Here is a 72089-nt window from a genome sequence, read left to right on the forward strand (position 1 = left end):
ACAGTATTCAGCCAAACACTGCAATGTGCCGAGAATAGCGATGCTTGAACCGAACTGCTGTTCGGCTGAGCATGCTCGCTCAACACTAATAAAAACCAATGATAAAAATATTGGCCAGCATTTTATAAACCACTGATTAATAGTCTGCTGTTTGAAGAGTTGCTCCATGTAAAATTGCCTTAAGCCCCTAGAAAAGGTGAAAAGGTGACCTGATTGGGATAGCTTGTACTATGCCATATGTGACCTTAATTGTCTAAATGGCTGCACAGCTAAGGGTACTTTCAACCTTGCATTGCTGGATTCCGGCAGGTTCCATCGCCAGAACTGTCTGCCAGATCTGGCATCTGCATGCAAACGGAAACTATTTGTAGACAGATCCGGATGCAGTTCCGTCTCACAAATGCATTGCAATATCGGTCTCTCCAGTGTTTAAAGGTCTGCGCATGCGGCAATATTAATGCGGGATCCGGCACTAATACATTCCTATGGAAAAAAATGCCGGATTTTTGGCCGGAGAGAAAAATGCAGCATGCTGCGGTTTTTTCTCCGTCCAAATACCAAAAAAAGACTGAACTGAAGACATCCTGATGCATCCTGAATGGATTGCTTTCCATTCAGAGTGCATTAGGATAAAACTGATCAGTTTTTTTCCGGTATTTAGCCCCTAGGATGGAATTCAGTACCCTAAATGTCTTTTTTTCTTACTCAAAATGTATCCATTCGCTTTACTTTTGGGACAAGCAAAGGTGTAGGGTACTCTTGGAAATGACCTTTAGGCCTCCTGCACACCAACATATGCGCCCCTGCAAAACTCTGACTGTGGGGCAGCCGTAGCGGTTGTGGACCCATTTACTTTATTGAGTCCACGATCCGCCCGTTCCGCAAAAATATAGGACATGTTCTATCATTTTGCGTAACGGAAGTACGGGACGAAACCCCACGGGAGCACTCCGTAGGGTTCCGTTCCGCACTATTCCGCATCTCCGGATTTGCGGACCCATTGAAGTGAATGGGTCTGCATCTGTGATGCGGAATGCACACGGAATGGTGCCCGTGTATTGCGGATCCGCAAATGCAGTCCGCAATACGGCAACAGGACACCTACGGTCATGTGCCCTACGGTCATGTGCAGGAGGCCTTAGGGTCCTTTTGCATGTGCCAAGGATCAAGAAAATTATAGGGGATGAACGTCCAAACGAACGCTTGTTCCTGAAAATTGCACTGTGTAAATGTGGCGTTGATCACCCAACAAACAAGCAAATGCCAATTAGGTGATTGCATCGCTCATAAAGCACCTAAAGGATCATGAAAATTATGGGGGATGAATGTCCAGACAAACGCTTGTTCCTGAAAATTGCACTGTGTAAATGTGGCGTCGATCACCCAACAAACAAGCAAATGCCCATTAGGTGGTTGCATCATTCATGCAGCACCTAAAATTGTTGTTTGTGATTAGCATATCATGTTGTCTAAATAGGGATCTGCTGACAACAAACAATGAACTTGCATAGGGAGGAATGATCACAGTAACGACCGTTCATCCCCGTATAGACAATTCTGATTATTACATTTGTACTGTAGCACAAATGGAGATTTTCCAATATTATGGGAGAATTCTTTGTACAGTAATGACATGATCCTTTTCTGGAAGAGACAAATACAGAGTGTTGTATGATATATGCTATATACAGTACAGACCAAAAGTTTGGACACACCTTCTCATTCAAAGAGTTTTCTTTATTTTCATGACTATGAAGGCATCCAAACTATGAATTACCACATGTGGAATTATATACATAACAAACAAGTGTGAAACAACTGAAAATATGTCATATTCTAGGTTCTTCAAAGTAGCCACCTTTTGCTTTGATTACTGCTTTGCACACTCTTGGCATTCTCTTGATGAGCTTCAAGAGGTAGTCCCCTGAAATGGTCTTCCAACAGTCTTGAAGGAGTTCCCAGAGATGCTTAGCACTTGTTGGCCCTTTTGCCTTCACTCTGCAGTCCAGCTCACCCCAAACCATCTCGATTGGGTTCAGGTCCGGTGACAGTGGAGGCGAGGTGATCTGGCGCAGCACCCCATCACTCTCCTTCATGGTCAAATAGCCCTTACTTTCAAAGTTTTCCCAATTTTTCGGCTGACAGACTGACCTTCATTTCTTAAAGTAATGATGGCCACTCATTTTTCTTTACTTACAGTAGCTGCTTTTTTCTTGCCATAATACAAATTCTAACAGTCTATTCAGTAGGACTATCAGCTGTGTATCCACCTGACTTCTCCTGAACGCAACTGATGGTCCCAACCATTGGAGTCGGGAAGGAATTTTTTATTCCCCTAAAGTGAGGAAAATTGGCTTCTACCTCACAGGGTTTTTTTGCCTTCCTCTGGATCAACTTGTAGGATGACAGGCCGAACTGGATGGACAAATGTCTTTTTTCGGCCTTATGTACTATGTTACTATGTTATTTATAAGGCAAGAAATCCCACTTATTAAACCTGGCAGGGCACACCTGTGAAGTGAAAAACATTTCAGGGGACTACTTCTTGAAGCTCATCAAGAGAATGCCAAGAGTGTGCAAAGCAGTAATCAAAGCAAAAGGTGGCTACTTTGAAGAACCTAGAATATGACATATTTTCAGTTGTTTCACACTTGTTTGTTATGTATATAATTCCATATGTGTTAATTCATAGTTTTGATGCCTTCAGTGTGAATCTACAATTTTCATAGTCATGAAAATAAAGAAAACTCTTTGAACGAGAAGGTGTGTCCAAACTTTTGGTCTGTACTGTATATGCTATTGTATTGTTTCATTAATGTTGGGCCACAGTTTTTATAGAACCTGAAAACAAGTTTAGTTTAGATCTCAACGAACAAAATCTACATTTCTCCTTAGTCGGATGTAGATACCGTCTTTGATGGACACTTTTCCTTGAGCTGTTAAACAGCAGTTCAGTGTAAGCCAGGTCAGGTTGTATAAAGCAAAAAGCAAGAGAAAGGTGCATATGATAGTTAAAGTTATCCGCTTTAAAAAAAAAACTTGTTTTCATACCCTATTAAAGAGTTAATAGAGGGAGAACCCTGTTCAGGATTTTCATTGCTTGTCCAGAGGAGAATGTACAAAGAGCATCTCTTACTCTAGAGGACCAGTCCTGTCCTGCCTTACACAGAAAACTCAATGATAGAAACGGGCACTATGTCATGCTTAATTTCAACTGTGGTGGTACTGCAGGGAAACTGAGCACTAACTATCCAGGTCAGCAGACCGCTAAGTGATCTGCTTATTTTTAAGGTACCCTTTCAAACCAGTAACATTAACCGTTATCAACAGCTTCATCTATAAACAACGGTTCCTCGTCCTGGTTTTCCTGCTAATGTATACAAATTCCATAAGGCTTGTGTCTATAAAGAACTAAACATATGATACCGAAGGCAAAAGGCAATTATTGTAATAGATAGCAGTGAATATGGGATTTGATACTTTATTGTTCTAGTTGCTGAGCAGACTAAAGCTTCCCTTGATAAATGCTGAGCAGGCACATTCACACTCCATATCTAGCATCTGTATGGACTGATAGTGTATTGTGCAACAATAGCATAATAACAAGTTCCAACCCCATTGCACACCAACCTCTAATTAACTGGGTGGGCAAAAACTAGTAGGATTCAGGACATTCAACTAAGATCAAATTTCCCACGGCTGTCTATTCCACCACTATCAACTGTCAATGATGAGAGGTGAGGGGTGCTAATGGTTGCAGTTTTATAACAGAGCACCTATGTCCCTTACCTACTTTATGCAGTTATGTATTGCTTACTCAAATCCTATTTTTCATGAAGAGATTCAATATTTTTATTGCTTTCTATGACGGAGCAATATAAAGACATCTTTAGGGCACGTCCTCGTGGCACAGATACGTTGCAGATTTGCCATCATGGATTTACGTGTGATAAATCCACAGTGTATTGCAATGCCAGCAAAGTAGATGAGATTTTAGCAAATCTTATGCACACGCTGCTCCATTCGTAGCATGTCAACTTACCCGCTGGAAAGCCATACCAAAATCCCCAACAAATCCATGTGGATTTCCATTGCAGATATCCAAAGCATTTATGCATCAAAATCCACATGCAACTCAGAGTTTGCCAGAGATCCCTGGTGGATTTTTCCTCTTCACATTTAGTCCCATGTGGACATAACATAAATTTAGAAGTAATATTTTGTCTTTAAATGGGTTCTCCGGGCTTTAAATATAGATGACCTATCTTTTATAGGATCATATTGTATCCTTGAAAGTTTAAAATATTTTATCTGAAAATATAAAAGTGGCCATATGCAAGTCTATCAGAAGTTAGAGCATCCATCAAAGTTTGGTAATTATATTTCTTTAGCTGGCATTTTTCTGTTTTTGGTAGACAGTTTCACAACAGTGGCAACAGGAAGTGCAACCTATGAGGTGATAAGTACAAGATTAGTCAGGGCCAGACTGCTCCATACAACCCTATCGGAAATACTGAAATCACTCATAATGTCAGCATATTGCTACATATAGCCATGGAGGGATAGGGGGCATTTATTCTAAAGTACATGGGGATTGCATCAGTTGTCCTATAAGTAAAGGATATATTAGACTGCCACTCGTTAGCAATCATCTCACAGTCTAGTACTGCCTCTAAATGCCTGATGAACATTCGCTCAACAGGCAGTCCAGATATTTCAGCAGGCTCTGTCTAAGGGTCCATTCACACATCAGTATTTTTACCTTTCCAGATAAACGTTCCTTTTTTTGGCGGATCCGTTTTTCAGTACAACCTTCCGTTTTTTTACTAAAGTGCTTCCGAATCCTTTCCGTGTTTCCGTTATTCAGTTTTATTTTTTTTCATCCATTTTCCTGTCAACGGATCCGCAAAATCGGATGACATTCGGATGGTTTTGTGCATGTCATCCGCATTTATGCGGATCCATTGACTTGAATGGACAACGGACCCGAAAAACGGACAGAAAGTAGGACAAGCTTAATTTTTTTTCAGGATCCGCATACTCGAAAATAGGAAAACGGAACGGATTCCGTGATTCGGACAGCACTATGATTGGTGTCCGCATTTTTGCAGAGGCAATTGAAATTAATGGATCAGAAAAAACGTTCCAATTTAAATCGGAACGGAAACGGAGTGTTATAGCGGACGTGTGAATGGACCCTAATAGTGATCTGCCGCCCGCACACTGCTGTCCTGCATGAGGATAAGCGATGGCATAGCTATCGCTCCTCCCCATTTTGCAGAGGACATCGCTGCATGTAATAGCAGCAGTGTCCTCTGCTAGCTATCTGGCGACTGCCGGAAGGGAACGCTTCCCTCCCGACAACCGCTTGCAGCATTGGGGTGTCTAATACACCCTTAACATAGAGTAAGGTGATGTTCTTGGTGGGAAAACCTTATGGCCCAGATTAACTGTACTAATCCTATAGATGACGTAAGCGTAGGATGTCTAGACTTTCACCAAATTCATCATAGTGCCTCAGGCTGGGTAATAAATGTAGTGCTGGGATAGACACAGTTGAATAAAATCATCTGATAAATGTTCGTTTCGCATATACAGCCATACATATTTTTATCCATATTGCAACCGCTTGCATCATTGGGGTGTCTAATACACCCTTAACATAGAGTAAGGTGATGTTCTTGGTGGGAAAACCTTATGGCCCAGATTAACTGTACTAATCCTATAGATGACGTAAGCGTAGGATGTCTAGACCTTCACCAAATTCATCATAGTGGCTCAGGCTGGGTAATAAATGTAGTGCTGGGATAGACACAGTTGAATAAAATCTTCTGATAAATGTTCGTTTCGCATATACAGCCATACATATTTTTATCCATATTGCCTGTTACAGTTGTTCAAGCTGGCAATACATGTTCAATGAAACCATGCGACGGAGGAAAGATCGTTCTTGGACTGTTCTTTCAAAGACAGATCTTTCATTGAACTACAGATCTTTCGTCCAACTTTCAGACGAAAATATTAAACACGGCCGATTTCTTTTCAGATGATAATGGTCTGTCATCAGTTGGCTAAAACGATCGTTCATTGTTCATTTCAATCAAGGAATATTCATTTTGGTAATATTACTTATTATCTTTACTCTATACCAGCCATTAGTTGCCTTCATTTGAGACAGAATTTTATGCTAGAATTGTGGCACAATTTTGGTGCAAAACACTGCACCTTAGGCCATGCCCATTTCCCACCAAGCTCTACCCCTTTCTGATGAGCCCCACTCACTTTTTGAGCAAGTCTGAAAAAGTTTAGAAACCATAATTGCTCTAAATTGGCCCATTTAGCTCTCCTTTCTAGATAAATTTTAGGCGCAGACACATTAGTAAATCTAGGTCTTTGTCTAAACTCAGGACTCCTCCACTACTTAGATAAAGCTAATGGCTAACTCTATTGCAGCTCTTTTCGCTGGAAAAACATTTTGCTACACACAGAAAACAATACACAGCATGATCCATTGATTTCAATGGAAGCATTGCCATGCTTTGAGTTCACTTCATGTCATGGGCAGTGCAATTGTTAGGATTTATTCACAACTGTGGTAGAGGTTCCAGCAGAAGCCTCTGTTGCAGATTCTGGGGGGGGGGGGGGGGGGGTAATACAGTGGTATATGTCTAGCAAAATGCTGGTAGTCATTCTGGAAACCTAACAGAACGCATTGTAGTGAAGATCCATTAGCAATGGCAGTGTCTGGCATATTCTGGATCCGGTAATTCCGGTATTCTGTTTCTATACCAGAACAGAGTACTGAAATCTGGCTGCAGACGTGATCCTAGGATAAGAAAGACTACTCACCGCTACAAGTTAAAAAGAGTTTAACATTTTGTCTTTGTAGGCTTTTGGTGTAGTTTTCTATTTTACTGTAACATGTGGACCTTGCTTTAAACACAATTAGAAGTGTTGTCCAAAGATTTAAACACTGTCCATCCACCTGGTAGGGGATAAGTGTTGGAACACGTGAATGGGGGTTGTGTACCCTACCATATGCATGGAGTGATGGTTGAGCATGCACACTTCTGCTCCATTCATCTTTATGTGACTGCAGAAGATTATCGAGCACTGCATTCAGCTTCTCCTCGGCAGTCCCCTAAGATGAATGAAGCTGCAGTGTGCATGCTTGACCATTGCTCTGTTCAAACAGAGGGGTCCAAATTTTAACTATGTACAGATACTGTTGGATATACTACAACTCCTATTGTGTACACAGTAAAGAGAAACTATTGTTAAGTTCAATATGGCTTTGTCTATGACTCTCCTAACACCACATGCCGACCATTGCATTCACATCACATGCCCTGCCTAGCACCCACATGGACATTAACATCATGGACACCCTCATCAGGCAGGTAGCCCACAGCTACATGGTGTTCTGGCCCAAGGGAGCACAGGGTGCCCCTCTTTCACTGCATCACCCCAGGGAGCGATGGTTTGAGGAAGTACAGCATGACGCATCATCATCAGGCCACTTCCATCTTCTGCTCTTGCTCCTCAGAGGTTCGATACACAGCCTCCAGGAGCTCATAAAATGCCAGACTTTGATAGATCTACCCCTTATTTCCTATCCTGACATTTCAAATGTCAGTTATGAATAGCAAGAACCACAAATATGATTTTAAGATGTTTTATGGCCTATAATGAATGAACTGTCACGTTTTACAACGCCAGCTTGACTACATAATGCAAAAACTCAAAACAACAATGTAAGTATCTCAGAGAGCCGTTTAGAGAGCACATTTCCAGTTATATAGTTAGTATGGCTGAAAGAAAGAGGCTGCTGTGTATGCTCTCGGATTTGCCCTTAACAAGATGGCTTCCAATCGGCACACATCAGCCATCTTTGTTAAGGGCAAATCCGAGAGCAAAAACAGCAGCCTCCAGTGTTGAAGAGTAGAAGTGCAACACAATAGTTCAGAGTGAGTGAAACAGCAGCCACTAGTGGATAATTTGAAAAATATACCAGGATCAAAAGACAAAAGTCGTATAATGTATATATAAATAGACTGGCACTCAAAACATTTGGGTTCACGTGAGAGATCGAGCAAATAAAGTGCAATTTATTACAATTTAATACATAAAAACATACGTAGACATAAAAATGGGAAGAACAAATTCCTAATCAGAATAATTAATACGCTATCTGTTCAATAGAGTCCGCAGATAACGCAGGTAATTAGATGATATATGTAAATCCTATTCGATATAGCTCGTAGCAATCAACCTTATAATACAACTTGTTGAGTACTCACTGTTTAGTAGTGCGCTTGCTTGTGGCGTCCGACGTGTCAAGGCGCTTACCTCAGGTATAGATGGCAGGGTATAGTTGCTTGCTGATAACATAGATCGGAGCTCCGATAGATCGCTCCTGTTCTCGCGAGACGAGCTGTTGCCTTTTTTCGTATAATATGTAATACAGGCTCAAGAAATCGCAAGTTGAAAAATCGCAAGCTGGAAGTTGCAATAAATCTTCGACTTTTTTTTCACTGAAGTCGAAGTTTGCCTTCCTTTCGAATATTGCCGTTGTTAAATTCGATCACCTGTACATCTTCATTCGTACTTTCAAGAAGGTATTTTCATTAGTGTCTTTCAACAGTGCTTGGCCATGCTTGAAATTTCGGACTCTTTATAAATAAACCGTAGATTCCAGACGCGTTTCGAAATAGATCCCTATTTCTTCCTCATAGGGATTTGTGTTAGAGAGTCCAAGTTCTTATATACCTGTCTGTTGATTGCTAGGGCGGATCCCATCAAATTAGGGAAATGCATAAAGCATGGGTAGGGAGTGAGATGGTAACTCTTGCATAGCTTTTTTCTCTATAATGCGGTATTGCGGTAATGATGCATTTTTGCTGCGTTTTTTCTGGTACATATGCGTTTTTTGGTCAATAAGTGCTAAATATAGTGGCAATAACAGCCTATGGATTAGAATCATTTTCCCTCATTTAAATTAAAAGATACAAATATATATCCTGATAAAATACAGATCATACGTAATACACATAAAATGTAATAAAATGTATAAAATATATAAAATGTATAAAATAAATTGCTGAATGCACAATATTCGATAAGCTGTAAACTTTTTAAATATAAGGTGAAATTCCAGATGAATTCCCAACTGGAATGTCAGATGGAATATCAGATGGAATATCGAGTGGAATATCAGATGGGATATAGGGGGGTTTGCCCATCACCAAGGGGACATCCCAGTGCATAATTCGGATGAGCCGTCCTACCATTAAACTTCTTAAAGACAAAAATCCATTGAGTTAAACCAAGGGAAGGGTGGGGATGTGAATTTTAGAAAAGGGGAGTGAGACCCAAACTTCTATACATTTTCACAAGTGTTAATGTTATTTAATTTTAAGACAACTGCACCATTGAATAATGGCCATGATGGTGCCATTTTACATTATGGTAACAGAAAGATGCAGTACAAGTGTAAAAGAAAAAAAAATGAATACAGTAGCTCCTGAAAATAATCACCCTCTGGTGTTTTTCATGTAATGTTGCATTGCATCCTGGAATTAAAACAGATTTTAATTTAGAATTTTTATAATAGAGCAAAAAAAAAAAAAACTTTTTAAATAATAAATAAAATCTGAAAGCTTAGAGTGCATATGCATTCACACCCTTTGCTATTAAGCCCCTAATCAAGGCTTATGGTCCAACCAAATAACTTCCATAATTATTTTAATAAGGCCCCATGTTTTCAATCAGTGTCACATGATCTGTCACACGAGTCTGTAAAACTACTAAGCAAGCAAGATGAAGACCAAGAAGCTCTACAAACAGGTGAGAGACAAAGTTGTGGAGAAGTATAGATCAGGGATAGATAATTCCAAACAACCCCAAACTTTAAACATCCCACAAAGCACCATTACATCCATTATAACAAAATGGCACAAATATGGCACAACTAGAAACCTGGCAAAAGAAGTACACTCACCGAAACACAAAGAACGGGCAAGAACGGCATAAATAAGAGATTCAACAAAGATCCCAGTGATAACACTGAAGGAGCTCCAAAGATCCATGACGGATCTATCTGTGCATTGGACAACCATAAGCCGTACACTCCACAGTATGGGACTTTATAGAAGCTACGTGTGGCATAGACCCAACACTTCCCACTACCCTAACAACATCATTGCAACAGAGAGGCATGGTGGTGGCAGGTTCATTAAATCCATTATAACAAAATGGCACAAATATGGCACAACTAGAAACCTGGCAAAAGAAGTACACTCACCGAAACACAAAGAACGGGCAAGAACGGCATAAATAAGAGATTCAACAAAGATCCCAGTGATAACACTGAAGGAGCTCCAAAGATCCATGACGGATCTATCTGTGCATTGGACAACCATAAGCCGTACACTCCACAGTATGGGACTTTATAGAAGCTACGTGTGGCATAGACCCAACACTTCCCACCACCCTAACAACATCATTGCAACAGAGAGGCATGGTGGTGGCAGGTTCATACTGTGAAAATGCTTTTCAGGCAGGGAGTGAAAAACTAGTCAGGACTGAAGGAAAGATGGATGACAGTAAATACAGGACAGTTTTTGAGGAAAACCTGTTTCAGTCCAAATGGGGTTAATACTTTTGGCACTGTATAAACCTTCCATAGAGAGGGTGTAGACATTTGCCCATTGTTTTGATGTAGATCCCCTTAATGCCACAGTACATATGGAAAGGAACAATAGAAATATACTCTATTTTTAAAAGGAATTGTCTTTGGACCTTTCCATGTTGGATTCTCTGAAAACAAGCAGATTGCAGTAATTTCCACCAAAACAGGGAAAAGAAAATGTTCTAATTCCCCACTATACTATCACAAGCATCGTATTGAATCTATTGGAATTCTTGGGTATCTGTGTATTTTAAAGCTGTTGATATACCTTAGATAGCTGTCAGCTGAAAGATATTCTTAAAGGTGTTGGCCACATTCTGGCTACTTGTGAACAATGTGTATGCACGATGACTATATGGCATTTAGAAATATAGCCTTTGATGATATTCTGTGCCATTTGATTTGTTTCATCTTAGTGATAGGAAGAAAAATAATTGTGGGATGACAAAAAAAAAAATGGGGAAAGTCACGATATGGGATGGGACAAGGCTATCGCTGACAATTTGAATGGTCACTGTTGTTCAGTATTTTCTGAAGTTGGCTTTTAAAATTATAACTTATGGTCATGACATTACTGCTTGCTGTAAAGGCTCAGTCCCGGTGTTTTTGGAGGTTGATGTTATTGGTGAATTATTATTTATTAAATTATTAAAGCGCCATTCATTATTATATTATTAAATTATTATTAAAGCGCCATTCATTCCATGGTACTGTACATATGAAAAGGGGTTCACATACATAATACAGACAAGTGCAATAAGCCTGAACAAGACAAGTTACAAACTGGTAAAGAAGTAGAGAGCCCTACCCGTGAGGGCTTACAATCTACAAGTTGGCACATTTAAAGTCTAGCAAGGCAATAGGTCCAGGTGGCATCCACTCCAGAGTCCTTACAGAACTCTGGTCTGTTGTTGCCTCTCATCTAAAGCTAGTTTTACGCAAGCATTCAGAAATTCGGCAGGCTATTCTGGCCAGAAACAGCCTGCTGGATCCAGCATTGCCGGATGCTGGCTGAATGCCCGGAGGAGATCCAGCCACAACCCGGCAAATATGCCAAAAAATCAGCTAGACAAGTATCGCTGCACAGGTTTTTTTCCAGTCGAAACCTGGCATCCTATCCCGAAACAGCCTGCGGGAAGGCTGCACCACGAGTGCTTCTGTGAGGTTCCAATCCGTGCTTCCGTTCCGAAAAAAAATAGAACTTGTTCTATCTTTTTGCGGAACGGACAGATCACGGACCCATTCAAGTTGAATGTGTCTGGATCTATCCCAGCCGCCGCACGGACGTTGCCCGTGTGTTCCAGTCCCCGATGCACGGAACAAAACCAATACATTTGTGTGAAAGAGGCCTTAATCTGTATAGCCTTCAGGAAAGGCATAAATAAGGTTCAGGAAGTGTTTTTTATTTTAAAAAAAAACAACAACATAAGAGCACAATCTAAAATGAGATTGGGGGAAGATCAGAACCAATGCCAGGAAATATTTATACACCCAAAGAATTGTTCAAGCTTGGAATAAACTATCAGCAGATGTGGTTGGGAAATCTACAGTAAGTAAATGTAAATATGCCTGGGATATACACATGTCTATCCTAAAATAAGTGATAATATAAGGACAGACTAGATAATCCATGTGGTCTTTTGCTGCCGTCAATCTTCTATGTTTCTGCTGTCCACATAAAGGTCCTGTCCATAAGATGGCTGCTGATGAAAGGTCATGTGACCAGACATATCACTCAGTCTTCTCCATTCAAACACACTACACCTGCACTAGACTCACAGCTGTGCAAGTGTATATGGCCGGAAGAGTTTATTTGAATGGAGGAGACATCAAATAGAGGTGATTTGCCTGGTCACATGACTGTCCATCAGCAGTCATTTTATGGACAAGACCTCTGTGGGGACTGCACATAAGACTTTGTAAACTAGGGGGCATACCTTAAAACTATAGAAAATGGCACAGACTATATTAGTAAGTGCCATATAATCATCTTACAAATACATTGGTTAACACTAACCAAAAGTTGCCAACTCCTTTAAATACACATGAACACCTGACTCGACTAAAGTCTGGTTTACACAGCCTGATGGAGCAGGCAGTTGTAGGAAAGGAAGCGTTCCTTCCCGACAACTGCCTGCTTACGAGAAGAGGAGAAAGCTGCATTTTCTGACGCCACTCGTCCTCATGCAGAGTCATTGTTTCTGGGCAGGAGGGTACTATTTAGACAGCATGATCTGATCCAACAAACAATGAGTTAGGTGTCCGCATGAACGACTGCTTCATCTGATCGAACGAGCATTTCTCTTATTCATCGCTAAAACGGTGGCACCTTTACACGGGCAAATTATTAGGAAAGAGCCTTCGTATGAACTCTTGTCCCCGATAATCTGCCTGACAATTGGGCAGTGTAAAAGAGCCTTAATAAGAGTGCATTTGTTCTTAAAGGAGAGAGGAGAATGGGCTAGACTGCATTAAAAAAGAGGAGGGCGCTGCTCAACGGGGCATTCCTGAAATCTGCAATGAACCTGTAAAACCCATACATTAGTAACTGGCTTAGGCGCAATAGTAGGTCTACTGTCCATACTCAAACAATGCTATGAGTACCGGACAATAAACTCATGGGTGCCCTGGAACTCACAGCATCGTAAATCACTATGATGCAATGAGTTTGGCTCATGATGCAATGAGCCCCTCTCAGTCTGGGAAATTTGGCTGGCACGGATGAGGTATCATGGCCATGTGAAAACCGCCTTATTCGAAAAAGTAATTTTACAGTTTAATTTATGTTAAAGTTTAATTAATTATGTAATCATTCATTTGATGTTTAATTTTTTTAAGATAACAGGGGCACATTGGGAAAGATTTATCAAGAATTGAGTTCCCTTACGCCAGTCTTGATCTCCTTGCTCTCTGAGTAAGATGCACCTAATTCAATAAGAGCCTGAGGCAGATGCTTCTTAATAAATCAGCCGCGTCTCTAGCACTCTGTGCGCCGGAAACTTAAAAGTCTACGCCAGCTAGAAGCTGGTGCACACTTGAGATAGAACTTACAACTGTTTCTGGCGTAAATTATAGTAAATCCAACAGGCTGCGCTACAACTTGCCCCCTTTGGAAAAGTGGAGAGAATCTCTAAAAGTCATAAGTTATGGCGTGAGACATAATTATCGCCCCTTTTTTACTCCACAATGGTGGCATAAAACCTTTGATAAATTCCCACATTGTTTTTGTAGAAGTCTGCTTCACCCTATCTTTTACATCTTCTTACTGAGAAGCAGGATTTGAATGTTCTTATCACATGCTAAGCTTGTGACCAAATTGAATAAGTAACTATGGTTTCATGTAAAATTGTGCGTTACAAAGCAAACCATGAAATGTGTTCTCCCTCCTATTCAGCATTACACAGAGAACCATTTATATGACTCATTCTTCTGTGCCATGTAATACCACAATCATGTTCTTATTTTTAATGCATATTTACCTTGACGGCATTTACTAACATTAGTAAATGAGCAATTCTGTATTAATCACAGGATAGATGTATCTTTTTGCTGTTATAATAGAAATATATGGCTCTGTTCACACTCTATCCCGGGTTCTGTTTTCACAAAAGCATAACAAATCTGCTGTAAACGGTCCTTTTTCTAAGTTTACTTTAAGGTTTGACTGGTTTATCTAGGCAACAAATACAATTAAAGGGTTTTCGGAATTGCCCAAACTGTTACTATGGGCACTGAAAAATGAGATTGGACATGTAAATAGCTGCTATTGGCAACTTCCCCACCTTTCCCTTGGGGTAGTTTTGATATATTTTAAGGAAAGGAGATACAGTGACTAAAATCAAACAGAATTACATTAAACTATATCAGAAAAGTAAATGAAAATTGGAATTGGAATGCAAAAACGAATTAAAGAGTGGCCAATCTGTGTCTCTACAGTAAAGTTAAAGGGGTTGTTCAATCTTTACTAAGCGCTGGGCCAGTCTCAGGATAAGCCATCACCAGATGATTGTCAGAGGTCCGACACCTCACACCCCTGCTAATCAGCTGTTTGGGTGCAGCTCCGTCATTGGAAGTTGCTGCCAGAACTATACAGTTACAGAGCTACTTTAATGGGAGCAATGCTGCAGTGACAAGCACTGTCCACTACGAGGCTGATGTAGTTCCGCTGTCGACTTCTGGTGACATAGCTACACCCAAACAGTTGATAGCCGAGGGTGCGTGGTGTCAACAGAGGCGAATCTGGCATTTCTGGGTCACATTAAAGGGCTTCTGTCACCCCACTAAACATTTTTATTATTATTTTTGGTTACTTATAATGCCTATAATGCGATTTATGCATACATACTGTAATTAATCATTTTCGTTCAACAGATTCTGTTAAAAACGTACTTTTAAAATATGCAAATTACCTTGCTACCAGCAAGTAGGGCGGCTACTTGCTGGTAGCAGCCGCATCCTCCTATCCTAAAGACGCCCCCTCCGCATGTTGATTGACAGGGCCAGCGGACGGGATCTTTCTCTGCTGGCCCTGTTTGTATTCAAAATCTGGCGCCTGCGCCGTACCTGTCTTCAGTCGGCGCAGGCGCACTGAGAGGCGGACGCTCGCTCGGTCGCTCCATCCTCAATGCGTCTGCGCCGACGTCACATCTACACCCGGCGCAGGCGCATTGAGGAAGGGGCGGCCGAGCGAACGTCCTCCTCTCAGTGCGCCTGCACCGACTGAAGACAGTTGTTAACCAATATCAGTGGTCCATATAGTTGTAATTACAAAACTTATTATTAAAAAAGGGAAAAAGAAGAGAGAACAAAGCTTCATGGGTATACATATTTATATACGGTACATTAGTGCACAGAAGATATTGCATTGGGTATTGCGTAAATGGAGAGGAACACCACGATCCCCATACCTTGCCGAACTTGTACCCACATTCCCTATGTTTGTAAATGATCTTTTCATATGGAACTATGGCATTTATCAATGCCTTAGTCAACGTGAAGACAGGACAGCGCCACTTATTAACATGTTTTAGTCAGATATGGCGGCGGTGCTCGCAGTGTCAGGTACTGACCTGATGGCCCCCTTGGTAACCAGAAAAGATTTGTAGAAACCGCAGCACTCCCAATCTTTAATCCAATCTTGTGTTTATTGACACCGAAAAAATAGCAACGTTTCGACACCAAAGTCTTTTTCAAGCTACAGATCTGTAGCTTGAAAAAGACCTTGGTGTCGAAATGTTGCTATTTTTTCCATGTCAATAAACACAAGATTGGATTCAAGATTGGGAGTGCTGCGGTTTCTACAAATCTTTTCTATTTATTAATGCCTTCCATTGGTTGATTGACAGGCACCTATCTCCCATCCATCTTAAAGTAATTGCTTTTCGTGCCATAAATAGCGACTCCCGTAAAAATATTCTAATGTGGTGGGAGTATATGGTGTCATCTAGTATACCAAAGAGACATGTCTTAGGATGGGCAGTGAGAGGAAGATTAGTCAAATCAGCAAGGAATTGAGTGAGCTCTACCCAGAACGCTCTAATATTATGACAAGTCTACATCAAATGCCAGAAATCCGCACCATTTCTGGCACAATGATGGCACCTGGTGTCAGACAATCTGCCCATCCTATGTAGTCTAACCAGCTATAGGTAACTCTGGTGAATAATACATAGTAGAACAAACCTGTTATTGATCGCTAGGGACACATACAGAGGTGACTCCAACAGTTCAGAGATGTCCTCATCCGACAGATAAGGGATCGCGGACCTTCAATATTGTAAACTGTGTCAGCTGCATCTGAGTGTTAAGTAGGTGAGTGTATATGGTGGAGATAACACCTCGGGGGTCCTGAGATCGGAGAACACCAATGAGAGGTTAATTAGATATAGATACGGTTGATCCAGGGAATTGAGCATTGAGCGCATGTCTAATCTGCAAGTAACGGTAGAAGGCTGTACGAGCCAGATGGTAATGCATCTGAAAATGGCTAAATGGGTGAACCACATTGTCTTGGTATACATCCTAAAGGCAACATATATTATGTGACTTCCAGTATTGGGAGTCGGAGAAGGTAGACAAAGTCAGGAACATAGGGTTATCCCAAAGGGGTAGATCACCTATCACGTCATTGAAAGTGTGTATTTTCTTCGTGGCCGACCATACCTGTATCTATGAATGGGAAGTAGTTTTCGAGGAAACAATTTTGGCTTTTCCAGTACTGGCCACAGGGACCCTAAATTCAAATAGATCGCCAAATGAGCCTCTGAGTTTGGCATCTGTTCATATGGCGTGAGCCAAGTTTTCAAGTAACGTAGATTACCCGCCAAGTAGTAAAAGTAGAAGTCAGGAAGAGACATACCACCACTAGATCTGGGGTGACAGAGGGTGGAGACAGAGAGTTTAGGCCTGGTAGATCCCCATATAAAAGGTTATAGGAGAGAATTGATCTGACAGAAAAAACTCTTAGGTATAATGTATGGAGAGTGCTCCAATATATATAGGCATTTGGGGAGTACAATCATTTTAATCAGATTTATGCGACCTGCGACTGATAGGGGAAGAGAGTCCCAAATTTTGAATTTGTCTTTGCAATAATTTAGAAAGGGGTGCACATTCAGAGTCTTTGAAAATAACAATACCTAGGTATTTAAAGTGGGAGACTATTGGCAGCCCATGAATAGTTCCAGGCCAATCTGTACCATATAATGGAAAAATTGAGAACTTCGACCAATTAATGCACAGTCCCGAGTATCGACCAAAATCATTGATAAGTGCCATAGCTCGGGGGAGTGTAACCTTCACACAAGACATAAACAGTACCATATAGTCGGCATATAATCTGACCCTATCCTCTCTGTCTCCCATAGCTATGCCCTGAAATATGTGGTCTTGCCACAGGCTGATTTGCGAGGGGTTCAATGGCCAGGGCAAACAACAGGGGAGATAATGGGCATCCCTGCTGAGTTCCAGTGCCCAGATTAAAATAAGGGGAGGGGATACCATTAACCGATACGTTGGATCTGAAGTTCCCATAAAGAATGGACACCTATTTGATAAACACTGGCCCAAAACCGAAACGTCTGAGTGTACCCAATAGATGAGGCCATTTAACTGAGTCAAAGGCCTTAGCCGCATTGAAAGATGCCATAGCCCACTGCTGTTGCTGTCTAATTCCTATCTAGGTGAGCACCTGTACCCGCCTAATATTTTCAGTTATGAATTTTCCTGGCATGAATCCGGAATTATCCAAATGGATAATACTGAGGATGCATTTGTTTAATCTCACTGCCAATATCTTAGCAAGAATCTTATAATCAAGATTTAGCAGGGAAATCGGACGGTATGACCCACAGTCCAATGGGTTCTTATCAGGGTTTAAAGAGAACCTGTCACCAGGATTTTGTGCATAGAGCTGGGGACATGGGCTGCTAGATGGCCACTAGCTCATCTGCAATACCCAGTCCCCACAGCTCTCTGCGCTTTTATTGTGTTAAAAAACAGTTTTGATCCATATGCAAATGACCTGATATGAGTCCTGTGTCCGGAGATGAGTCAAGCGGAAAGGAGCCCAGCACCGCCCCGCGTCCTCCGAATCTCCTCGTTGCTGGCTGACGTCACAGAGCTGGAGCGCCGAAATCTCGCGATGCGTGAGCTAGCGCATGCACAGTGTCGGCATCATGTTCACTTCCTGTACTGGCATCAGCACAGGGAACGAACTACGCATGCGCTAGCTCGCGCATCGCGAGATTTCGGCACTCCAGCTCTGTGACGTCAGCCAGCAAGGAGGAGATTCGGAGGACGCGGGGCGGTGCTGGGCTCCTTTCCGCTTGACTCATCTCCGGACACAGGACTCATATCAGGTCATTTGCATATAGATCAAAACTGTTTTTTAACACAATAAAAGAGCAGAGAGCTATGGGGACTGGGTATTGCAGATGAGCTAGTGGCCATCTAGCAGCCCATGTCCCCAGCTCTATGCACAAAATCCTGGTGACAGGTTCCCTTTAAGAATCATCACAATTGTGGTGTCATATAAAGATTTTGGTAATGTGCCAGCGGAAAAGGCCGCCGTATACATTTTCCCTGGGGGGTCTAAAAGCGAGTCTGAGTATTTGGCATAGACTTCGAACGGAATGCCGTCTGGCCCTGGGGACTTTCCATTAGCCAGAGAGGCCATAGCAGAAGCTATCTCCTCACTAGAAATGTGAGAGTCCAGTAAGGCCGAGTTAGCTGGGGACATTTGAGGAATCTCCAGGTTCAAAAGATAGAGGTCTATTTTCTCAGGGGTGGTATGCACCTGGGACTGGTATAGGTCTTCGTAGAACTCCTGGAAGCGGTGGGTTATTGCTGTCGCCTCAAGCAACGGGGCATCATCCTTAGACAAAATACGCGAGACTGCTGGAAACCTCTGGTTTTGATGTACCAGGTGTGCCAGCAGTTTACTAAATTGATTACCCATCTCAAAGTAAGTCTGCTTAGTAAAAAAAGTTTGCGCTGTGCCTTCTCCTTCAGGAAGTTAAGGTTTTGACGACCCTTAGAGAGCCATTTCTGCCTCCCGGAATCTGTAGGGTTGGCTACATAAGCCGCTTCTAAGCGATTAAACTCCCCAGCCAGCTCAGCTTCCTGAAGAGTAGTGGCTCGTTTAACATATGATATAGATGATTTCAGGCAACCCTGAGGTAGGCTTTCAAGGTTTCCCATAACAATAATGGATTCTCAAGAGCAGGCTCGGACTGGCCCACAGGGGTACAGGGGAATCCCCCGGTGGGCCCCTGAGCAAGGTGGGCCCCTAGTCTCCCACCTCCTGCACAAGTGGTACATAACACATTAGATTTAGTACACAACATACATAAATTCAATGTACAGCACCTCAACCAGCTTATGTTCATATAAAAAACTTGTTAGATTATTTATTATATTTGAATGTATCCGTACGGTGGGCCCCCAAAATAAATTTTACTGGTGGTCACGAGGTACCCCAGTCCGACACTGCTCAAGAGACTCATGGTCGGTGAGAAATATAGAGAGCTGTTCGGGTATCCGGTCATTAGATGTCAGAAGTGTCAACCAGAATGGGTGTATTCTCATGGAGGCACTTGGGCGGTCCACTGAGGCAGAGATAGTTAGTTGTATGGGTGAATAGTCAGATACCCCTCTCACCCCATAGTCAATAGCTGAGACTTTAGTATACAACATAGGGTTGCCCAGAGCATAGTCAATACGTGACAGTGACTGATGGCTAGAGGAGTGACAAGAATAGATTGCAGCATTGGGATTTCTATTGGGGTTGCCATATATCCACCCATCCGACCTCCTGTATTAGGTTGGATTGTGGGGTAGGTGCATGAGAGGTGGGTCCTGAAGTACTCATTGGGGTGAATTTATCTATTAAGGGGTCCAATAGCATATTATAATCACCTATGCAGAGGATCATAGCTTGGGGAAAGGCGGCAGCAAAAGCCGCAGCCTGATGCAATACAGTCATAGCTGCAGGGGGGAAGACATAGATGCCCTTTATAACATATAATACGCAGTTGATGTATGCCTCCACAAAAATATAATGACCCTCTGGGTCAATAACCAGACTGTCTACTTCCCACCTTACAGATTTATGGATCATAAGGGAGATACCTCTGGAATAGAATGTATGACAAGAATGTCGCGCCCATTGGACCCATGGCCTTTGCAGTCTGTTAGTGTGATTGGGGATTAAATGGGTTTCTTGGAGACATAGAATGTGGGTGTTAAATCTCTGAATTCCATAGAACACCATTGACCTTTTCCTCGGACTCCGCAGGCCTCTAACATTCCAGGATAGCACCCTTAAGTCAGCCATACTGATAGCCTGAGTATAGTATAGAAGGATGGGGCTTAACAGTAGGGGATGGGATAGATGAGATATCCCCGAGAAAGGTATAATGTCTGACAGTGTGACTATACATGTGCCCGAGAGTGCCTAGGTGCAGTAAACACATAGCAAATTTTCTGATCAAATGTACACCTGACAGTGCCTGTAGCACACTCAAAACCCTGAATGGGTGCATAGCAGGTAAAATGTTAACACAGGTACAAACAGAAAGAAAAAAGAAAATAAATATGAAAACAATCATTGGAAACTGCAGAACTGATTATGCGGCTATTGTAGCTAATGTAACGGGGAGTGCTGGTGACTAATTTTGTCACTTGCACTAACTCTGCCACGTGGAAGTAATGCAAACATGAACCTCAACTTAACATGGGAATTAATGCTGCCATATCGAGAGTGAGTTAGCATAACACTCTATAGCGTCGGGGCCTAGATATCGACAATTAAATGAGCATAAGGAGAAAAGGAGAAATAAAAATAGGAAAGGAGAAGGAAGGGAGGGGGGAGGGAAAGGAGAGGGAGAGTAAGTGTAAGAGCATTGCAAAAAAAAAAAATAAGAAGGCCAATATCAGCAGGTCTCACGTATCGATGGGGCAGTATGAAGAAGAAGTCCCAAGACACCAAGGCAGCGGTCCCTGGGGTAATAACTCAGTTCAAGGGTCTGGCAGGTCTTCCGTTGCGGTCAATCCAGGCGCTGGCTTCGGCAGAGGTAGTGAAGAATATTGTTGTCTTGCTATCAACTACCAGCAGTCTGGCAGGGTATGCCATGGAATATGGCATAGTCAGCTCCTGGAGTCTTCTTTTGACCATTGTGAAAGTTGCTCTCCTCTTCTGATATTCAGCTGAAAAGTCAGGAAACAGCATGATAGTAGTGTTCTCGACCCGGATCTCTTGCTTCCGTCGAGCCAGCTGCAGAATATGGTCTCGGTCAGTAGAATTAAGGAGACGTGCAAGCAGGGGGCGAGGGGGAGCACTTGGTGTAGGTGGTTTAGCTAGAACACGGTGTGCTCTCTCAATGGCAAATGCAGAAGAGAATTTTGCTTCTGGAAAGGTGGTCATCAGCCATTTAGTCATAAATTTGCACGGGTTGGAGCCTTCGGCTCATTCGGGTAGACCGATGATTCTCAAGTTATTCTGCCTTAGGCGGTTTTCGTAGTCATCACATTTTTGTTGCTAGAAATCAACCTTCTTTTCAAGGGAGGTAAGGTGTGCAGGGATAGGTGCGGTCCTCCAGATCGCAGACGCGGGCCTCGGCCTTCCGGACTCTATCCCTCAGTGTTTGCATATCATGTCTTAGTAGCCCAAAGTCCACTTTAACCTCCTCCAGTTTACCCGATAGCAATGATCTGCAGGCTGAAATGGCCTGTAACAGTTGGTCTGTGACCTGTTTCAAGGTAAGCTCAGTGTCTGCCTCAGGATCTCCCGCCATGTCATCCATAGCTTTCGGGTATGAAGGCCTGGAGGGTGAGTCAGCGCCATCTTGGGCTTCATTGCAGGCAAAGATTTTGAGTGTTTCAGCTACTGTGAGGGGCTTGCTCCGCGCCATACTGCGTCCTCGGGGTCTTCCCAACCTCCTGCATCTGGATTGAGGAATTGTGACGGCTAGTAATATTCAGGATAATGAAAGTTGAGGTGCTGTGGAGCTGAGCTCACTCAGACGTGTCTGCACATTCCCGCGGCCGGCCACACCCCCTCTTGTTTTTTTTTAACCTCATGTGTGAAAAATAAAATAAAAATTTGAATTACAAATTTTAACCAGTTCAGGTTAAAATATATTTTGGGAACCAGATACTTTTTTATTTAGTTGGCAAAAAATATTAATATTTTTGTGATCAATGCAGCTTTCCTTTTTAACCATTTTGTAGATATAAAAATGCTATATAATCTACATAATTTTAATTGTATTCATAGTGCAAAATATACATATATTGCATGTTTGATATAGAGTAGTTGGGTCCAGGATAATACTACAACTGGATTGGTGGGGCACTTTTTTGAGGATTGAAGGGAGGTTTTTATGTTTTTTACATAATTTTTTTTGTCTGTCTCTCAAAGGTCAGAAAAGATTATTGGGAGGGGGGGCTTTATTTTATTGGAGCCCTATAGACCTGACGGATGCCAAAGCGTTTCCTTTTGTCATCCATCGGGCCAGTATTTGTATACCATTTTTTAACAGAATACGAAAGCCTAGTATGCTACATTTTATTATACACTGGGCCATGACAAAAAAAAGTACCATTGTGACTGTGTTACTCTTGCCACCAGTCATATCAGAATGAATGACAGGACCCTAAGGGAGGCTCTTATATGTGAACAAATTCTTGTATAATAATTATGTATTATACAGATACAGTGGTGACTTGGAAATGATTGTATATTAGATACTGTTATGTGTAGAGAACTTGTTTACAGCATAGAAACAAATGTTATACCGTACATAAATATAATATTGTGGATTAGCAAATAAGAGCAGAACATATCATAATAAATTCTAAAATTTAAATAAAAGTCGTGGACGATAGAATGCTCATTTGTAAAATTATTTTGGAAACCATTGTGAAATATAGTTGACAAGACATTTCTCACCAAATAACTGTGCTTTAGGCATCATCAAAAGAAGAGGTCCCCATATATATTTTACTTGAACATTTGTAGTAGTTTGGATGGATTACAAGAGTTCACATGTCCAAAAAGATATAGCAGGAAAGGATACTATAAGTTAAAATAACTGCCCGTAATAGATATATTGGGACTCAAGACTCAATAATGTATTGAAACATGATTGGTATTGTTCTTTAATATACTTGTGAAGCAACCTAGGTTCCTTTCGGTGGTCAGCCTCTGGCTGCTTTATCCCTTCCCGATGCCCCCAAGTAAATTTATGTCGGCGATCGGGCATTTAAAAATGGCGTCTGCTTACATTTTAAACAGCAGGCACCTGGGACTAATGCATGCAAATGGCGATAAATTTAATTGCATACATCTTAACCCCTCAGATGCTGTGGTCAAATGTGACCAAGACATCTAAGAGCTTAAAGACTGGCAGTGTGCACTCCTGCTCGTGTACCAGGATTTAGTGTGCAGCAGCCTCTGTACTCAGAAGTGGTATGAGGCTGGCACATGTTAGTTCCTATGGAGAGTCTGCCTTTGTCAGGGCTCCATAGAAACATAGTGTAAGTCGAATAAACTGCTGTGACCACCCTTTGCCTTCAGAGCAGCATCAATTCTTCTAGGTACGCATGTACACAGGAACTCAGCAGGGAGGTTGTTCCAAACATCTTGGAGATCTAGCCATAGATCTTCTGTGGATGTAGGCTTGCTCAAATCCTTCTGTCTTTTCATCTAATCCCAGATCAGATTGAGATCAGGGCTCTGTGAGGACCATATCACCACATCCAAGACTCCTTGTTCTTCTTTAATCTGAAGAAAGTTCTTAATGACATTGGCTTTATGTTTGGGGTCCTAGTCCTGCTGCAGAATACATTTAAACGATTAACACTTATATTTTTGAATGCATTGTTATTTTGCAGCATTTTTTCCCTAAAGCCTGAAGCTTTTGCACAGTACTGTTCCTCTGAAAGTAGGAGTCTTATAACTATGTACACATGCAAGAGCATGAGTGTGTGGAATGCTATGGTTACAGGTATGACTACTATGAATACAGGTGTTGAACTCTTACAACCTACTGTCCACTTTTTCATCACCCACTGGCTTGCTAACATGGCTGCATTGCCGCTCTTCTCAAAGAGTGGACTTTGATGCCCATTTACTGGCTTGTTTTAATGGAAGCTATGGCACTGAACACATGCTGGTTAATACTGGTTGTTAGTGCAGACATGCCGCTCCCTACTATTCATCTCTGGTAGGCTCAATGGATACTGCCTGGCTCCAAATATATCATATACATGTAAAAAGACACACAGTTCAGTTGGCTGTTGCTAATGTCATGACCACTGATTGTACCACACCATTGTGCTTTGAATGTATGCTCCCTGTTGAAATGTGTAAGAGTTTTTGAGAATATTGGAGTCCTTTAGGAGGTCTCAGAGCTATTAAGAGGCTCCCGTGGGTGAGCACTCTTTTCTCTTTGAGACTTTAGGGCCACTGCAAAGTTTCTAATAGGAAAGATAGAATTCCCTCCAGAACATAATTGACCTTTCAATATCCATATGGGGGATTTTATCTGCCTATATGACTCAATACAATTTATTTTAAAAGTTCTGGCAATAAAGGCTCCATTTTAATAAGACAAGCAGGGGCGTAGCTATAGGGGGTGCAGAGGTAGCAGTCGCTACTGGGCCCAGGAGCCTGAGGGGCCCAAGACCCTTGTGCCACATAAGACACTGGCATTATAGAAAGTGCATGCTGGTCAATTTACACCTCTGGCTGGAGGGAAGGGGTTAGGTCAAGAATTTGGCATGAGGGGGTGCCCTTTCAATGTTTGCCTCAGGCAGCAGGAAGGCTACGTGCTCCCCTGCACTTTCCAACAAGCACTTAGGGAAGGGGGGCCCAAGCTGAACTCTTGCACTAGGGCCCTTGAGCTTTTAGCTACGCCCCTGAAGACAAGTGTGTCTTATTGTAAAATCACATTTTGGAATTGTCATATAGCAACTATACCAATTGCAGTGAAACTTTATCCTCACCCAAGAAAGTTATAAAATGTAGCCAGGATCCTGCAGTGTTAGATACACCCCTTCATAGTTTTTTCACTGCACAGTATTGCTCCTTGTCACCTGCTGTGCAGCTGAAGTTAATACAAGGCACTAACTAATGTATTGTGCTTGTCCATATTGCTTCCTTTGCTGGCTTGATTGATTTTTCCATTGCATTGTACACTGCTCATGTACAGGGATTATGACCACCACTGCAGCACAGAGATAAGGCGGCCACTAGAGAGGCCAGCGCTTTTTCCTATGGTGTGCAAGCATGGCCACCGCTGCTGGATTATAGGGTGGTTGTAACCCATTGAAATGACCAGTGTATAATGTGATGAAAAAATGAATCAAGTCAGCAAAGGAGACAATATGGACAATCACAATACATTAGTAAGTGCCTTGTATTAACTTTCTCTACATGATAAACGGCATTTGCTGAAGTGAGACAACCCCTTTAAAGTGGTTGTTCGGTAGGCTAAGAAAATACAGCAATACATTTCTCCACATTATTCAGGCAACATACTAATCAGAATGTGCCGGCCATTTGGACAAACTACCTGTATTGTAGAAACAAACAGAAAATCTGTCCAACTAGCTGATGAACTCCATCTAGGGGGGAGTGATATCCGGAGGAGAGATCACATGATCAGAAAACGAGATGTCTTGCCATAACTATAAGCACCATGCTGTTCCAGACACGTGACTAGGAGGCAGAAGGGGGAAATTGAAAGTGGTCTTTTTTTGGGGGTATATTGTGGACAAATGTATTGCACTTTCGTTTAGCCGACTGGACAACCAGTAGATCAACAACATTCTGTTACCACAACCATTTTATTTCACAGCCATTTCAGCCAATAACACATTGCAAGTAACAAGATTGCAGGCAAACATGCAACTTCAGGCATAAAAACATACTAGTATTATATGAATAATTTAATGATATATTTCAAAATTCAAACTTTAATATTAATAATAATAAACTATTGATAGTAACATGATATATGCATATACTCCAATCAATGCTAAAAGTGTAAGTATAATTTGTGGGACTAATATCTCTCTCTCTCTCTCTATATATATATATATATATCTATATCAATTTATACATTTAGTAAATGGTGACATTTTTAAAAATGTTTTTCTTTTTTTCTTTTATTCTCTTCTAGACGTGTTTGCAGGGCAGCCTTGTGGATGGCCCCGGAGCAGGCCCGATGGAAGAAGAAAGAAGCCACCATGATGAGGGAAGTACATTGAGTCAATTACTAATAAATCCATCACCTGCTTGCCAAAACAATCCAGCAAAATTACAAAATGGGAGCCTGCCAACTGAAATATCCCAAGCCCAAGTCAATGGAGACAGCTGTTTACAGACCAAGAACAGCTATGGTGTCACACACATGAAGGGAAACCAGGACAGCTCTGACCTAGTACATGAAAACAGAGTATATCCAAATTTACATAATGGTGCAATAAAGCGCACGCTTAGTGAACCTTTGCTGGCAGAGTATTTTCAGCAGAAAAAAGTCAAAGGCGTTGGAGAAGTGAATGGAGAAAATGAGGGAGAAATAAATGGACAACACATCCAACCAGAAGTTTCTGAATTTTGTAGCAAAGACAAAGCTGTGAGAACAGAAGAAGATGAAAATGAACATGCTCAGGTTCCCAATGAGCAGAACAAAGACCTTAATTCCCCAAACAATGACAATGCTTTGTATCAGAAAGATGAGACAATTCCATTGTCCAATGGTGCTACTGTTTTTGCCTCTTCCTTGAAGTTGACACATGAGGAATTATTGGAGAAAACATGTTCTCAATATTACCCTGAAAAGGTTTCTCTGGCAGTGCAGAATAACACCCCTCACACTGTTGCCATTAAAACTCTAAATGATGCTAGCAATGATGTGTCTCCCCAGACAAATCATTCACCACATACCTCAGGGCAGATTACTTCCCAACTATCCTTGAACTTGGTGCTGTCTCAAGGGCCAGGTGCTATGACTGCTGAGGCTCCCAATGGTGACAAGTGCAGTGAGCCAGCCATGAAACCAGGAAGCTTTTCACTTCACATACCAGAACAGAAACCACTTCCACAAGAGGCACCAAATTATAATTCCCAAAATATAAATGAAAGAAATTGTGAAGCACATGATACTGGGCGCCCAGTGTGCTCAGAACAAGTTGCTGTTTCTACAAATCCATCGTACCATGGCATCACTAATCGACCTAATGACAGCTTTTCTGAGGATTTCAATAGAGATCATTTTACCTTAATGCAGTTGAATAAGTTACTGTTTGCCCAAGAAACTGACAGCTACAAAACCTCCCAAAACCTATGTAGTGATAATTTATTACACTCACAAAATAATGAATCATGTCAACCATTTGATCCAAGAATGATCTCTCAGCCAGCTCTTTTGCAGTCTCAGAACAGTAAGACATTACCCACTCTTGGGCTGCCTTCTCTACACTGCTCATCAGGAACAGATCCACCCCAAGAACACAATGGGCAGACAAATTGTACAGTTAACAACTATCCAGAAAAGCTAAAAGAGCAAAATTCACAAAAAGGGAGTGATCAACGCAATGGGATGGAAGGAGATGCTATGGATATGATGGAGCAAAGAAGACCGTTTCTTAAATCAAACTTCAAAGATTTTCGAAGAAATCATTGTCTGAAGGAGGAAAATTCACAGTCTTCAGAGGATTTACTAAGATTACTTATGTTTTCACAGTCACAAAGTCAAAAGAAGCTTAAGCAATATACAAGAAAACAGGGCAACATGAATCGGGGACAAGCTAGTGAGGACATAGGGGAAGGAATATCACCACTTCAACCTCATGGGCAGCAGCTAAATTTCCAAAAGCACTTATCCCAAGGAGCGGGCACAGATACACAACTGCAGTCCTATGAACAGAAAAACAGCTCTATGCTTTTCCTGCCCTCTCATTCAGAGCAGCAAACTGAGCAAACATTTGACCATCCTTTAAAACGGCACTTAAACCTACAAACATCTGAAGGCGAACAATTTCCACATAACATAATACAGCCGTTACACCAACAGGCTTTGCATTCAAAACAGTCCGAAAGTTCACAGTTTCATCCAAACCCACACTTTCAGAGACAAAATCAAGATTTTAACATGGTCAAAGAGCATTTACCACACTTTCACTCTCAATCGCTCTACAACAACACTCCACCCAGGGCAAGTCCACAGAATCACATAAAAATGGAGGAAAGCTCTCAAGCAGCCAATCAGTACCAGAATATGCATCAGTATCATCTCTCCACTCAAGATATCGAGGGGCAACTGAGACATGGTTCAAACAACACAAATTTAAATTTTAATCAAGTTCTGCCTGGCTCAAATAGAAAAGATCAGTATGGATCCAAAAACCTGGAATCTGGTAAAGATCATGTAAAAGTTAAAGCAGAAGCTATTGAGCAATATTACCAAGCTAGCAGATCCCAAGATCAGCATGGTTATCAAGAGCAGAAAATCAACAGCAACCTTCCCATTTTAAACCCTAACCACATGACACAGGGAAGGTCAACCCCACAAAATCTAGTAAACCAGAATAGATACTTACCACAAAGTAATTCTGCTGCTCAGCATTTGCGAGATCAAACAGGATACCATCCTCAGTTCGCAAATCAGATGAATTGTATTCCAAAGCATGCTGCTCTAAGACATCATTTACTTCAGCGCAGGGAGCAAACCAAACTTGAAATTTCCCCGCCACGTGGATCTGTCAAAGTGGAGAACAGCTCACAGTCTGTCTGCATGCGAACACCCAATGAAAGCAAAACAGGGAAAAAAACAATCAAACCACAGATTCAGCATTTTCAACACCTACAACAAAGGAGTATTCTTGAAACAATGGAACAACAACTGAAACAGTATCCGAGTAAATCATTGTTTCACCATCATGTGTCTACCATAAAATCGTCCAAGAACATGAAGGTGGAGTCCTCAGGCCCCGTTACAATTCTGACTACACACACTAACTCTTCAACACTAGACCATCCACAAGAAAAAACCCCAACGAAAAGAGCAGCAGGATCTGCTCTGAATAATTTTTTAGAATCCCCTACAAATCTCCTAGGAACCCCTATTAAAAATCTATTGGATACGCCTGTGAAAACTCAGTATGATTTTCCATCATGTAGCTGTGTAGGTAAGTGATCAAACACAATTGAAGATTTAATAGATATAATTCAATTTGCGTTGACTAATGATCTTAACTTCATAACGCTAGAATCATGGCCATTAATTGTTTTATCTTGCACCTCATTTTTTTAATGACGTGATTGTGGTGCATACAAGTACATCTTTATGAGAAAAAATCTGAATCACTCCCTTTACAAGTGAAAGGGTTTCCAAAACTAGGCATGGAAACTTGGGTGAAGTCAAAATTCCCCACTGTTCCCATTTGAAATCATCCTATGAACACAGGTTGCTGTTTTATGGCAGTCTGTCTTTTGTTTAAAGGGGACCTGTCACCATTAACAAATTTCTAGCAAAAAATAAATAAATTGTGAACGAAATAGTATGGACTAATAAGAATAGATGCTCCAGAATTCTTATTTGATGGAGAATGTAAGTAGTTACTAAAACAGACATGTCAGGAGAGGTGACAGGTCCTCATTAAGCAGAAACGTGTACTTTTGGAAGCCATACGAATTGATGTTTCTAGCGCTTCCTGCTTTACTATGGATTACTTTGCTTAGTAAGGTGAGGAATTTTGATAATAGCAGTATGCATTAGTCTGCTGTTGGAGGCTCTGTCACATTTGGTGGCAAGGATGGCCCAGGATGATGCGCTATTCTGGCCTTCAAATTGATAGAAAGCATAATGGAACCCCTTTATAAGTCAACGAAGGTGCCATTAGGATCCATTACATAATGGATCTAGCACATAGGTGTGGATTCCATTATAAATGGAAGCCATATTGCTGAACTGTGCCCATGGAAATTGACAATTTCCATTACATTTTCATGAGCCAGTTGATTTTTAATGTACCTATGAAAAAACCCAAATGCTTAAAATTTTGCACAGAAAACCTTACCTTTTTTTAAATTTTTTTCTATGAACAGATCAAATCATAGAAAAAGATGAAGGACCATATTACACACATCTTGGTGCTGGACCGAATGTGGCAGCTATTAGAGAGATTTTGGAAGAGAGGTAATTTTTTAAATAATTTTAAGAAACAAACACTATGGGGGGAATTGATCATTTGGGTAATATTTGAAGTCAGTTTACCTTGAGTCTACGTTGGAGTACTATGCCTCAAATTTATCAAATCACACAAGTTTGCTAAATTTGTGCATCTTTAAAATTAACACTTTTGTTTAGCAGTTTTTATGCCATCCCCTTACAGGAGTGAGGTTGCAACTTTTGTTTTTATAAATCTGGAGTGAAATTAGCATATAACCACCCTCACTTTTCAAACCTGGAGTAAATGGTGTTTAAAGTGGTTAAACCATGAGTAAGGTCAAAAATTGAAATCAGATAGATCATATAGTACATAACAATCTCTTTCTAACAAAGCTAGAACCAGCTCTGTACCTCACATGGATCCAGAGATCTCCCCATTCCTTGCTCCAATTTTTCTGCTAGATTTATTTCAAGCTGGCAACTCAGAGGACGTGTTCTTTCTGCTACAGCTCAGAGCAGCATGTCCTTTCTGCTACAGCTCTTGCCCTATCATAGCTCAGGAGGCAGTTGAAGGATGAAACTGAGCATCATCTCAGTGAGCAGGGTAGAGAAATAAGAAAAAGACAAACAGCAGGTGGCGCTATTCAGATAGATTTTATTGAATAACTCAGTGGCTATACCAAATTTTCAATTACATCTGATTACAAAAGTATTCAGATCCAGGTGCTGGCTTGAAAATGGCAGAAAATTTTTCGTGGAACAACCCTTTTAAAAAGTGGCACAAATTTGTGCAAATAAGTACAAAATTACTATTCAAACCCCAAATTCTGGAGTGCAAAGCTTAATAAATTTCCTCCTATACCTCTTGACATTTTTCATTTTATTGCAAAGGAACATAACTTGAGTGGAATGTGTTGTAATACACATATAGGGGACATTAAGACCAGTGTGGAAAACTTAAGTCCCTCTGTGCTGCTGGAGGAAGCGTCAAAGTTATGTAAAGGCTAAGTTTAGCGCTTCCTCCAGCAGGCCATGTGACAGAATTAAATCTACACCTGCTCCCTTGCATAAATGGCATGGAAAATGATAAATGAGCCGGGCCGGCCGGCCTGCCTGCTTCCCCGCCCACACCATGCCCCCTTTTCTCAGCACTCTGAAAAAGCAGGAAAAAGTTGCAGATTTTATCCCACAGCATTTTTGCAATCCTTTTGCATTTTCTAAAGAGAGCCATGCAGGGCTTTGAGAAATGAAGGGGTACAGCCTTTTTCAGAGCTCTTCTAGCTCTTTGGTTTAGTAATCAATAGGGACCAGAACATCCAGATTTTAGCCTATCACTTCTAACATTATAAAATGTCAAGCTTTTTTTTTTTAAAAGATAGGTATCCTTTAACCTTTCTGTCATCCCAAAAGTATGCACAATGAAAACAGCCAATCTTTATAAAGCTATAATATTATCTTAGAAACACATAAGATTAGGTGCATTGAGTAGAATATTGATATTATCATCTAGTTTCTCTAGATTCCATTCTATACTATACCATTTTAACACACGCTCCATTCCAAATGTGTGAATATTTGCATTAATTGTAGGTTTCATTCTCAGGTTTGGTGAGAAGGGCAAGGCCATCAGGATCGAAAAAGTTATCTATACAGGGAAAGAAGGAAAGAGCTCTCAGGGATGTCCAATTGCAAAATGGGTAAGTAATGTGCAGGATGAAGAATAATATACTGAGAGACTCAAATACATAAATAAATACACTGCTCAAAAAAATAAAGGGAACACTTAAACAACACAATGTAACTCCAAGTCAATCACACTTCTGTGAAATCAAACTGTCCACTTAGGAAGCAACACTGAGTGACAATCAATTTCACATGCTGTTGTGCAAATGGGATAGACAACAGGTGGAAATTATAGGCAATTAGCAAGACACCCCCAATAAAGGAGTGGTTCTGCAGGTGGTGACCACAGACCACTTCTCAGTTCCTATGCTTCCTGGCTGATGTTTTGGTCACTTTTGAATGCTGGCGGTGCTTTCACTCTAGTGGTAGCATGAGACGGAGTCTACAACCCACACAAGTGGCTCATCTAGTGCACCTTATCCAGGATGGCACATCAATGTGAGCTGTGGCAAGAAGGTTTGCTGTGTCTGTCAGCGTAGTGTCCAGAGCATGGAGGCGCTACCAGGAGACAGGCCAGTACATCAGGAGACGTGGAGGAGGCCGTAGGAGGGCAACAACCCAGCAGCAGGACCGCTACCTCCGCCTTTGTGCAAAGAGGAACAGGAGGAGCACTGCCAGAGCCCTGCAAAATGACCTCTAGCAGGCCACAAATGTGCATGTGTCTGCTCAAACGGTCAGAAACAGACTCCATGAGGGTGATATGAGGGCCCGACGTCCACGGGTGGGGGTTGTGCTTACAGCCCAACACCGTGCAGGACGTTTGGCATTTGCCAGAGAACACCAAGATTGGCAAATTCGCCACTGGCACCCTGTGCTCTTCACAGATGAAAGCAGGTTCACACTGAGCACATGTGACAGACGTGACAGAGTCTGGAGACGCCGTGGAGAACATTCTGCTGCCTGCAACATCCTCCAGCATGACCGGTTTGGCATTGGGTCAGTAATGGTGTGGGGTGGCATTTCTTTGGAGGCCTCGCCAGAGGTAGCCTGACTGCCATTAGGTACCGAGATGAGATCCTCAGACCCCTTGTGAGACCATATGCTGGTGCGGTTGGCCCTGGGTTCCTCCTAATGCAAGACAATGCTAGACCTCATGTGGCTGGAGTGTGTCAGCAGTTCCTGCAAGACGAAGGCATTGATGCTATGGACTGGCCCGCCCGTTCCCCAGACCTGAATCCAATTGAGCACACCTGGGACATCATGTCTCGCTCTATCCACCAACGTCACGTTGCACCACAGCCTGTCCAGGAGTTGGCAGATGCTTTAGTCCAGGTCTGGGAGGAGATCCCTCAGGAGACCGTCCGCCACCTCATCAGGAGCATGCACAGGCGTTGTAGGGAGGTCATACAGGCACGTGGAGGCCACACACACTACTGAGCCTCATTTTGACTTGTTTTAAGGACATTACATCAAAGTTGGATCAGCCTGTAGTGTGTTTTTCCACTTTAATTTTGAGTGTGACTCCAAATCCAACCTCCATGGGTTGAAAAATTTGATTTCCATTTTTTAATTGTTGTGTGATTTTGTTGTTAGCACATTCAACTATGTAAAGAACAAAGTATTTCAGAAGAATATTTAATTAACTCAGACCTAGGTTGTGTTATTTTTGTGTTCCTTTTATTTTTTTGAGCAGTGTACAAAAAAACTAGCTCACCATTAGTCAGTGGATATCAATATGGATCTTCTACAAAGGGGGAAAATATTTTGGGATATTACAGATATTGACGATAATGAATATGGATATTATAATATACGTCCTCAGTAACGCAATTGAAAATATATATGTATGAAGAGGAACGTTAAAACAAAATAACAAATCTTTATTATGTGATACTAGCATCACAATAATAAAGAGTTGTTATTTTGTTTTAACGTTCCTCTTCATACATATATATTTTCTATTACAGATATTGCTTGACAGAATAGTGCTGCAATTATAGATGATTGAGACAGGTTTACTAAGGCTAGTTTCACAGTTGTGGGCCAGCAGAGCACGGCCTTCCGGAGTTCTCTGGAACTGGTGTTGCCAGATGTTACCAGAACGCCCACCGCCACCATTAGCTATAATAGAGTCTGGCAGATACCAGGCAAATATGCAGAAATTTGGGATTTGCATGCAATTGTTTTTGTCTGGCCAATTCCCGGAATTCTATGTCTGAGCAGCCTACTAGAAACTAGATATTCTAAGGTTGCACCTAAATTATCACAGTGGCTGATGCCAGATTATAAATTTGGTGCACTTTTAGACACTGTTATCTAACTTTACACCACCTACTGGTTGGTTACTTTGTGCCAAAATTTTAGTGCATGATGGCGCATCCTAAGACATGACCCTTCCCACTAACTTAGCCATATGTCTTGTTGAGCAAGATGCAAAAAGTGTCTAAAACACATATTAAACGTGGTGTAAAACGTGTGGCCGTTCATTGGCAGAAATAAAATTCTGGTGCATTTAGCTTAGTGAATCTGCTGAGAAGTGGTTAAAGACAGTGGGGCAGATTTACTAAGGCTACATTCACACTTTTTTTATGGTCATTTTCATAGCCAGAAGGATCCCACTGGAATCAATGGGTCTGATTTTAACGACTGCTTAGTCAGTAGTATACCCGTTTAACGGCCATTAAAAACGAGTCCACTATTGGAAAATGGCATTTCAGGCGTTAAAAAAAAAAACACTCACCTCATCCACTTGCATGTGCCAGGACACTCGCTCCTCACAGGAAACAGAAGGACCTGACATTCCCACCATGGTGACGTCATCATGCTCGAAGCATCAGGTCCTTCTGTCTTATTATTTATGCTGGGGGCCAATATGGTGGACATTATTAATGCTGGGGGCCTTTATGGAAAACATTATTAATGCTAGGGGTCATTATGTATACTGCAGGGTTTGGGATTTAAATAAATTTGCGGATCTGCAATACACTACGAACGTGTGAATGGACCTTAATATAGTAAAATTGGTCTAATGACTCTCACACATCTAGTTGTACTGCTATATTTATACTCATGTAATAATTGTGCTGCCTTATATATTCAGATGTATTGCTTTGGTAAAATGTAAAAACTAGAAAATGTGCTTCTACAATTCAGCTATTTTATATTATGAATTCCCTTGGCTCATACAAAGCTTGCCCATTTGTTGACAGGTCATTCGTCGAAGTGGACTTGAGGAGAAAATGCTGTGTTTGGTGCGAGAACGAGCAGGTCACTCATGTGAAACTGCTGTGATAGTGATTTTGATCCTGGTCTGGGAAGGCATATCAACAACCTTAGCAGATAAGATGTACACTGAACTCACCGAAACGATTCGGAAGTATGGAACCTTGACAAACAGACGTTGTGCTCTTAATGAAGAGTAAGTGGGATGCAATGATAGAAACAAACAAACAAACCTATTTTCTTGCCTATAGCTGCAGTCAATGAATTTAATAATCTTACATGACAACCAATTAAAAGATTTCATATTATTCAGGCGTACCTGTGCATGCCAGGGGCTGGACCCTGATACCTGTGGTGCCTCGTTTTCTTTTGGGTGCTCTTGGAGTATGTACTACAATGGGTGCAAGTTTGCTAGAAGTAAAATACCCAGAAAGTTCAAACTTCTTTGTGATGACCCAAGAGAGGTAAGTGTCTCTTTTTTGCATATTAAACAGAACAAATTTAGAAAAACTTGGTTGTGAAGAACCACGAGGGGCTTAAATTTTATTGTCTCTTTTACCTGGGAACAAACCATTTATTCCTAATAGTTGAGCTGAAGTACAGTTGAATTTACATGCATCAGTCATTTCTTCTGTATTGGAATAAATGATCGTCACTGCGATCATTAATCCCCATATTAAGTTATTGCTTGTGGGCAGTCCCATCCTTGGCCAATGTAAAGGGACCCTATCATTATGATAGTAAAAGCAGATATGTATCATGTAGTGTTCAAATGGGAAAACAGTTGTCACATTACACAACAATATATTTATAGCTTTTGAAATTTAAGTACTGCAAAACAAGCATTGCCAGTATCCACAGGCAGGACAAACTTCTCCATTGAGTTTCAATACCATTATGTTGTTTCCTGTTGTAATGTAATGTATTCTTATTATAATGGAAATAACTACAGTACATGCACGGCATAGAATTCATAGTCTTGTACAATTGTTTCTAGCTTTACCATCAGTGCTTAAAAGGGGTCTCCACTTTCTGATGAAATTTCAAAAATGGCCTCATCCGATAGGTACAGGCATGTGAAATTGTAAAAGGAGTCAATATTTATCCCAGAATGCTGGCTGAAGCCCTTCGCTCTTCAGACTATGGGTCCCACATGTAAACAATGGACACGGTAGCTGCTGTATCCATGGCTCTCAAGATGGAAGCAGTCATATGCCTTATCCAGTTGACTGCTTCCCAGTTGCATCTTCTTGCGCACCAGTGCCAAAAGCCTTCAGCACATACACAGACTTAGGCAGCATAATCTGTATTTGAGCAGAAGAAGAGGCAATCAGGGAGGTGGTCATATGGAGCCGTGCACTGTGGGTGTATGGGATTTAATTTGCATCTAGGGGTAAGAAATGACCCCTTTTAAAATTTCACATGCCTGTACTCATCACAATATGCAATTTCTGAAATTTCTGCAGAAAGTGGTTAACCCCTTAGGAAGTACAAGTCCCTTTCTCTGACGATTGGCAGTACTGTTATATGCCCTGTTATATTAACAAATTCATCCATTACTATATTTTTAATGAATTTTTTAATTATTATTTTTTATTCATTATTATTTAGTAATGACATTTTTTTATGATATTAAGAGCTATGCGTTCTTTGTAAGTTCTATACACTGACCAAAAATATAAACGCAACACTTTCGGTTTTGCTCCCATTTTGCATGAGCTGAACTCAAAGATCTGAAACAATTTCTACATTCACAAAAGACCCATTACTCTCAAATATTGTTCACAAATCTGTCTAAATCTGTGTTAGTGAGCACTTCTCCTTTGCCGAGATAATCCATCCCACCTCACAGGTGTGGCATATCAAGGTGCTGATTAGACGGCATGAATATTGCACAGGTGTGCCTTAGACTGCCCACAATAAAAGGCCACTGTGAAATGTGCAGTTTGATCACACAGCACAATGCCACAGATATCACAACGTTTGAGGGAGCGTGCAATTGGCATGCTAACTGCTGGAATGTCTACCAGAGCTGTTGCCCGTGCAATGAATGTTCATTTCTCTACCATAAGCCGTCTCCAAAGGTGTTTCAGAGAATTTGGCAGTAGATCCAACCGGCCTCACAACCGCAGACCACGTGTAACCACACCAGCCCAGGACCTCCACATCCAGCATATTCAAATCTATGATCGTCTGAGACTAGCCACCTGGACAGCTACAGCAACAATGGGTTTGCATAACCAAAGAATTTCTGCACAAACTGTCAGAAACCGTCTTAGGGAAGCTCATCTGCATGCTCGTCGTCCTCATCGGGGTCTGGACCTGACTGCAGTTCGTCATCGTAACCGACTTGAGTGGGCAAATGCTCACATTCTATGGCGTCTGGCACGTTGGAGAGGGGTTCTGTTCACGGATGAGTCCCGGTTTTCACTGTTCAGGGCAGATGACAGACAGCGTGTGTGGCGTTGTGTGGGTGAGCGGTTTGCTTACATCAATGTTGTGGATCGAGTGGCCCAGGGTGGCGGTGGGGTTCTGGTATGGGCAGGTGTATGTAATGGACAACGAACACAGGTGCATTTTATTGATGGCATTTTGAATGCACAGAGATACCGTGACGAGATCCTGAGGCCCATTGTTGTGCCATTCATCCACAACCATCACCTCATGTTGCAGCATGATAATGCACGGCCCCATATTGCAAGGATCTGTACACAATTCCTGGAAGCTGAAAACATCCCAGTTCTTGCATGGCCAGCATACTCACCGGATATGTCACCCATTGAGCATGTTTGGGATGCTCTGGATCGGCGTATACGACAGCGTGTTCCAGTTCCTGCCAATATTCTGCAACTTCGCACAGCTATTGAAGAGAAGTGGACCAACATTCCACAGGCCACAATCAACAACTTGATCAACTTTGCGTGAGGCAAATGGTGGCCACAACAGATACTGACTGGTTTCTCCCCCCCCCCCAGTAAGGCAAAACTGTGCACATTTCAGAGTGGACTTTTATTGTGGGCAGTCTAAGGCACACCTGTGCAATATTCATGCTGTCTAATCAGCACCTTCCTTGATTTGCCACACCTATGAGGTGGGATGGATTATCTTGGCAAAAGAGAAGTGCTCACTAACACAGATTTAGACAGATCTTTGAGTTCAGCTCATGCAAAATGGGAGCAAAACCGAAAGTGTTTATATTTTTGGTCAGTGTATATTTACTAGGCATTTTTGACTGATATGTCTGTAAGGAAACTAATTCCTGGAATTATTTATAGCAGAAGATAGAACCCTACCTTGAAATGTGTAAATGTGCCACTAGATGAAAAAACTGTGAGCACTGTCTATTACAAATGACATCCACACTTACAGTGTATTATGCATTTGCCAGATATTGTTCATAGATCTATTTGTGATTATGGGTTGTATGACTTGGAATGAACAACCTAATCTGACAGTATGTCAGGTTAACTGCTAGTGTTCAATGATGCCACCTAAACAGCAGGTAGCATTTTACTCCATTTATGGCCCTTAGGGTGTTTCATTTTGTAATGGAAAAAAATTTAATGTAAAATCTTTGCATACTTTGCTTATGCCCCAAGTCTGAGTGTTGTAAAAGATATATATGCCAAATATCAAGAAGATTGGATAATATTTAGAGGTTGCACACTTTGATCAGTTTTGTAAAAGTAGGCAAAAAATATGATTTTTCAATGTTAATTACTTTTATTGGGAAAACTATAAATCACAAACTTAAAATAATATTAAAACTAGACACGAAGATTAATAGGTAGGCAAAACATGTGTTATATTAATCAGCTTTGAATGATGCAATCCCTTATTTTGTTAGCTTGGTGACGACTTTTCTGTGATGCTCGACTACCCTCAACAAGAATTATTTTAGTTGTACGTCCCTGACCGATTTGTTAAACTTTTTTTATCAGAGCAATTCCTCTTTCTGAGTTATCATTGACCACCTTAAGAGCGTTCACATGGCTTCTTAGAGAATCACTGCAGTATTCTGTCACGTCGTGGATCCCAAACAATTCAAAGTAACAAAATCGCTCAGGTCTTTTCCTTCAAAAACTAGGTTTTTACCCTCTAATCATTTCATTTCCTTTTTCTTTGCAGGTTTGGTTTCTAAATTTTTAGTCATATTTTCCTTAACAGCCTGAGTAATACGTTCGTCCAAAAAAGCCAAACCTACGTTTGTTTCTGACAGATACCAAAGGTGTCTCTTAGCAACTGTGAGAGCACTTTTTTTGACATCTGCATCTGGGTAAGTGCTCAGAAGCTGTAGCATATCCAAATCATTCTTTGGAGCCCATCGAATTACAATTACCTCGTGCAAAAAGCGAAAATATATGAAGCTGACAAAATGTGCAACCTGTTTCATTCAATTCATTTCAATTCTCGTTGAGGAACAATCAACTATTTAGTGAAGAGGACAATTTTAAGTGCATATATTGCCTTGGCCATCCACCTTGCTTGATGCAGAGCCCCTGGGATCCTGAAACTGAAGTTGTTTTTAGACCAACCTCCTAGGTACAGGAGTGAGAGTAGTAATTAAAGTGATCAATGTGTGCAACCTCTAAATATTATCCAATCTTCTTTCGGGGCGCAAGCAAAGTCATAAGAAAATCACATCTTTGGAAAAATGAAACACGCTAATGGTCCTATTTTGTATATCCCATGCTTTGGTGAGAATTAAAGCTGCTAGTTTCCTGCAGCGGGAAATCTACAAAATGGTAGAAGTGTGGTGTCGCTGTGGATTCAGACGCTATCAGAGTGACAGGCTCCAGCAATGGCTTGTTGGTGTTTCCAACCTGCTAACTGGTTTCATCTCAGAGACTTATTTAATGTACGATGGGCCTCTTCATGACTCATCTCCCTGTCCACTGTTTCACAGAATACTCCTCTAAGCTGAGGATCTATGAAATATACCTTTTGATTTTTAATTATCAACATTTTTTCTTAACTGTAAAGTCATGTCTTGCAATAAGCAATTTTGAAAACATTAAGACAGAATTTATTATTTTATGTGATCTAATATAGGAAGAGAAATTGGAAGACAGTCTTCAGAACTTGTCAACCATGATAGCACCAATCTACAAGAAGCTTGCACCAGATGCCTATAATAACCAGGTATGTAATATTCTATTATGGGTGAGTTGACTATTTAAGGATACACATATTAAAGGATATGCACACAGGTCTACACACAACTTATGAGCAATATTAATTGTTCTCTGTTTCAGAAGGATTTCTCACTAATAGATTCTCATTACATTGTAGATAGAGCATGAGCACAGGGCCCCAGATTGCCGACTTGGCAAAAAGGAAGGTCGCCCTTTCTCAGGAGTTACCACTTGTTTGGACTTTTGCGCTCATTCCCACAGAGATCTGCACAATATGCAAAATGGCAGCACACTGGTAAGTCAGACTTTAATGTTTGGACAGGGGGAGATTTGATCCCCTGTACGCTGGAATGAGATGCGGCTAGTTTATTAAGAGGAAGATGCCTATTAATAAACTAGTTGCATCTCTGGCCTTCCGTTCACCAGAAACTCAAATGTATCTGTAAATATAATGATGCTCAAAAAACATGTGTAATAGACCTGTGCCAGACTGTGATACAAATATATTTGCCCCCTGCTAAATATATATATCTATATATATACAGTGAGAAACAGAAGTATTTGAACACCCTGCGATTTTGAAAGTTCTCCCACTTAGAAATAATGGAGGGGTCTGAAATTCACATTGTAGGTGCATTCCCACTCAGGTGCATTCCCACTCTGAGAGACAAAATAAAAATAAAAATTCAGGAAATCACATTGTATGATTTTTGAAGAAGTTATTTGTCTTGCACTGCTGAACATAAGTATTTTAACACCTAAGAAACAGCAAGAATTCTGGCTCTTAAAGACCTGTTACTGTGCCTTTAAAAAGTCCACCTGTACTCCACTCATTAATCTAACTTAGTAGCACCTATCTGAGCTCTTTAAAGACACCTGTCCACCACACAGTCAGTCAGACGCCAACTACTACCATGGGCAAGACCAAAGAGCTGTCAAAAGACACCAGAGACAAAATTGTGGACCTCCACAAGGCTGGAAAGGGCAACAGGGCAATTACCAAGCAGCTTGGTGAAAATAGATCAACTGTTGGAGCAATTGTTAGAAAATGGAAGAGGCTAAAGACGACTGTCAGTCTCCCTCGAACTGGGGCTCCATGCAAGTTCCCACCTCTTGGGGTATGACTGATGATAAGAAAGGTAAGGAATCAGCCCAGAACTACAAGGGAGGAGCTGGTCAATGACATGAAGAGAGCTAGGACCACAGTTTCAAAGGTCACTGTCGGTAGAACACTACGCCGTCATGGTTTCAAATCATGCATTGCACAGAAGGTTCCCCTGCTGAAGTCATCACATGTCCAGGCCCGTCTGAAGTTTGCCAATAACCATCTGGATGATCCAGATGAGGCATGGGAGAAAGTCATGTGGTCAGATGAGACCAAAGTAGAACTTTTTGGTCTAAACTTCATTTGTCGTGTTTGGAGGAAAAAGAAGGATGAGTTGCATCCCAAGAGCACCATCCCTACTGTGAAGCATGGGGGGGGGGGGGTAACATAATCCTTTTCTGTGCTTTTCTGTGAAGGGGACAGGATGACTGCACTGTATTAAGGAGAGGATGAATGGGGCCATTTATTGTGAGATTTTAATCAGCAACCTCCTTCTCTCAGTCAGAGCATTGATGGGTCGAGGCTGGGTCTTCCAACATGACAACGACCCGAAGCACACAGCCAGGATAACCAAGAAGTGGCTCTGTAAGAAGCATATTAAGGTTCTCCAGACCTAAATCCAATAGAACATCTTTGGAGGGAGCTTAAACTCTGTCTTGCTCAGCGACAGCCCCGAAACCTGACAGATCTAGAGGAAATCTGTGTGGAAGAGTAGGCCAAAATCCCTGTTGCAGTGTGCAAACCTGGTAAAGAACTACAGGAAACGTTTGACCTCTGTAATTGCAAACAAAGGCTTCTGTACCAAATATTAACACTGATTATCTCAGGTGTTCAAATACTTAAGTTCAGCAGTGCAAGACAAATACATTCTTTAAAAATCATACAATGTGATTTCCTGAATTTTTATTTTTATTCTGTCTCTGAGTGGGAATGCACCTACAATGTGAATTTCAGACCCCTTTATGATTTCTAAGTGGGAGAACTTGCAAAATCGCAGGGTGTTCAAATACTTCTGTTCCTCACTGTAGGTTATTAACAAGGATTTCTTATCAACATTTTTTTTATATTTTATGAAGAGTCGAATCCATCTATGTATTTATAAAAATCACTCTGCAAATTATTTCCATGCCATAATCTTATTTTCCCAATGCCCTTCAGGTTTGCACTTTAACCAGAGAAGACAATCGTGAAACTGGGAAAATTCCCCAGGATGAGCAGCTGCACGTTTTACCTCTTTATAAAGTCTCTAATGTGGATGAATTTGGCAGCACAGAGGTGCAGGAAGAGAAGAAAAGAACAGGTGCTATCCAGGTCCTAACTTCTTTCCGCAGGCAAGTGAGAATGCTGGCAGCGCCCGTGAAAACCTGTCGGCAAAAGAAGATGGAAGCCAAGAAGGCAGCAGCTGAAAAACTCTCAGCAAACTCAGAAAATGGCCCAGGCAAAGGTGAAAAAGAGAAATCTTCTCGTTACAAGAATGCACATTCTGAAATAGCTAACCATGAAAAACAGCTTGCAGGTAAGGAAACCACTTATTTCAGAAAATCCAGATGTAGCAAACTTTAAACTGACAATAAAAGGCAATGAACACCTTCGGGACAATTTTTTTAAGATTGCATTTTACTCAGTTCAAGCTAAAAATTAAAAAAATCGGAAGTTTTTGTGATACATGTGGCTAAACAATCAGTCTATGTGAACACTGTCCCTCACGGCTTCGGAACTGACAGAACTCAGGAGGAACAGTCTGGAAATAGACTGATTTTTAACCGAATGCATCACAAAATCTGCTGACAATTTTTAATAAAGACCAATTAAAAAAATATATTTTTAGCCCAAAATGAATAAAATGTAATCATAAAATAATTGCCCCGTAGGTATCCATAGCCTTTAACCCAAAAGCCATTAAAAAGGACAAGTTGAAATGTACCTAAGTCTTTCCATATACATTATTAAAACTTATTGTAAATGCCATAGAATAAATTTTTCTAATATATTTCATTTTTTAACATTTTTCCAGTGAATTAGACACCTGAAGTTTAGGTGCCTATTGTGCTTCAGAATCCATATGCTATGCCAGGCTTCAGCAGAGTGGGCACAGGCAGAGATAGCTACAGTCAGGTCCATACAGTCAGCTTTAATTTGAGGGTACTTACATACAAATCAGGTGAACGGTGTAGGAATTACAACAGTTTTCATATGTGCCTCCCACTTGTTAAGGGACCAAAAGTGATGGGACATGATAATCATAAATCAAACTTTCACTTTTTAATACTTGGTTGCAAATACTTTGCAGTCAATTACAGCCTGAAGTCTGGGACGCATAGACATCACCAGACGCTGGTTTTCATCCCAAGTGATGCTCTGCCAGGCCTCTACTGCAACTGTCTTCAGTTCCTGCTTGTTCTTGGGGCATTTTACCTTCAGTTTTGTCTTCAGCAAGTGAAATTCATGCTCAATTGGATATAGGTCAGGTGATTGACTTGGCCATTGCATAACATTCCACTTCTTTATCTTAAAAAACTCTTTGGTTGCTTTTGCACTATGCTTTGGGTCATTGTCCATCTGCACTGTGAAGCGCCGTCGAATGAGTTCTGAAGCATTTGGCTGAATACGAGCAGATAATATTGCCCGGAACACTTTAGAATTCATCCTGCTGCTTTTGTCAGCAGTCACATCATCAATAAATACAAGAGAACCAGTTCCATTGGCAGCCATACATGCCCACACCATGACACTACCACCACCATGCTTCACTGATGAGGTGGTATGCTTAGGATCATGAGCAGTTCCTTTTCTTCTCCATACTCTTCTCTTCCCATCACTCTGGTACAAGTTGATCTTGGTCTCATCTGTCCATAGGATGTTGTTCCAGAACTGTGAAGGCTTTTTTAGATGTCGTTTGGCAAACTCTAATCTGGCCTTCCTGTTTTTGAGGCTCACCAATGGTTTACATCTTGTGGTGAACCCTCTGTATTCACTCTGGTGAGGTCTTCTCTTGATTGTTGACTTTGACACACATACACCTACCTCCTCAAGAGTGTTTTTGATCTGGCCAACTGTTGTGAAGGGTGTTTTCTTCACCAGGGAAAGAATTCTTCGGTCATCCACCACAGTTGTTTTCCATGGTCTTCCGGGTCTTTTGGTGTTGCTGAGCTCACCGGTGCGTTCCTTCTTTTTAAGAATGTTCCAAACTGTTGTTTTGGTCATGCCTAATGTTTTTGCTATCTCTCTGATGGGTTTGTTCTGTTTTTTCAGCCTAATGATGGCTTGCTTCACTGATATTAACAGCTCTTTGGATCTCATCTTGAGAGTTGACAGCAACAGATTCCTAATGCAAATAGCACACTTGAAATGAACTCTGGACCTTTTATCTGCTCATTGTAATTGGGATAATGAGGGAATAACACAAACTTGGCCATGGAACAGCTGAGAAGCCAATTGTCCCATTACTTTTGGTCCCTTAACAAGTGGGAGGCACATATGCAAACTGTTGTAATTCCTACACCGTTCACCTGATTTGGATGTAAATACCCTCAAATTAAAGTTGACAGTCTGCAGTTAAAGCACATCTTGTTCGTTTCATTTCAAATCCATTGTGGTGGTGTATAGAGCCCAAAATTGCGTTGATGTCCCAATATTTATGGACCTGACTGTATGTAACAAAAATAAAATTTCTGTGTGATCTCAGGAATGTGAAATAAGCAGCAGTCCCAATCTTGTCGGAGTAAGTCCCTTCTCCAATAAAATCACCAGAAAGTACATATATATGGGTCTGCGCTACAGAGATAGCTATGTGATGGTTGACATCCTTCCTTGTACAGTCTACATGCTCAAGCAGGGAAGGCTATTAAACCAAAGTATGCTAATCCAAATTACACTGTGCTTCTAATCTGTTCTGCCCTCAGGCATGGCAATATAAGAGAACAGATCTGCTTTTAATTAAGCTATATTAGGCGTGTTTATTCCATTCTTCTTGTTACTCATCATAAGAATACAACAAAAATACTTGAAAGCCTTTTTCCATAACTGATTCTGAGTGTCCATTTTGTTTTAACTTTTGGTGCAGTCCTGGTAAGTTCTTTCAGAATTATCAATTATCAATTTAAGGGCTTATGTACACAACCATGGTTTGGGTCCGCATCCGATCAACATTTATTCCGGGTTGGATGCGGACCCATTCACTTTAATGAGGCCGCAGAAGATGTGGACAGCACTCTGTGTGCTGTCCACATCCACACGTCCATTCCGTGGTGTCTGCAAAATTATAGAACAGTTCTATTCTTGTCCACATTATAGGACAAGGATAGGCCTGTTCTATTAGGGGCCGGCCGTTCTGTTCCGCAAAATGCGGAATGCACATGGCCAGTATCCATGTTTTGCAGATCTGCAATTTGCAGACTGCAAAACAGCCAATGGTCGTGTGCATAAGCCCTAAAACTGAGCACATTGGGGCAGATTTACTAATCCTTTAGATGGCATAATCTTAGGCAGTCTAGACATGCAAGAAATTTATGCTGGATGATAAATTTGGTACTTCGTTCGACACTTTTGTCTAACTTTACACCAACTATTAGTTGGCTTAGTTTGAGGCAGACTTTTATGCCAAAATTTTATTGCCATTTTGGTGCAGAATGTCATGTCACATATTAGGTCACACTCACTTTCCCAAAAAGACACACCATTTTTCCCTTGTTAGGCTAGGAGCTGATAATTTCTCTAAATTTTGAGGAACCAAATTGTGCCACATTTTGGCACAATGCAAGACAAAATCTAGGCATATTCACATTAGTAAATGTGGGCCATTTTCTGAGTTTCTGTAACAAACATAGAAACATAGAATGTGTCGGCAGATAAGAACCATTTGGCCCATCTAGTCTGCCCAATATACTGAATACTATGAATAGCCCCTGGCCCTATCTTATATGAAGGATAGCCTTATGCCTATCCCATGCATGCTTAAACTCCTTCACTGTATTTGCAGCTACCAGCTATTCCATGCATCCACTACTCTCTCAGTAAAGTAATACTTCCTGATATTACTTTTAAACCTTTGCCCTCTAATTTAAAACTATGTCCTCTTGTAGCAGTTTTCTTTTAAATATTCTCTCCCCTTATATCTTGTTGGTTCCCTTTATGTATTTAAAAGTTTCTATCATATCCCTTCTGTCTCGTCTTTCTTCCAAGCTATACATGTTAAAGAGGACCTTTAACTACAATAAAAAATCTAAACTAAGCATCCAGACATGGAGAGCGGCGCCCAGGGATCTCCCTGCACTTACTATTATCCCTGGGCGCTGCTCCGTTTTCCCGGTATAGGCTCCGGTATCTTCATATGTTCGGCTCAATTGGGTGGAGCCTGCCGGCGTCTCCTACTCCCAGGCTGGAGTGCTGGCCAATCGCAGCACTCAGCTCATAGCCTGAGAGAAAAAAGAAACTCTCAGGCTATGAGCTGAGCGCTGCGATTGTCCAGCACTTCAGCCTGGGAGAAGGAGACGCCGGCAGGCTCCACCCAGTTGAGCCAAACATATGAAGATACCGGAGCCTATACCGGGAGAACGGAGCGGCGCCCAGGGATAATAGTAAGTGCAGGGAGATCCCTGGGTGCCGCTCTCCATGTCTGTATGCTTAGTTTAGATTTTTTATTGTAGTGAAAGGTCCTCTTTAAGGTCCTTTAATCTTTCCTGGTAAGTTTTATCCTGCAATCCATGTACTAGTTTAGTAGCTCTTCTCTGAACTCTCTCCAAAGTGTCAATATTCTTCTGGAGATATGGTCTCCAGTACTGCGCACAATACTCCAAATGAGGTCTCACTAGTGCTCTGTAAAGCGGCATGAGCACCTCCCTCTTTCTACTGGTAATGCCTCTCTATATACACCCAAGCATTCTGCTAGCATTTCCTGCTGCTCTATGACATTGTCTGCCTACCTTTAAGTCTTCTAAGATAATGACCCCTAAATCCCTTTCCTCAGATACTGACTTAGGACTGTATCACAGATTTTATATTCTGCTCTGGGGTTTTTACGCCCCAGGTGCATTATCTTGCACTTATCAACATTAAATTTTAGTTGCCAGATTTTGACCATTCCTCTAGTTTTCCTAAATCCTTTTCCATTTGGTGTATCCCTCCAGGAACATCAACCCTGTTACAAATCTTTGTGTCATCAGCAAAAAGACACACCTTACCATCAAGGCCTTCTGCAATTTCACTTGATAAAGATATTAAACAACTGTTATTAAGACTATTAAATATAGCTTTGAACCACACTGGTGATTGGTTCTTTGGTGAAATATCATTGCATGCGAATACGCAGTTCTTAAAAGTGTTCATACTGAATATGATAATGTTAATTAAAAATCTGTTTATTTTAGCAAATGTATTATAAATTTTTTTCTTAATTGCAGATCTTTTGCGAATTTCAGGACAAACCATGCAACCGGGCTCCATTCCTAATATTGGCCACGCAGACCCCATTAATTCATTTCCTACGGCAGATCAAAACAACCCTTATGCAAGAATCTCTAACCCGGCCAACCCTTATCAGAATGCCGCCTCCAATTTCCCAAGCTCTAATCACATGGATCTTTTTCATGCTCCTCCAAACTCAGCAGTTTCCTGTGCCTCCACACCAATGAACCCTTACCAAGGATCTTTAAATCAAAGTAGTCCATGTCCTCCGTATCCATGTAATGGAAATATTCCAATGGAAAATTGTCCTCCATATCTAAGTCATTATACTCCACCTCAACATCATATGTTTTACAGGTTTAAAAACCAAGATCCAGCGGCTAATTTAAGCATGCCTCCAGTTCAGTCCTTGTACCAGCAGAGGTTTGCAAACAATAAATATATGAATTATGGAAACCAAAGCACACAAGTTGAAGATTTTAATAGCTGCAATCTGAAACCAAACTCTGACCCCATGGGATCATTTAACCCTTACCCTGTGCATCAAGGAGATAATCACTTGATTGAAGGTGTCTCAAAGCAAAACCCCAACCTTAGTAATGCTGATTACAATTCTCTGAGTAAGAATGGTGATTACCCTCTTCCACACTCCTTCCGGGCTCATGAAACCAATGCATCCATGGGAGGCAGAGCAGGACCTCTGCACCTTCATGGTAAAAATAGTGACATGCATTCACATGTAATGAATGGGATACCTGAAATGCTTCCAAGTCTTAATGATGACAGAACTGCAATGGGAGGTCTCAGTCGAGTTAATGGTGCTAATGTTCAGGAAAAACTACCACAGGCCTCAGCAACTTCCCAAGAAGACCCACAAGAAGTGTGGTCAGACAGTGAGCAAAGCTTTCTAGATCCTGATATAGGAGGTGTGGCAGTGGCCCCAACTCATGGTTCAATTCTCATTGAATGTGCAAAGCGTGAGCTCCACGCAACAACCCCTTTAAAAAATCCAAATAGGAATCACCCTACTAGGATATCATTAGTGTTTTATCAACATAAAAGCATGAATGAGCCAAAGCATGGCTTAGCATTGTGGGAAGCAAAGATGGCAGGCAAAGCCAGGGAAAAAGAAGAGGACTGTGAAAGGTATGGTCCAGATTATGTTGCTCCAAAATCTTACAATAAAAAGGCTAAACGGGAACCTGTTGAACCAACCCATGAGCCTGCTGAACCAACTTATCTACGTTTCATCAAAACGCTCACACAGAGGACAATGTCAATGACCACAGACACACAAGTCACCACATCTCCATACGCCTTAACACGGGTTACAGGTCCTTACAACAGATACATGTAGTCTGTTGGGTTACCTCACATATTTCAGATTGGTGCACCATTTTCTGATAGGCTTGTTCATTCATTCATTGGTTGTGTGGAATGCTGTGACTGAGAGGGGACAGTATTTAGCTAAACATAAATGTGATCTGTGCGAGAGAATACCAGCAAAACCAAGAAAAGGTATCGGCACCATCATATATATCTTCTCTGACTAACAGGTCACAGAGTATGTCAAAGAATACAATCACCCTATGCAAAGGTGTTCAACAGATATCAACAGGTTTACTGGATGAAGAAAAATAGTATTTTTTATCTTTGACCATAGAGCATTGTACATCTTTGACCACTTTTATATTAAAAAATGTCAGTAGGAGCCAGAGATAAATTTGCTGTAGTATAACAACATCAGGAATCTTACAAAGACCTTGCGGTGCTGACTTCTTAATGTGCTAAATGATACTGGAATTACAATTTTTTTAACCTACGTTATAATAGCTTAATAGTGACCTCCAGTGTACTGAAGGGATGTAGATACACAGATCATTGTTTTAAAGAAAACACTGAAAAAATTTGGACATTTAGAAAAATTGGTGCTATCATGTGGGTCTCTATGAATGCTTAATGCCTTGAAAGATTAATATCATTTAATGAGCATACATAAATTAAACACATTTTAAAAATGAGAGAAAAAGTACACCTTTACATACATTTTATTGGTTTGTTTTATATATATTCTGTCACATACTAATTTACAATTCATAACATTTAATGATCACGAATGAAAGTCTACTATATAACCCACTATATCCTGCATTGCATAAATTATTTGTATATACTATGTTTTTTTCTTAAATTAATCAGGAGGAAGGTTTATTCCTTAAAGAAGCACATCTGCAAAAAATATCTGGCTCGTTAGATGGCACATGATGTAAGCTGTTATGAAAGAAAATACTTTTACTGGTTGCTGAACCACTCTGTTCTGGTCCTCTGCTGTGTCACGTGATCAAAATTCTGACTCTCCAACTGACACAGTATCTTACGGTCTGGACAGGAAGGCCACTTCTCTGTTCATTCGCAGTCTTAAAGGAATGAGTAGAGAAACTGACTTCCTGTCTACACAGTAGACTGTATCAGTTGAAGACTTGGTCACACGACACAGCAGAGGACCAGAAGGGAGAGGATAACTCACAAATACAGCCACCAGTAAGAGGATTACCTGCACTACAATTTAAATCATGTACCTTTCTAATGGGACAGAGAATAAAACATTTTGTAGGAGTGCTTCTTTAAAGTATTCTTTGGTGCTAACCTAAGCCAAATACACAACAGTACAAAAAAAAAAAGTATTGTTCTTGTGTTCATATAGGAGTAATATGATTCTTAGTATGAGAAGTTTTAGAGCAGATTGTTCCTAATCTAATGCAAAAAAAAAAATGCATCACGGACGTCATCCATATTTTTTGCAGATCCATGTTTTGCGGACTGCAAAATACATATGGTCATGTAAATGCACCCTAAAGATTATTCTGATTATTCTGATTAATATGTTAATATTATGAATTTATTTATTTAATGATGCACATGCCTGATTTCAGAGTAGCTGTACTTTTAGGGCAGTTTTGTCTTTAGCTAAAGGCAAAAGAAATAATGGAGAAATATACTAAAACTGACATTTTATACACCTGTCTTAGTATACTCTCGTCTGGTACAGGATGCACCAGAAGCTGAAATCTACTCCATGTAAGCGATGGGGTAGATTTCAGGTTTAACTTACACCAGTTTTCTGGCGGAGGTTATCTTAAAACCACACCCTCCTGTCCAAGCCCTGCCAACTTTTTAGAAAAGAGTTGAGCGTGGCATAAAGTGGGGAATAGGTGTCATTCTTTGTGCAAAATAGGCCTTGTACAAAAATGTGCAACCAGAAAACTGGTGTAAAATCATTAATAAATTCTCCATACAGATTATTTTAATATATATATATATTTTTTTTATCTTAACCACACTATTTACATTACTATAACTTGTGTTTTAATGTGGTGATATATGTATATTGCACCAGGGCTAGCATGAGATGTTTTGAACCATACAGTTCACATCCATTAAACAGTCTTATTAATAATTCTAGCTACAAGAAGAACCCAATGTTCCTTTTCATAAATATCTCTGAGATTTAATTTCTTTGGCTCTAGGTTTGCATTAAAGAAACTTTATGAATCCTTACTCTACATGTCCTTTTGTTTTACTTTTTGCTTGTTAATACATATTTTTGACCCTTTTTTTAAGGTTAATTGCATGTTGTCATGTGCTTAATCCAACTCTACTGGTTCTGTCTGTAACCTGGGCTTATCCACCTTGAATTTCCCATAACAACGATTATTGACAGTGAAACTCCTTACTGCTGCCAGGCTATCTCTAAATTCCTATGACTGTGCTGTACTGAAGTAAAACATAATATGATGTACTGTCATTACTATACAGTAGAAATGACCATGAGCATAGTGGACAGATAGGTGGAATCTACCTGAAATAGTGCTTTATCCTATATATAGAGGTATTTCTCTATAGTATAGCGCTAAGTTATTTCTACAAAGAAATCGCAGTAATTTTTTAAGCTAGTCTGCGATGATATAATTTGAGCTAAATTTACATCTTTACAAATTACTATTTTGTTTAGCGATACACTTTATTATTATTTTTTTACCACCCCTCTAGAGGGGTAAGATTGCGCCTACTTTTAAAAGTTGCAGTTGATAAATCTGTGTACACCTAATCAACGTAGCTAACCATGCTCATTTTCCATCCATCATTCCATCCAAAAAATGACGAGAGCAGCACTAACTTTTTGTGCAAAAAATCAGTGTGCGCCACAATTTGCCAATCTTCATATCACTGCAAATCAACAGATACATTTCTCCCATAATGTTTTGAAGGGCTTGTCTTAGTTCTAGTAGCTAAAGTTTAATAGACAAACACAGGGGATAAAATATGGCAGTATAAGTAATTAGATCTCTACAAGCAGCCTGCAGCACTATAAAACATTGTCTTAACACACGTACAAACATACAGAAATGTATGTACCCTGTATTCCCATCTGCAGTCATTTGCATGGCTTTTAATCTCTTGACACAACATAGTGGTGAGCTGTATACATATACTTGCTTTTACTTTTACTTGCACACTTCCAGACAACCACCAAAACCATTATTAAAAATTGTTACACAAGTTTTAATTTTAATTTTAATTTTGTTGTAAATATCTATATTTATTGTGTTCCAGTGGGACTTACTGACTGTCATCTCTAAACCTATGTATAAAATATTAACTGTATGAATTCTGTTAGACGCATGTAGAAAACAGGAGCAAAAGCAGACATCATGTTTTTAAGAAATCAGAAAAATGAATTAGTACTTCATTTATAATTTGTAATTTCATTCAAAATCGTCTTGAATTCAGTGAAGTTGTTTAGATTTTATACTATGGTGGCATGTGTTTTGTGACAGCACATTAATCCTGCTGGAACTGAGCTGGAAGTTTAGAGATGAATGCAGTAGATGCATGTATCAATAACGTTATCACAATTGGCTTTTTTTATTAAATTAATTTTGCAGTGTAGACTTTCTTGGGAGAATACATGTCCCTATAACCAATGGTGCATTTTAGGATATTGCAAGGCTTTCAGGATTTAGAATATTTATAGGTAGTTTATATATTTTTTTTCTACCAAAGTTTCTTATTGAGAATAATATTTCATTTATGCAATGCTGAATTTTATGTCACAGTTTACATATGAATACAATAAGCTATCACAGAAAATACTGGCTAAGTAGTACATCTGCATCACAGCTACAACGTTTCAGCACACAGATAACTAGATGTATTCATACGTTTGAACTTATTTAGGGTTGTTTACTAACTGCAAAATATATGGCGGTGCAGACATCAAGTAAGATTACTTAGATGTTTCTAATTTACCACCTTGGACTTACATAGGCCCACTCTTTAAAATCTACGAGGTTAGAAGTAACCTAATATATGATAACCATTTACCATATTTTTCAGACTGTAAGATGGACCAGACTATAAAACACACAGGTTTACACTGGAATACCGTAAAATTAGGAAAAAAAAAAAGTTTGACTAGTTTAAGACTTCCCTGTGTTCTACGATAATGAAGGGGCTAACATCAGCTTACCTTATGATCTAGTGTAGGGGTCAATGCCACCTTCCTTGGTGATCTAGGGCAGTGGAGAGGTCAATGTCACATTCTTCTTCTACAATGGTGGAACAGTTAATCTAGGGGGGCGGAACAGTTAATGTATGATTCCCTGGGATCTAGAAAAGTTAAGGACCTAATGTTTGCTTCTCCGGTGGTTTAGGGTAATAATGGCATGTTTCCCTAGTGGTCTAGGGCACTGAATAAGTTGCTTCCCTGATGGTTTAGAGTAATTAAAAGGTTAAAGGGATTTTTGGAACTTAAATATTATTGATCTATCCTCAAGATAGGTCATCAATATCAGATTGGTGAAAGTCCAACACCGGCACCCCACCAATCAGCCACTGATGCCAGAATGTATGCGGTGGATGGAAGGCTTCATTGACTGTGTAGCTTCTGACACTCGCCTACTTCAGCTCAGCTCACTTGAATGGAAGTTGAGCTGCAGTATTCCAGCATTGCCACTACACAGTGAGTGGATCCTTGTGAATCTGGTTCCAGTGCTGGTGGCTGTTCAAAACAGCTGATTGCAACTTGTCCTGAGGATAGGCCATCAATGTCTAAGTACCATAAAACCCCTTTTAATGCACACTTCGCTCATGATACTAAGCTGGTGGAGGTATTAATACTTCTTGATGATTGGTTTACTTATTTCATATACATTTTACTCTCATTGTTACATAAAAGCTTTTATCTCACACCCTAAATTTGATCTTAACAGTCTATGAATTTTTTTAAAAGTATTTGCATTTATATATAGAAAACATTATTTATTTTGCCTGCCACATGTTTTCATCTTTGTAAATTACCTTAACTGTGAAATAAAATAATGGTTCGGAAAGGTTAAAGTTCCTTTATAAGGTGCCATGCACCTTATACTGTCCTTATTTACCAAAGATGAGGTTGGAACCCAACTGCAGGGGAGAAGAAATTCCCCAAGTTCATTTGAATGTTTCTTGTCTCCACTGAGCTGAGTTCTGTTCCCATTTTTGGTAATTACATATGAACAGGAGAAAGGAGCCACATAACACGGTATACACGGCCTTTGCAGGATAGCAATCTCCGCAGATATGTATGTGTTTCCCTGAAGTCCTTATAAATAGAGAAAACATTTGTTTAAAAAATTGAAGTGCTGGATTTATACTTCTGGAGTGTGTAGGCACAGATTTCTGGCTCCTTATTTTCCTCCTATAAAGTAGGTCATAACTTAAAGGGCATGTCCAGAATTAAAACATATGGCTGCATGCTTCCAGACAAACAGCACTACACTAGTCCATGAGTTGTCTCTGAAACTAAAATGAAATGAATAAGACTTAAACGCAATACATGGACATGTGTGGCACTGTTTCTAGAAGAAGGCAGCCTTGTCTTCCTAATTCTAGACAACCATGTTGAAAGGGTTTTCCTCTGGATAGGTCATCAGTAGGGATGAGCGAATACATCTGAAGTCGATTCACTAAAAACTTTGTTGTAATACTGTTCCTGCTCTGTACAGTATTAGAATGTATTGGCTCTGGTGAGTTATTACTTCGTTTTTACTTTGCGAAGTCATGCGAGACTTCGTGTAAAAACTTCGGGAATTAATTATTACTTTTAAACACTTTGGTACCGAACTCGGGTTCGTTTCCTAGTGGTACCTTGGAACGGAACCCGAGTTCGGTACCAAGGTTTTTTACAGTAATAATTAATTCCTGAAGTTATTACACAATGTCTTGTGTAATTAAACTTCTGCTCCTCGGAGCCAATACATTCTAATACTGTACGGAGCGGGAACTCCATAAAGTATTACAACTATGTTTTTAGTGAATCGACTTAGGATGTACTGTTCAAAGTTAATTCGCTCATCCCTAGTCATCTGCTAATCAGCTGTTTGATAAGGCAATGGCACTCCTATGAGCACTGCTGGCTTCTCGCAGCTTACCAAGCACAGCGATGTACATTGTATAGCGGCTGTGCCTGGTATCACAACCCAGCCCCATTCAACACACCGTCCCTGGCCTTGGGAAAGCAGAGAGAATGCCATGGCACTACTGCGTGTGCCACTGCCTTCTCAAACAGCTGATCTGTGGGGGTCCCGGGTGTCAGACCCCCACTGATCAGATAAAGTATCGGAAAACCCCTAACCCCAAGTTATTTATGGCTTTAGAATGTTTGTTTTTACAAATTAAAGCAGAACATTGTGGTGCTTTTCTCATAACAGTCAGTGCCTAATTAACATATGCATGATGTACTTGTGAATACACACTCATCGATATGTACATTTTCTCTACAGAAGATGCCCTAACCACAGGGCCTACTATTGGCATAGGCTTTTTGTAGCAATTAGTCAATCAGGCCATGATCAAAAGATCTATATGTGCAGAAAATCACAATGTAGAGAAAATCATAATGAAGAGAAAATCATAATGTACATCAACCTCATGTTTGGGGGACAAAGCTGTTCATACAATTTGTTAGTATTAAATGGCTTTGTACTTGTTGATATTAAGTTATTAATAATCTTTACAATTCGCACCTTGTATTGCACGGGCAAGTTAGTATTCATATTCTAGATTTTTTTATGCTAATTAATCTTTTTGAAGGGCAACTACAATATACTAACAGGTAATAGGTACTTAAGACTCCGAAAACGATAACCTATAAAGAGACACAGAGAATATTTAAATACATTTATAGCTACAAATTGTACTTTTGTTGTCTATAGTCTCTGTATCCGTGGAGGAATTCTTAGAAAAATCAGTCTTGGTGCTCATCTCACAGATTTAAATAAGCTGTAAAACAGCAACAACTCCATGTGCAGAAGTGGAGAAATATTTTCTTGGAAGGTATTAAATGCCATGTCTTACTTGACTGGCACAAGCATTCTTATCAATCATAATCACTTACCTTGCAGATCACCTACAAGCCTGTTCTCTATTTTTGGGGAAGCAGGTGAGAGCGTTACTCTAAGCTGGGCTACACCTCTAATGTAGCTACACAAAGTAGGCAGCTGTATTGGTATACTCATTTTAGAATGATGAATTTGTAGAAGAACATAAAAAAAATAACAAGCTAGACCTGTACAGAAAAAAGGATTATAAAACATATATTTTTTTAGGTTTTTTCTTTCTTTTAGTACTGTATATATTTTTTCCTTTTAGACTAAAGATACATCAAGAACCTTTTAATAATTGAGGCTATTTATGATGGTGCTATTCAACCTGCTACCAATTTTCACAATGTGAGCTAAAGATAGATAATAGGTCTGAGAGCATGTCCTACTTGTCATTTACCTCAGCACTAGTTTGGCAGTAGGGCACTGAGCGAAGAGCAGAAGAGTAATATATGGTATGCCATCATCGTGTCCCAAACACCTAGAGTGAAAATAAATCAAAGAAACTTACAACTCTTCTAAGTACTTGATAACTTAACAAGTATAACTTGAACTACAGTCTTTTTCTTCTAAAAATTCAGGGATATTTCAGCTTGTATTCTTTTCATGCCAATCTATCATGTTTCTGTAAGGCTCTACCAGGCTGTATCCTATCATTTTCTGTTTTCAGGTGCAAGGCTGTTCTGATCCCAGTTTTCATTGTATGTGTGTATGTACTGACACATATAACTGAACCCAGTTTTGTAAATGTGCAGGATATCCTTTTTTCCTTCAGACTGTAAAATCTGTTGAGTTTAGAATGTAATGTTTTAAGTGAAAGTTGAATGCACTGATATAAACTAAAGGGACAAATTGTAAGGCAGGGGTTTGGCAAGTGACAGTCTTATGGGCTCATGCACCAAGTAGCATTACTGGTAAATTCCATAGTTAACTGCCGTTGCCATGGTTTTAGCAAGTGTGCCACAATGTAGCACTTGTAGTCACAGTTTATGAGAAATAAGATGTGCTGAGTCCTTGTATTATGTTAATCTAGAAAAGAGTTATATATACTGTAGCCATGCATCTGTTTGGCCTTAAAGGGGTTTTCCACCTTTTAGATATTGATAACCAATCCACTGGATACGGGCAAGTGAATGGGGGCTGAGCTGCAGTATGCCAACATGGCCGTTACATAGTGGACGGAGCGATCTTTTTCAGCTCTGTCCACTGTTATGTTTCCGGTGCTAGCGGCTTCCGCAAACAGGTGTTGGACCCCCACCAATCTGATATTGATGACCCATCTGGAGGCTAGTAGTGTTGAGTGAGAATATTTGAATCGCAAATTTTATTTGCGAATATCGCCACCTCGAGATTTCGCGAATATTTAGAATATAGTGCTATATATTCGCATTTGCGAATAGTGTTAAATATTCTAATCGCTAATTTATCGCGAATATATTACATTGCCGATTTTTCGCAATCAAGTAAACAATGACTGGAGATCACAAATTCTCGAATTTGCTAATTTATGGCGAATATTTGGCCAAAAATTCACAAAATATCGCGAATTCGAATATTGCCTATGCCACTCATCACTAGAGGCTAGGACATCAATATGTAAAAGGTTTAAAACCCCTTAAAAAGTGGAACCATGAGGGCTCTAATGCTGCCCTATCTGGTAAGAAGATCAATGTGTCATTTATTATATAAAGTGTATTATACATTTTTGTATACTTAGTTAAATCCTGGCTTCCGCTTCTCAGTACCAGCAAATCTAGATAGCAGTCTTTCCCATTTAACAGTGTCCCCCTTAAGGGTTGAGTGAATCTCTAGTCAAAGGGATGATGACTGCCCTTCAAATTTGCTAGCTCTGAGAAGGGTTCAAAAAGTCTACACTGTACAGCTTGTAATTAATAGGCATATAGATCTTCTTAGCTGCCACATGCAGGGCAGGGGGCAGGGTATGACCCATGTCAAGCCAGCTTTAAGTTGGTACCATTGGCAGCAGAGTTACAGTTACAGCGGAGTCACCGCTTCTCCACCCCTCATCTAGATGACTGGCTTGGAATTAAGACTGGAGGTGCGATTTGCTAGAATGTAATTCAGTGCATGGCACCCTTTAGTGTTGATTCTCATATTCAATGTACATCACTTCAGAACGGTTACCATATGTACATACATCACCAGGCTTCTTTCATCGTTCTTCAGAGTCCAAATCCCTTTCGCAAGTTGTCATACTGTGCAATATACATCTTCAATTTGATTATTATGTCAAGTTCCCATTGCAGTGGAGTGGGAATCCTTGTTTTTAACCAGTCACGTACTGTATATATATGTATATTAACTTTTTTTTTATGAACATTGTGCCTGTGCACACTATAATACCTTTAATACTTTTTGTAATATTGTGTTCAGTTTAATTTAGATAAGTCAGTTTTGTTGTCATGTAAAATTATGGTGTTTCCGAATGAGGTATAAAACTCTTACTTGTACCTAATCTGTAGTAGGCTATATAGGAAGAGTGTTGTGCCCCATGAACTTGCTTAGGTTATCATTCATGTGACTTTTATTAAATTTTTTTTTTTTGTAAAAAAAATTAAAAATAAAGTTAAAAAGCAGCAACTCACACCATTTGCCAAACTGCTTGCAAAATGAACGATAAAACAAACAAAAAAATACAGAAAAAGCGAGGTTGGCTTAAAAGATCAGCATATTGTGTAAATGAAATCTGTAATTTGGTGTACAGATCGACATGATAGAAAGAAAACATGAAAACGCTAGTATAGGATTTGCAAGGCTGACTATAGCCATACTTGAATATGCTTTGAGTGTTGTCAACTTTACTTGAACGAAACCTTTCATCTTAATAGGTGCAGATTAGTGTGGTCACTTCTAAAGCTAATAGTTAATGTGTATAGGAATCCATGCAGTTTGACACTAAAGTAATGATTTCATGTGTGCATTTCTCTGCGTACTTTATAGAGGCTTTTTATCCTTTAAGTTTCTTTTTTCTTTTTTTTTTCATAAAATGTTGGTATGTGTATAAAATCTAATGATGGCTATAAATACTGTAAGTATTGTAATGTAATGTAATGAACGCAGGCTATTTGAAAAACTGTTTATTATATCATTCCTGATAATGCTGAGATGTGGGTGTTTTTAATAAAATTTATATTTATTTAATGCATTCTGTTTATCGGCTGGTGTATGATTTCAAAGAAAGCACATCAGGCATTGTATTCGTCCTGTGCCTACAATAAACGCATCAAATTTAGCTGCTTCTTATTGACAGATGACCAGAAGAAGACATTTTATATGTGAACCATTCAGCCATTTTGTTAAAATACTACTTCTGCTTTCAACTATATGATGAGGACAACCCTCCGTATCTTTATAATTAGAGATGAGCGAATCAAAGCTGACGAAGTCGAATTCGTTCCGAATTTCAGGCAAATTTTCCCCGCACTTCGTGGTAACGAATCGCATTTTTCCTAACATGGCGGCTGAAATGGCGGCTACACGTGTGGGGACTTAGGGCAAGGAACTCTGGGAAGGTGGCATGACCCATAATGCCATGCATGCATGCAGCCAGCCAGCCTGGTGATTTTACAGCCCTATAAATACGGCGGCCATCTTAGAGTCTACTATCAGTGGCGACTCTAGGAACAATATATAGGGGGGGCACATAAGATACCACAGTCAAAAATGGGGGGCACTAATAATTTTCACCACAATCATACTACTGAAAAAAAACCTAAATAAGTATATATAAATAATATTACAAAATACGGTGTTGTGGTATGCAGGGATACCTTTTTATTGTACTAACCTAATACTTAAAAGACAAGCTTTCAAGAGTTTTCCTTTCTTCCTCTGTATTGCTTCAGACCTGAGAAAGAGAGAAACACTCTCGAAAACATTTCTTTATAGTTTAAAGCAGTGTCAGCAAACACCAAGGCTGTGTAAATAATCCCATATGTTAAGCATGTCACTAAAGAAGACCAATGAACAGACGCTCACAGGCTTATTCACAAAAGAGTGAAGAGTTTGGAGATGGGAACAATCTAGGACAACATAACTGAATAGGAAAGTGAGCTGAATTGGAGATTTTTTTCAAATCAGCTATGTTGTCCTATATTGTTTACTTCTCCTGACTTCTCCAAACTCTTCACCCTTTTGTGAAATAACCCTGTGGGTGTTGTTGGTGTGTCCAACTAATGCTACTTATTCTGCTTGTAACACAGAATGCTGCGGTCAGGGGTGTATGTAACGCAGAGTGCGGCGGTCAGGGGTGCGTGTAACTCAGGGTACGCTGGTCAGGGGTGCATGTAACGCAGGGGGGGGCTGGTCAGGGGTGCATGTAACGCAGAAGGCACTGGTCATGGGTGTATCGCAGATAGAAAAGGTACTTACAGTTCTGATGTGCTTTGTCCTCGTGCCTTCTTACTCTACGCGTGGTGGCAGGGGGAGGGGCGGTCAACGATGTTTCCTGATGTTAAATCCCCAAGCCGCATTCTTTTCTGCCTCTGCAGGCCCTGCTAGGATGAAATACACAGGCAGCCAATGGCAGTGTTACCCTCTCCCTCCCAGCCAATAACAGCTGAACTGGGCGGAAGAAGATTCACTTGGCTGCCGACTGCCGAGGAGCCCATAGTGAAGCGGGTAGGCAGCATGGGCAGTACTTTCAGTTTCCCACACCCTAGCATGCAATTACGCCCTCCACCACAACACACACACACACACAAAAAAATCCACACACCTTGTAGAGTAGTAAACTTTAAAAATGATGAGTGGCCACTAGAGGTGTTCCTTGGCAGTAATGTAAATAATGCCTTTTTTCTGAAAAGGCAGTGTTTACATTAAAAAGCTTGCAGAGACATGCTATAGACACCAGAAGTACTACGTTTAGCTGTTGTGGTTCTGGTGACTATAGTGTCTCTTAAAATAGAGGAAAAAAAAGAATCAGCACAAAAGTATCAAATAAAATGGCTGTATGAATATTCTAAAAATTAAAAAAGCACAACTTCTGACACAAATATAGTATTTTGCAGATTACTTTTTTTTTTTTACAATGTGCAGATAGTACTGTACTACTAAGCCCTCCACCCACCCCTACATACAGGGTAATACAGCGCCACATACCTTTTACATCCAGTGACGTCTCTTTGATGTAGATGTTCTCTTTCCTCAGCTTCTCCTTTCAGACCTTCAGACCAGACCACCATTTTTCAGCCATTTCTCGTCTCTGCAGTTTGACAAACAAAATCTTAGTTTACTACTTTTCCATCATCCTGCCATCTTCTGGACAAATCATCCTACCACCCCCAAAACTGTGCCGCTGTGCTCCCCAATACTATACTGCAGAAACAGATAAACCCCCTGAAAATACTAGTGCCACACAGATAATGCCCCCTTCAATAATTATTGGCACACAGTGCCCTAAAATAACTGCGCCCAGCAAATAGTGCCCCTGACACTAATATAAGTAAACATAACATCCCCCAAAAATAATTGTGGTAAGCTGATACTCTGCCAAGGTGCCCCCACAGTAATAGTGCTCCCAAAAGTCCCACCAATAGGAATAATTCTCTGCTAGAGCAAACTTGGTAGTAATAGTGCTCCTACAAGGCCCACAACAGGTCCCCACTGTGCCCCAGAAGTAATACTGCTCCCATAGTGCCCATACTAGTAATCATGTTCCCCATAGACCCCCAGTAGTAATAAGGCCCATCATAATGCCCCCAGTAGTAATAATTCTCCTTATAATGTGCCAGTGCAAAAAATACCCCATTTTAATACCCCTAGTTGAGCTAATGTCCCCATAGTGCCCCCATAATGGGCCAGTATAAAATACCACTATATAGTGCCCCCAGTAAATGCCCCCATAGTACTCCTCCCCCCCCCTCCTTCCTAGTGCCCCCCATAATGCACCAGTATAAAATGCCCCATATATAGTGCCCCAGTAGATGCCCTCAGTGTCCCTCATAATTGGCAAGTATAAAGTACCCCTTCTTAGTGCCCCCCATAGATGAGCCCAAAGTACTCCTCTCTCCCCTTTCCCATAGTACCCACCATAATGTGCCCCAGTATAAAATGCCCCTTCTTTGTGGCCTCAGTAGAAGCCCCCATAATGTTCCTCCCCCCTCCTCTATATAAAATACCCCTTCTTTGTGGCCTCAGCAGATGCCCCCATAGTGCCACCCAATCATGTGCCAGTAATAAGTGCCCCCATAGATGCCCTCAATCATCTGCCAGTAACAAGTGCCCCCATAGATGCCCCCCAATTATGTGCCAGTAACAAGTGCCCCCATAGATGCCCCCAAATCATGTACCAGTAACAAGTGCCCCCATAGATGCCCCCCAATCATGTGCCAGTAACAAATGCCCCCATAGATGCCCCCCAAACATGTGCCAGTAACAAGTGCCCCCATAGATGCCCCCAAAACATAGGCCAGTAACAAGTGCCTCCATAGATGCCCCCCAATCATGTACCAGTAACAGGTGCCCCCATAGATGCCCCCTAATCATGTGCCAATAACAAGTGCCCCCATAGATGCCCCCCAATCATATGCCAGTAACAAGTGCCCCCATAGATGCCCCAAATCATGTGCCCCCATAGAGGCCCCCAATCATGTGCCAGTAACAGGTGCCCCCATAGATGCCCCCAATCATGTGCCAGTAGTAGTACCATATAAAAAAAATAAACACTTATACTTACCTCCATCAGGCTTGCAGCGATGCGATGCAGGCCTCTTCCGGCCTGTGTCCCACGCTGTACGGCTCAGGCAGCATGATGAAGTCATCGCACCGCCTGCAACTGCCTCTGATAGGCTGCAGGCTAAGTGCCTGCGTATCTTGTCATATTTCACTACAATACGAGGAAAATAAACGCAGTACACATTTGCTGTTATTTGCGTTAAAAGCATTTATTCCCATATTTCTAGAGAAAAAGAAAAGAATAGACCTAGTTTATATTTGGTGTTATTTGCGCTAAAAGTGTTTCTTGTCATACTTCACTACAATACGAGAAAAATAAACGCAGTTCATATTTGCTGTTATTTGCGCTAAAAGCGTTTATTGCCATATTTATAGAGAAAAAGAGAAAAATAGACTAAGTTCATATTTGCTATTATATGCGCTAAAAATGTTTCTTGTCATATTTCACTACAATACGAGAAAAATAGACGCAGTTCACATTTGGGTTATTTGCTCTAAAAGGGTTTATTGCCATATTTATAGAGAAAAAGAGAAAAATAAACGCAGGTCACATTTGGTGTTATTTGCGCTAAAAACCTTTATTGCTATATTTATAGAGAAAAATTGACTAAGTTCATATTTGCTGTTATTTGCGCTAAAAGCGTTTCTTGTCATATTTAGCTACAATATGAGAAAAATAGACGCAGTTTACATTTGGCGTTTTATATGCGCTAAATGCATTTCTTGTCATATTTCACTCCAATACAAGAAAAATAGATGCAGCTCACATTTGGTGTTATTTGTGCTAAAAGCATTTATTGCCATATTTCTAGAGAAAAAGAGAAAAATAGATCTTAGTTCATATTTGGTGTTATTTGCGCTAAAAGAGTTTCTTGTCATATTTCACTCCAATACGAGAAAAAAAAAAAAAAGTTAACATTTGGTGTTATTTGCGCTAAAAGCGTTTATTGCCATATTTCTAGAGAAAAATAGACAGTTCATATTTGCTGTTATTTGCGCTAAAAGCGTTTCTTGTCATATTTAGCTACAATATGAGAAAAATAGACGCAGTTTACATTTGGCGTTATTTGCGCTAAATGCATTTCATGTCATATTTCACTCCAATACAAGAAAAATAGATGCAGCTCACATTTGGTGTTATTTGTGCTAAAAGCATTTATTGCCATATTTCTAGAGAAAAAGAGAAAAATAGATCTTAGTTCATATTTGGTGTTATTTGCGCTAAAAGAGTTTCTTGTCATATTTCACTCCAATACGAGAAAAAAAAAAAAAGTTCACATTTGCTGTTATTTGCGCTAAAAGCGTTTATTGCCATATTTCTGGAGAAAATAGAAAAATAGACTTAGTTCATATCTGGTGTTTTTTTCCCTAAAAGCGTGCCAATAACAAGTGCCCCCATAGATGCCCCTCAATCATATGCCAGTAACAAGTGCCCCCATAGATGCTCCAAATCATGTGCCCCCATAGATGCCCCCAATCATGTGCCAGTAACAGGTGCCCCCATGGATGCCCCCAATCATGTGCCAGTAGTAGTACCATATAAAAAAAATAAACACTTATACTTACCTCCATCAGGCTTGCAGCGATGCGATGCAGGCCTCTTCCGGCCTGTGTCCCGCGCTGTACGGCTCAGGCAGCACGATGAAGTCATCGCACCGCCTGCACCGGCCTCTAATAGGCTGCAGGCTTAGTGCCTGCGTATCTTGTCATATTTCACTACAATACGAGGAAAATAAACGCAGAGGAAAAATAGACTTAGTTCATATCTGGTGTTTTTTGCCCTAAAAGCGTTTCTTGTAATATTTCACTACAATACAAGAAAAATAAACGCAGTTCACATTTGGTGTTATTTACGCTAAAAGTGTTTATTGCCATATTTCAGTAGAAAAAGAGACAAATATACGCAGTTCACTTTTTCTGGTATTTACTCTGAAATCATGTAGTAGCCTATTTTAGTCCAATACGAGAACTATATACGCAGGTCACGTTTGCCTGTATTTGTTCAGAAATAATTTACTGGCCTATTTCAATACAATACGAGAAATATATACTCAGCTTACGTTTGCTGTTATTTGCGCAAAAATAATTTAAAGGCCTTTTTTAGTACTAAAAGAAAAATATATTTGTTGTTTTTAGGGGTGTTTTAATTTACATTTCATTTGTTTAGTTTAGCTACAAGTATGTCAGGCAGAGAAGTGTCAGGACATGCACAGATGAGTGGCAGAGGCATGAATGTTTCTGGTGCAAGCAGAGGTCGCAGCAAGGGGTCGTGGCAGCAGTAGTCATCTACTGGTTGTGTCTTGACCAGCAACCCAGCGGTTCTTGATTGGTTAACTCAGTCATCCACATCATCCCAAGTGACATCAGACACCCCCAGTCAACAGTCCGTGGGTTCGTCAGACACAACCCTTAGTTGGCATGGCCCGGGAGCTGGCCCTGTGACCTCACCTGTCCTCAACCTGCCTTTGTCCTTTTCTGTTCCCTTACTGCGAGAAGTAGTATATGCTGTAGGCTCTGCTCCACTTTTCAGCGAGAACAGCTACTAGAGGACAGTCAGCAGCTACTGCCCAGCCAAGTTCTGGAGGAGACATCTGCCGCTTCCTCCACTAGTCGGGCAAGTAGTGATGAGGAGAGTGGCACGGGAGCTTGTGCTGCAAGTGGTCAGGATCCTGGCCCAGAGGTTGCTGATGAGGACATAAGTGATGTGCAGACACTAATCGATGATGATGAAGCCGATTGCACTTGGGAGCCGGGTGCAGAAGGGGCTTCATCATCAGGAGAAGAGGGTGGCAGCTTGCCCGTGAGGCAGCGGTGGAGCCAGCAAGGTGGTAGCCTGGCTGGGAGTCAGCAGGATGGCAGCAGTGGGAGGTGCTGCTTCGCAGAAGCCTACCTGCCCGGGAAGTAGTGGTGCAGGGGTTCACGGAGGCAATGGCGGTAGCAATCAGTCACTGCGGACTGTTGTGGGGAAAATCACCTACTCGGCGGTGTGTCAGTTTTTTTTCAAAGCGCAAGAGGAGGTGAACATGGCCATATGTCGCATCTATGGGCAGAAGGTGAGGTGTGGCCAGGGTGCCAATGTTGGCACTACAGCCCTGCGTCAACATATGCAGCGTCGCCATACATTGGACTGGGAGAACCGTGGCTCCAATGTGGTGGTCCAGCCTGCCGCAGCAACCGCTACATCACCCAGTGGCACGCACTCAGTTTCAGCCAGTCAAGGCTCCACTACCTCAACCGAAGGGAGCTATCTGTCAATCCCATCTTCTGCTGGTCCAGATGCTCCTGCACCTACTCCTCATCAGTTATTCCGTCAGCAATCGATCACCGAAGCAATTGGCAAGAGACAACAGTATGAGTGCACGCATCCAATGGCACAGAAGCTGAATGTGCTCCTGTCCTAGTTGCTGGTGCTTCAGTCCCTCCCTTTTTAAGTGGTGGACTCTGCACCTTTCAAAGAACTGATGGCTTGTGCCGAGCCGAGGTGGAGAGTCCCAAGCCGTCATTTCTTTGCGAAAAAAGGCAGTACCATCTGTGCACACACATGTAGAACAGAAGGTGGGCCAGTCTTTGAGCCTGTCGGTGTCTGCCAAAGTGCACGGCAACGCTGACGTGTGGAGCTGTAACCACGGTCAGGGACAATACATGTCCTTTACGGCCCACTGGGTAAATGTGGTTCCTGCACAGCCACACCAGCAACGTGGACAGGCGACGCCGTTTGCTCTTCCACTTTGTCACGCCGTTGGTCCTGCGACAATGTCTGCCTCTGCCTCCTAATCCTTCACCATGTCCTCAGCCTCCACTGCAGGGACAGGTCACAGTGCCCCTCCAGCATACCACATGTGCAGGGCTCGTTGGTGTCACGCTGTTCTGCACCTGGCTTGTCTTGGCGAACGGAGTCACAAAGGGGAGCAACTGCTCCATGTGATGCATCAAGAAATCTAATCCTGGCTTTCTTCCAGACAACTCAAAATCGGAACTATGGTGACTGACAACGGGAAGAATATTGTGTCTGCGCTGCGTCAAGGAAGGTTGAGCCATGCAGCCCGCATGGCACACGTGTTCAATCTGGTTGTCCAGCAGTTCCTGAAGTCCTCCACGCATCTGCAAGACATCCTAAAAATGGCCAGGAAACTTTGCATGCACTTCAGTCACTCATATACCGCAAAGCACACCCTCCTTGAGTTGCAGCGGCAGAACGGCATCCCCCAACATCGGCTGATCTGCGACGTTTCCACCCGTTGGAATTCCACCCTCCATATGTTGGACCAACTATACGAACAGAGATCAATGGGCCATCAACGATTTCTTGATGATGCAAGCGGATAGGAGTAGTCCCCTGTGTAACTTGGATGTCAGCCAGTAGCAGCTCATGCGTGACACCTGCTGTTTGCTCAGGCCCTTTGAGGACGCCACGTTATTTGTCAGTCGCCAGGACTAAGGTATGAACGTCGTCAATCCACTGCTTCATGTCCTGGAACAAATGGTGGCAACAATGGCTGGTCAGGGGACAGGAAACGTGGCGCCTTGATCTCACGGCCACATGAGCCCTGTAGGGGCTGAACTGGAAGAGGAGGGGGAGGAGGACATTGAAGCACAGGCAATGTGTAGCCAAATGGGTGGTTTTTCTACTCAGCTGACAGGACAGGAGGAGCAGGAGCAGCCAGAGGAGCTACAGGACGATGAGGAAGACGAGACAGAGGACCCGGACACATTGTGGCAGTATGCAGTGGAGATGGAGACAGGGAGTCCCTCCAAGTCACTTGCACAAATGGCCCGCTGCATGCTCACTTGCTTGCATAGTGACAGCCGAATTGTCACCATTCGGCAGAGGAGAAACTTCTGGCTCTCCATCTTGTTGGACCCTCGCTACCGTTCCAGAATGGGGACCTTTTTTACACCCACCGAGAGGGAGGACAAACTAAACTACTACAGAGACATCCTATGTAGTCAGTTCGCCGCTGCCTACCGGCCCCATCGTCCATCCTCTCGCAGGTCTGACCATGTGGGCCCTCTGCACTCACGTTCCACTGCCATGGCTGCTGGGGAGAGGTGGGGTGGCAGGAGCAGTACCAGTTCCATAAGCAGCAGCCTGAGTCTAGAGTCGCTGATGCGTAGCTTTATTCACCCGCATAGTGAAGAAACTACTCAGTAGCAGCAGCTAGACCTGGAGCTGGACCTGAACCAGCAGGTGGTGGCATACTTGGACAGCACCCTGCCACCCCACATCGAAGATCCGCTGGACTACTGGGTAGCTAAATTGGATTTGTGGTCGCAACTAGCAGAGTTTGCCCTGGAAAAGCTGTCCTGCCCAGTCAGAAGTGTGGCATCAGAGCAGATGTTTAGTGCGGCGGGGGCCACAGTTACCCCAGGGAGAACTTGCCTGTCCACTCAAAATGTGGAGAGACTGACCTTTGTCAAGATGAATCAGGCGTGGATCAGGCAGGATTTCCAACCACCAATTCCTGATGCATCAGACTAGATCATCCATGGTGCCACACCAACACTTTGATACAAGAGACCGTTTTATTCTGACTCCATGCCTCAGGCTACTACTTTGATGCTGCAACCCACCTGATGCCACACATCTGATGCCAAGAGCTCCTTATTTCACCCACCTATGTCAGCTGGTACTGGTATTGCCACCCACCACCCCACCATGTTACCGGGTCACTTTCAGGTCTCCTGATGCAGCTGCTGCTGCCATCTCCAAACTCTGTCACCTTGCCACTCTGTGGTCACCTCCTGCTGCTGCCATCTCCACACTATATCAACTTGCCACTCTGTGGTCTACTCATGCTGCTGCTGCCATCTACACACTATGTCAACTTGTCACTTTCTGGTCTCCTCATGCTGCTGCTGCTGCCATCTCCAAACTATGTCACCTTGCCACTCTGTGGTCTCCTCCTGCTGCTGCCATCTCCACACTATGTCACCTTGCCACTCTGTGGGATCCTGCTGCTGCCATCTCCACACTATGTCATCTTGCCACTCTATGGTATCCTCCTGCTGCTGCTGCCATCTCCACACTATGTCACATTGCCACTCTGTGGGATCCTGCTGCTGCCATCACCACACTATGTCACCTTGCAACTCTGTGGGATCCTGCTGCTGCCATCTCCACACTACATCACCTTGCAACTCTGTGGTCTCCTCATGCTGCTGCCATATCCACACTATGTCACCTTGCCACTCGCTGGCCTCATCATACTGCTGCCATCTACAGACTCTGTGATTGTGCCACTCGGTGGCCTCCTCATACTGCTTCCACCTCAATACCCTGTCATTGGGCCACTTTGTGGTCTCCTTATGCTGCTTCCACCTTACCACTATGTCATAGGTCCACTCTGTGGACTTCTCATGCTGTTCCCACCCTCCCCACTTCATGACTGGTCCAATATTTTGGCTTTCGGCCTGGCCTGGCTGACATCATGATCTGTCAGAAGAAAGGAAAAATGAGACGCACAACGGATCCTGTCTGTGTAGCAGCTGTAAGGCCTGTATGGTCCCATCAGAATTGGCGTATGATTTCGTAGCCAAAAGCAGGAGTGGGTACAAAACACAGAAGACATGCAAATATTCCATTCACGTGATATCTCTGTTTTATATCCACTCCTGTTTTTTGGGGGGCATTAGCAATACTGATGGATTATTGAGCAAATGCTGACTGAGTGAAGGCGTATGCACCACAGACAGGATCAGTTTTTTGTGGGTTATTGTTCTGACGGATCAGAGGAAGGGCAAATTAATCAGTGACGTCAACATAAACTTACTGCTCTCCACACTCTCCACTCTGTCGGTGGGGGGCTCTACTTGTATAAGCGTTTAATAGAAAAAGTTCTGTAGACATCTATGTGGAATCAGCTGACGAGGGTGTAAAAGAAGTGTGCTTCTTCTTTACACTAACATCGACCTGTAAGGCTGAGTTAATATTTGAGTTATTCGGTCGGTTCTGGCCCTGTGACTGCCCAAATAAGTGAAGTGCGCAGTGTGATTCTAATAGTGATGCCTGTCATCTGCATGTCATACTGATTGACAGTATTATTCACTACCCCAGCACACTTCCTGCTCCCTGTGTTACTGCAAGGCACAGTGTTCTACACCCATATAAAGGCTCTATGCAGCCCGGTAATAGCCATTTTTTATAGCGATTCGCTGCAAATATATTCGGATCAAAGAGAAATTCACTCATCTCTATTTATAATGTTTCTAAAACCTATTCACATTCACGTGTTGTAGTAATCTGGACAGGTGAAATGCTGTGCACTGTACAGGTGTACAGTAAATTCCCCCCCTAAGAACCATATTGTGGAATGGAGGGGTAAGTACATTCACACATTTTTTAATGCCCATTACGACCGTTTGCAGAACCATTGCAGTCTTTGGGTCTATTCGCAAGCCCGTTTTAGTTCTCCCAACTTTGCTCATGACCTGATACAACATCATCATCATCATCATACAGAATGATGGTACCATAAAATCCTGGCAGACTGCCTTGTAATGTTGTAAGAATGACATGAGCACACCAAAAAGACTGGAGCAACACAGGGAGCACTGGAAGTTTTTTGAAAGATAAGGGAATATCAATGAATAGTCTTTGTTCTGTCATCACATTGTGTGCATTATTCCCTGTACTGTAGAATCACTGCATTAATCATCCCTGTACTACAACATCACCTGGAATGTCCCCTGATATGACCCCAGTGTTGTCACATCACTGTGCACCTAAGCTATTAGCTGTGATGTCACTGCGATATATAGAGATAAACTGTGACATCACTGTTTATTATCTGTTAAGTGACATCAGTGTGTGCAGTATTCCTGTACTGTGTAATCATTGTGTGCAATGATCCTTTCCTATGACATCACCTGCAAATTCTCTGTACCAGGGCCCCACTTACCAAGTGCCACTTAAAATAATGGTGGATCTGTGCAGCTTCAGGTATCAGGTCATCTGCTATATCTCTATCCCCTATAGCTACAACGGCTAAAGAAATGTGTAAGGCCCCTTTCACACGAGCGAGTTTTCCGCGCGGGTGCAATGCGTGACGTGAACGCATAGCACCCGCACTGAATCCGGACCTATTCATTTCAATGAATTTGTGTACATTAGCGGTTTTTTTCACGCATCAGTTCTGCGTTGCGTAAAAATCGCAGCATGTTCTATATTCTGCGTTTTTCACGCAGCCCTGGCCCCATATAAGTGAATGGGGCTGCGTGAAAAACGCATTGCATCCGCAAGCAAGTTGTTAGTAGAGATGTTGTTAGTAAACCTTCAGTTTTTTATCACGCGCGTGAAAAACACATCAAAACGCATTGCACCCGCGTGGAAAAAACTGAACAACTGAACGCAATCGCAGACAAAACTGACTGAACTTGCTTGCAAAATAGTGCGAGTTTCACTGAACGCACCCTGAACGCATCCGGACCTAATCCGTCACGCTCGTGTGAAAGGGGCCTAAGGCTTCAATCACATCAGTGATATGACTTCCATTTAATTATTTAACAGAAGGCAAAATGCTCTGCCGATTTCTCTTTGGTTCATTCATTTTTTTAAAGTGATAAACTATTTAGGCCTCTTTCACATGGGCGTTGCGGGAAAATGTGCGGGTGCGTTACGGGAACACCCGCGATTTTTCCGCGCGAGTGCAAAACATTGTAATGCGTTTTGCACTCGTGTGAGAAAAATCGCGCATGTTTGGTACCCAAACTTCTTCACAGAAGTTCGAGCTTGGGATCGGTGTTCTGTAGATTGTATTATTTTCCCTTATAGCATGGTTATAAGGGAAAATAATAGCATTCTGAATACAGAATGCTTAGTAAAACAGCGCTGGAGGGGTTAAAAAAAAATGATATAATTTAACTCACCTTAGTCCACTTGATCGCGATGCCGGCATCTCCTCCTTTGCTGAACAGGACCTGTGGTGAGCGTCCATTACAGGTCAAGGACCTTTGATGACGTCACTCCGGTCATCACATGATCCATCACCATGGTAAAAGATCATGTGATGGATCATGTGATGACCGGAGTGACATCATCAAAGATCCTGTTCCTGTATTTAATGCTCACCACAGGTCCTATTCAACAAAGGAGACAGAAGGAGATGCCGGGCTACG

General features: G+C 41.4%; 1 protein-coding gene across 2 annotated transcripts; it reads left to right on the top strand.

Annotated features, from left to right (window-relative positions):
• The first annotated feature begins 26380 nt into the window (after positions 1-26380).
• Positions 26381-54141, top strand: TET2 (tet methylcytosine dioxygenase 2). Of its 2 annotated transcripts, none has more exons than XM_040418241.1 (9): positions 26381-29386; positions 30306-30396; positions 31973-32066; positions 35202-35410; positions 35528-35678; positions 40267-40356; positions 40507-40644; positions 42613-42970; positions 47853-54141. In XM_040418241.1, the coding sequence occupies exons 1-9, from the start codon at positions 26422-26424 to the stop codon at positions 49211-49213; spliced, it is 5457 nt and encodes a 1818-aa protein (XP_040274175.1). In that variant the 5' UTR covers positions 26381-26421; the 3' UTR covers positions 49214-54141. The 2 variants fall into 2 exon arrangements, with proteins under 2 accessions (XP_040274175.1, XP_040274176.1); XM_040418242.1 differs by having other exon boundaries at positions 47871-54141.
• The last annotated feature ends 17948 nt before the right edge of the window (positions 54142-72089 follow it).

Source organism: Bufo bufo, chromosome 2, assembly GCF_905171765.1.
Source record: "Bufo bufo chromosome 2, aBufBuf1.1, whole genome shotgun sequence".
Classification (NCBI taxonomy): Eukaryota; Metazoa; Chordata; class Amphibia; order Anura; family Bufonidae; genus Bufo; species Bufo bufo.

Coding starts and splice junctions, on each gene's coding strand:
- TET2 (XM_040418241.1), top strand. CDS start 26,422: ATGGAAGAAGAAAGAAGCCACCATGATGAGGGAAGTACATTGAGTCAA. Junction 40,357..40,506: donor CAGATGCCTATAATAACCAG/GTATGTAATATT, acceptor ATTACATTGTAG/ATAGAGCATGAGCACAGGGC. Junction 42,971..47,852: donor CCATGAAAAACAGCTTGCAG/GTAAGGAAACCA, acceptor TCTTAATTGCAG/ATCTTTTGCGAATTTCAGGA.